Source organism: Gossypium hirsutum, chromosome A01, assembly GCF_007990345.1.
Source record: "Gossypium hirsutum isolate 1008001.06 chromosome A01, Gossypium_hirsutum_v2.1, whole genome shotgun sequence".
Classification (NCBI taxonomy): Eukaryota; Viridiplantae; Streptophyta; class Magnoliopsida; order Malvales; family Malvaceae; genus Gossypium; species Gossypium hirsutum.
The window spans coordinates 27,872,195-27,944,283 of NC_053424.1; the positions used below are offsets into that span (position 1 = coordinate 27,872,195).

At 35.6% G+C, this 72,089-nt stretch overlaps 1 protein-coding gene and 2 non-coding genes across 3 annotated transcripts; all 3 read left to right on the top strand.

The window, feature by feature from the left end:
- Window positions 1–11,380: 11,380 nt before the first annotated feature.
- Window positions 11,381–11,487, top strand: LOC121208320 (small nucleolar RNA R71). Its single transcript, XR_005903280.1, has one exon. It is a non-coding gene; the product is annotated as a small nucleolar RNA R71 (small nucleolar RNA).
- A 26,285-nt stretch (window positions 11,488–37,772) lies between these two features.
- On the top strand, window positions 37,773–39,041 carry LOC107917408 (uncharacterized protein At4g06744). Its single transcript, XM_016846763.1, has one exon. It carries the CDS (start codon window positions 37,773–37,775, stop codon window positions 39,039–39,041), a length of 1,269 nt encoding a protein of 422 aa, XP_016702252.1.
- A 15,666-nt stretch (window positions 39,042–54,707) lies between these two features.
- LOC121207817 (small nucleolar RNA R71) lies at window positions 54,708–54,814 on the top strand. The gene has a single exon (XR_005902931.1). It is a non-coding gene; the product is annotated as a small nucleolar RNA R71 (small nucleolar RNA).
- Window positions 54,815–72,089: the final 17,275 nt, after the last annotated feature.

Consider the following 72,089-nt stretch of genomic DNA (forward strand, 5'->3'; position numbering starts at 1 on the left):
ATACTGAGTATCATCTCATAACTGATACATGTCCCAGACATGTCTTACACTGGCTTACGTTTCGAGGCCGATGCAAGTCCCAAACATGTCTTACACTAGCTCTCGTCTCAATACCGATGCCATGTCCCAGACATGGTCTTACACTGGCTCTCATAATGTGGCCGATGCATGTCCCAGATATGTTTTACACTAGTTCACACACAAATGACCCATATGTCATGGCATGAATATCTGATTTACTTCCTAAGGTTGCAACGGAATTTCCACTATCTCAATTATCATTATACATTCTCAATTTCACAACCAAGCAATTCATACTATATTAACTCAATACAATTCAATACATACATTAACAATGTAGTTGCATTATTTACATACAACTTACCTCAGATTGCAAAACGTATATGACTAGTCGGTTTAGTCGACTTGTTTAGCGTTCCCCCGGTCTAGGTTCAAATTTGAAAATTCTTGATCTATATTAGAAAAATACACTCATTTAGTCACTAAATAAATTTAAGAAATTAAAAACTCACATCTTCGGTAAAATGACCATTTTGCCTTTAGACTTTGGTAAAATGACAATTCTACCCCTATGCTTAAAAATCAATTTTTATCGAATTTCATCGCATCTTAAGCTTAGTTGAAATCTTTTTACTTTTATAGCAACCAAAAATTCTCTCTATTTCACACATTTATCAATTATTTTACAACTTGTGCAAAATGGTCCCTTTAGGTGTTTTCATGGTAACACCTTTCACAAAAGTTGTCTATTACACAACTAAGACTCATATTCTTCCATAAAATTTCAGAAAACACCCTAAGTGCTCTCATGGAAAAACCCTATACCTTCAACCATTTTGCAAAATATATCGCTCATTTGAAAGCTCATGCTTTAAGGGTCTCAAAAATACAAAAATCATCAACAAACACATGGAAATCACTTACTTCTAGGGATGATAAGTTGCTACAAATTTTGAAGTCCAAACACCCCCAAAAATGGCTGAAAATCGGTTGGGTAAGAAGATGAAAAAGGGATGATATCATCTTTCTTTATTTTATTTCCTTTTTAGTCAAATAAGCTACCCAATTTCCACCTAACCTTGAAAATTATCTCATCTTTTTCTCATGGCCGGCTATGCTATCATAATAGGGTCTACTTGCCCTTTAAAGACCCTCAATTTTTATTCTCTAGCTATTTGACACCTCTAACTATCAATTTAGGACTTTTGCATTTTATGTGATTTATGGGCCGTACGGGCCCAATGGGCTTGTGGGCCCCACACGGATAAATGTATGTGATGTGGTAAGTGTTGTCTGGACTGTGATGTTCGCATAGCTGTGGCTATTTCTAGGCTAAATGGGCTACATGAGAGTGTGGGCCCACTTGGGCCGAGAATGAGCCTTAGGCCGATTTACACCGTTAGGTCTGTTTAGGTTACTTAAGTCGCTCGAGGCGACGGAGGACCATCTATTGGGTTGTTAAGACCCTAGTTTGTAAAATTATTAAAATACCTCTAGTTTGTAAAATTATCGAAATACCACCAGTTTGTAAAATTACCGAAATACCCCTGATTTGTAAAATTACCGAAATACCCCCAATTTATGAAATTACCGAAATAGCTTCGGATTGTAAAATTATTGAAATACCTCGGATTTGTAAAATTAGTGAAATACCCCCGATTTGTAAAATTAACGAAATACCCTCGAATTATAAAATTACTAAAATACCCTCAGATTGTAAAGTTACCAAAATACCCTCGGTTTGTAAAATTACCGAAATACCCTTGACTTGTAAAATTATCGAAATACCCCTGATTTATAAAATTACTGAAATACCCTTGAATTGTAAAATTATCGAAATACCCCTAGTTTTTAAAATTATCGAAATACCCCTGTTTTAAAATTACTGAAATACCCCTAATTTGTAAAATTACTAAAATACCCCTGTAGGGTAAAATGACTATTTTGCCCTTGTGGGTACATGACTAACTTGGACTATGAATTTGACTGATTTGACTGTGATCGTATGACTGTGTTTTAACTGGCATGACGGTGGTTGTACGACTGATATGCTTTAATATATGTTTAAATGATTGTTACTGAGCATGGCCATTTTACATACATGTGTGATGATTGAGCATGACATACATGACATATTACATGGGGTTGGGAAATTGGTATGGAGGAAGTTCTGATAGGATCGAACGGGTCACACGAGACGACTGTGGATCCAATATTGATCTGTTAAGGTCGCACGGGTCGCACGAGATGACTGTAGACTGATGAACAGCTTAGTGCTGCTTAATCTGATTATGGCTCTGTGACAACCTAAATATGGCTCTGTGCTATGTTGATTATGGCTTTGTGCAAATCGTATTTACCAGTGGCTATATGCCTATCATATTTATTGATGACTCTGTGTCGATTATATTTACCCAAGGCTGTGTGCCGATTATATTATCGTCGCTGATGGCTATGTCCCGAACTTATTACAGTTACCGATGGTTTTGTGCTAATTATAATACCGCTACTGAAGGCTTAAAGCCGTATATATACTAAATCGAGTTCCAAGTTGGAGATAGAGTATTCTTGAAAGTATCTCCATGGAAAAAGGTATTGAGGTTTGGTTGGAAAGGCAAATAGAGTCCGGATTTATTGGACTGTATGAGATCATCGAAAGAGTTAGACCATTAGCCTATTGTTTGGCATTGCCACCCGAATTGGAAAAGATTCACGATGTGTTCCATGTATCTATGTTAAGACAATATCGATCAGACCCCTTTCATCTGATTTCACAGACTGAGATTGAAATTCGACCGGACATGACTTATGGTGAGGAACCGGTCAAGATTTTGGCTCGTGAGATTAAACAGTTGAGAAATAAATACGTGGCTTTGGTAAAGGTTTTATGGCATCGACATGGTGTGGAAGAGGCTACATGGGAGCTGGAAGAAATCATGAAAAGCCAATATCCGAACCTATTTACTGGTAAGACTTTCGAGGACGAAAGTCCCTAAAAGGGGGAGAAATGTAACATCCTGAAATAGAGCCTAGTCAGAATAGTGGTTTTGGGACCACAAATATGACATTAAAAAATTTATTTTATGATTTTTATGAGGTCTAGAATATGAGAATATGCATGTGTTAAAGTTTCATGAAGAAATTTTTTGAGTAAAGTGTCCAATTGGAAATTAGGGACTAAATTGAATAAATTGTAAAACTTGGATTCTAGAAGTAATTTGTATGAAATTTATTTATATTATTAATTAGAGGTCCTTAGAGAGTAATTTACCCAATTTCTAAGTTTTTGGACAAAAATGGGCTTGTATGGATGAAATTTTAAAGAAAGGGCTTAAGGGTATTTTGGTCATTTGGCATTTCAATGAAATAAAATGGGAAAAATAAGCCAAAAATCAGCTCGTTTCTTTCATGTTGCTACCAAAAATTTGGGGTTCTCCATAGCTAGGGTTTTCAAGCTTTTCAAGCTCAATAGTAAGTGCTCCTAAGCCCCGTTTTTAATGTTCTTCGTATTTTTGAAATTTCGGTAGCTTACTCTCTCTATTTCTACCCATATTTCATGCTAGGGTTCATGTTTAGAAATCTACCCATGCATGAGTTACTTGTATTTTGATGATTTATGGAGGAATATGAAAGTTGGATGTGTGTTAAACATCTTTTCCTAGGTGATTTTCATGAAAAACCCCTAAAAGGACCTTTTTGCAAAAGGTGCAAAGTATGAGGTAGAAATGTGAAATAATGGAAAAATGTGGGCTGCCAAAAGAGGGAAAAGTGTTCGGTTAGGCTTGGGTAAAGTAGAAATAGCATGCATTTCATTATACGAGCCTAGGGACTAAAACGTAAAAATGTAAAAGGTTAGGGGCAAAACAGTCATTTGGACTGGGGGTGAAATTTAGACTTGAAAAGGTATAATGTGAGGTGTAAATAATTTAATTTTATTGTTATTGGCCCCGAGGAACAAATTTTGGAGGTCGATCGAGGAAAACGAAAAATTTCGGAATAACCGAAACACGATTTTGAGACGAATACCAGGTAAGTTCAGATAACTTAAAGTAAACTCATAGTATGCTTAATTGCATGATCTATGAATGTATGGTAACTAAATTTGATGATTGCATGAAAATCTATGAAATACATCCTTAATAATGACATGTTGATAAATGTCTCGGTTGAGGTTTAAAAGGGAATCTGATGGATAAACCATGGCTTACATGACTTGAGATAGTGCATGTGTTACAGAAAATATTTATCCCGGACAGGTGATCCGTTGATCTCAAATATAAAAAGGATCTAGCCTTGAAGGGTGTTCCTTGAGTGATCGAGCCTCCCGAAGAATATGTGTGCATTTTGGATTTAGCCCGGACGGGTAATCCGATTAGGGTCTAAATTTAGCCAGGATTGGTATGTCAGATCCGAGCTCATTAAAGGTGTTGATCGTGAGGTTTCGTGATAGGTTTTAAATATTTATAATTACTCGTTCTTGAAACTGACTATTATAGCAATGTAGGCAAGTGTACCTATCGAACAGTAGTATAGTTTTAGCAAGACCGGATTGTCAAACCCAAAGGAACTAAAAGTACTAGTAATGACTGTCTTTTTATTATCTAGCCTACGAATAAAGAGGTTTTTGTTTTAACTAACTAATTATCTAAACTAAGAACTCACAGAGAATAGAATTGGGAAGTTGCTTTTGGGAAAATCGATTGAATGAAGGCAATACCTAAGGAAAAATCCACCTAGACTGTACTTGTTATTTTGGCTCCGAATTGGACGATTTATTCATTTAAATTGTTCCATAGAGATCCCTAAATTATGTTATTATCCCTATTCAAGACTAATAACATCTAATCCCTAGATTGAATAATCGAGACTTATTCTCTAATTAACACTCTAGGGTTGCATTAACTCGATCTATGGATCCTCTTATTAGGTTTTACCCTAATCTGCCAAATCTTGTCACCCTATGTCTAGGTGCGCAATCAAATCCGCTTAATTATGACAAATCTACTCTTAAACAGGGTCTATTCCTCCTCTGAATAAGAGCTTATCTTGAATCGGTATCCTGGGATATCAAAACAAGAATTAAGAACACATAATTAAGAAAAAGTCAAATATTTATCATACAATTCAGAAAATAATAACAAGATTCGTCTTAGGTTTTATTTCCCTTAGGTATTTAGGGGATTTAGTTCATAACTAAATAAGAAAACATCTCAGAATGATAAAGAATACAAAACATAAAGAAAACCCAAAACTCCTGAAAGGAAATTGAGGAGAGATCTTCAATCTTGATGATAAATCCGGCTTTTGAGATGGATCAATCAGCTTCCTTGGAGTAATTCCTTACTCCCCTCCTCTCCGTCCTCTTTTCTTCCTTCTCTAGGGTGTATTTATAGGCTTTGGAATGCCTAAAAACCCTCAAAATTAGCCTTTTCCGAATTGGACTCAACTTGGACTCGGCAAGGACACGCCCGTGTGACACACCTGTGTACGATTACTTTAGGCCGTGCTCGAGCCTACCATATTGACATGGCCGTGTAGTCTACCCGTGTGAGGAGGTCTAGGCCGTGTTAATTTCGTTCTTTAGCCCATTTTCTTCATTTTTAGCCCGTTTCTCGTTCCTTTTGCTCTTCTATGCTCTCCTAAGTGTAAAACATGGAATTAAAGCATTAGGAGCATCGAATTCACCAATTCTAATAGAAAATCATCCATAAAATGTGTTAAACAAGGGGTAAAAATATGTATAAATTACGGTTTATCAAATACCTCCACAATTAAGCATTTGCTTGTCCTTAAGCAAAATTCTCAACTCATAATCAAAATAAATTCTTCTCAACTTATAATTTCTATCGATAATATGTCAGAATAATCCATAGGTAATCATACATTGAGAATTCAACTAAAAGAACATAAAAGTTTCAAACATTGCAAGTTGAGTATTTAATCATGCAAACATAGGTGTCTCTCCTCATTTAAGTAATTACCTTTGATTCAGAATACCATAGAGTTTTACATCCTCACTACAGATTCACTCAAATCACTCGAGGTGTTTAAGGACAATAAATGTAGCACTCAATAGTCAATAATGAAAAGTCATTACCATAGGCTTGCATGAAAATCAAATCTCCACCACTATAATTTAAGATGATACGTCAATCAAAAGGTCTTTAGAAGGTTGTAATAAGGTTTGGTTAGGGGGTGTGGTCGCAAGCCGAAAGAAAGGGTTAGAATCGAGATTGAATTGAAAAATTACCTAACTAGAAAAAAAGTTTATCATCACTTGTGTACAACAGAGCTTCTTTTCAGATTAAGGAAATTAACTTCTGAAACTTACAAACAGAAGATCACTACTAATATGTATACATTTTTTTTAAGAACAAGTCAAATTACAGAGTAGAATAAAACATAGCTAAGTAACTATTTCAATTCAAATATCGACAAAAATAGGGCTTAAATTAATTTAGGGGATTGCAACAATAATAGGTTAAAGGTTAATATTAAGGGTAATATAAGAAATGGCTTGTTAGGCTCAAGGGCTTTCACTAGGGGTTAATTGTGGAGGTAGGCTTTTCATGGCATGAGTGGGTTAATCCTAAATGCCTTAATCATTTTGACATATCAAATCAAATGGTGCGGTCTCAACATGAATAATCAAGCAAGTTCTAGAATAACAGTTCACTACTAACGCACTCAAAGCAATAATAAAAGTGAGCATGAAAGAATTAATAGATGCTCAAAAGGCTCAAAAATCTCACAAAAATTATGGCTTTTTCATGTTTAAAACTTGTGAATCCCAACTCAAATAATACCTAAATTTTGGGGAAACAACCTAAGATTTAAATTCTTAAAAATCAACTTATCATGCTTGATTCTCTAATGTCTTAAAGTTTAAACAATCAATGCATAATTGCTTATGTTTTAATTCAAGATATATCAATCAAAATCATAAATCAATTAAAATTTATCCTAAATATGATATGAAAGCTTTTCAAGAGAACAAGGCAGTCATTCAAGGATTTTTCTAATTAAATAAATACCCTCCACACTTAAGATGTACATTGCCCTCAATGTACAAAGATAGATATTAGAGTTTAAAAATATGATAGGTAGAGAAGTGAAACTTCCTGCATGATGAATTCCTCGAACTGGAGTTTTGGAGAGTAATCGGTTCGAGAGTGGAGGAGGATACTCCAGCGGTTGTAGAGGTTCATTAGGCCATAAGTCTTGCGCCAAAAGGATATTATATCTAGTGGTAGCTATGGTCGTGGCGAGCAGGACATGGCAGTCATGGAGAACCTTTCCCGGTGGAGTTTTAGTTCCTATGTGATGATAAGCTTAAGAGCTCTATATAACTGTGATAAAATTAGGAACTTTTTAGGGGATATTAGGAAGCATAATTACTCAATAAGAAATAACCGAAATTAATAATTAAAAATAAAATTTCTAAAATCTAATAAAAATAAAAAGTAGTTTTAATAAAAATTAAAAACATAAAATAATAAATAAATGTTTTTAAACATCTTCATCGCTGGATGGTTCGCGAGGTGGGACTGGCGATGAGATGTGGAGGTGCTGACAAATCTGCTGTAGAGTAGCATCAATATTGTCAAATCGTTGAAAACACTACTTCTCGAATTGAGTGAGGCACTCAGAGATGTCAGGTTATGAAGCCGCCGCATGAACTGGACAAGAGTGTGGTGGTGGCTGAGTCGGTGGGTCCTCGTGTTGTGGGGGGACATCATCAGGAATGTCCTCGTAGGCCTCCTCGTCGGTAGATTGGGTGAGACGATATTAGGGAGGGTAGGTTCCTCGGTGCCTCTCGATCATCCTCATGCTAAGCATGCTCGAGATGCCTTGTGGAGACATCTGGCCGATGAGGGTGAGGGATGATTCTTGGGCCGCGGTGTTGAGGAGCTCGAAGTCTCGCACCAGTCGAGTCACGTAGGGCCCAATAGAGATGACCCCCTTCCTATGCCGCTCTGTCTAGTGCTGAATCGCGAGGGCGATGAAATATGCAAGGTTGATGATGTGCCCTTGTGACATGCACCATAAGAAGTAGGCGTCGTGAGTGTTGACGACGCCAGTGCTCTCTCGCCTCCTTGTAGTCATGTGAGCCAAAATGGCGTGTAGGTACCTCAGGGATGGTGGGAGAACTAATGCCTTGGAGTGGCTAGGATTGTAGGAGGCTGCGCCAGGGGCCGAAGTGTGCCAGCACTTCGAGGGAGAGAAATGTATGTAGCGAGTGAGAGCATCTAAGTCATTCTCTTCCTTGAACTCCTCCGTATATAATCCCAGTGCCGTACCAAATTTTGGGACGCTGAGCTGGTGGACTAATCCTCCTAGACGAAATTGCACCGTGCCGAGATCATCGTAGTTTGTCATTATTGTTTGGAAATGGAACATTTAGCATAGTTCCATCGTGAGCTCGAGGTATGTTGGTTCGATGATCCCAAAGAATAGCTCCCAAGGGCTGGTGGTTAATAAGGCCTGAATCGCATCAGCCAATTGAACTTGTTCTACTATGGCCTAGTCTATGCAACGGCCCGCAATTAAAGGTTGAGCCTGAAGTATCTGGAAAAGTTCTTCTTAGGGCCCACGGGGAAACTATAGGAGGGGGTGATGAATTTTCGCGGTTGGACCTGCAGAAGATGACGCTCCCTTTTGTTTCTTGGAAGCAGGGACAATGGCCTTTTTACTACGTGAAGATGACATGGTACTCTAGAAAGGGGAGAATGGACGTCAAAAATGAAGTTAGAGGCGGCGCACAGGTGTGGCAGGGAGGCCATGTGAACTTGCAGCGGCTAGGGTTAGGGTTTTTGAATGGGAAAGAAAGTGAATAGTGTAGGGTATTTATAGATTTTGGGCCACACGGCCATGGCACATGCTTGTGTTCCCCAATTTTTGCCCATTTTTTCGCGTTTTTCCTATTTCGGCCCGTCTAAAATTCGTCCTACGCCCGTGTACCTCGGGTGTGTAGGTTCACACAGCCATGTCGTACGACAGTGTGTAGCTTTGTTCGCTTCTCCGACGCTCGTGTGAGAAATCCCCACGCCTGTGTCAATCTAATATGTTCGAGAAAGGGTGTGAGACACGGGCGTGTCACACGCCCATACTAGTTTCACAGTTTCAACCACGGGTCTTCAACACGGGCGTGTCGCACGTCCGTGTTATTTTGGCAGGCTCGACCACGGCCATGTCGCACGGCCGTGGCATTTTATCGTAGCCCGTGTTTGGGGAAATCCTTGCCCTGTTTTCACACGGCCATAAACACGCCCGTGTGCTTGGCCGTGTCTCTGTGGAAAACCTATATTCGAGAGCTCCGTTAGTAAGTTAGATATTGAAGACTAAATTTTTAAATAAGTTAATACAGTTATTACTCGGGTTGCCTCCCGAGAAGCGCTTATTTATAGTCTAAGCTTTATTTACCTCTCCGTTGAATAATCATGGTGGTTTGAGGAGTTTATACTCCTCATTCCTGCCATCAATCTCATCAAAATAAGGTTTTAAACGGGTGTTGTTTACCTTAAAAGTGCCGAACTTGGGGTGCCTTACCTCGACCATACCAAATGAGAAGATACTAAGTACCGTAAGAGGGATTTATTCATTCGGTGCGGTAGCGAAAATGTGGGGATCTACGGTATCTAATAAGACTCTATCTCCAATCTTAAGTTGATTTGGAAAGGTATTGAGCTGGTTCTGTCGTAGATTCAGTTTGTCGGGTGTTCTTGGGTTATGCGTCGACCATTCATCGAGTTCCTCGATTTGTAATCTTCAATCTTCATGAGCAGGTCATCTACTATTGCTTGAGAATGACTCGTATGCTTCATTCAAATGATCACCTTCAGTTCCCGATGTGTTGCCAGAATTGCGAGCTTGAAGGGTGATTGTTTCGTCTCCCACACGGAGTGTGAGTTCACCTGTGCCAACATCAATAATCATTTTAGCAGTTGCTAAAAAGGGCCTTCCCAGAATTAAAGGAGTGTTGCTATCCTCCTCTATGTCTAAAACGATGAAGTCGACGGGAAATATAAATTTATCGATTTTTACTAGCACATCTTCAATAATACCCCTAGGAAATCTTATAGTTGTATCTGCTAGTTCAATGCTCATCCTAGTCTGTTTGGGTTTTCCGAGACCTAGTTGCTTAAACATTTTATAAGGCATTACGTTGATACTAGCCCCTAAATCAACTAATGCATTATTAACATCTAAACTACCAATTAAGCAAGGAATCGTAAAACTCCCTAGGTCTTTTAGTTTGTTCGGTCGCTTATTTTTCAGAATAGCTGAGCACACTGCATTTAGCTCCACATGCGACGCCTCGTCCAACTTCCGCTTATTTGCTAAAAGCTCTTTTAAAAATTTCATTGCGTCCGGTATCTGCGATAGGGCTTCAATAAATAGTAAGTTAATATGTAATTTTTTTAAGAGTTTAAGGAATTTACCAAATTGTTCATCTGAGCGGTCTTTTCTTGTCGCGTTGGGGTATGGCACACGAGGTTTATGTTCGACATTCACCGTTTTGTTTTTATTGTTATCTACCTCACCTTGACCTTTGTTTACCACAATTTCTTGCCCCAGTTCTGGTTCAGGCTCAACAACTCCTTCTTCATCTTGAATATTAATTGCGTTGAGCTGTTCCCTTAGGTTGGGTTCAGTATTACTTGGCAAGCTACCTTGTGGTCGTTCGGAAATTAGTTTGGAAAGCTGGCCTATCTGAGTTTTGAGCCCTTGGATCGACGCTTGTTGATTTTTAAGTGCTGTCTCGGTGTTCTGGAAACGAGTTTCTGACACCGAAATAAACTTTGAGAGCATCTCTTCAAGGTTCGGCTTCTTTTCCTGTTGGTAGGATGGTTGTTGGTAGCCTGGAGGTGGTTGTGGTATTTGATTTCCTTGACTGCTCCACGAGAAATTGGGGTGGTTCCTCCAACCTGCATTGTAAGTGTTACTATATGGATTGTTTTGAGGTCGAGGATTATTACCCATGTAGTTTAATTGCTAGTTATCCATGTTGTGGCCATAAGGTTGGTATTCTGAATGGCTTGTTCCACTTCCACTTGCTTCGCACTGCATTATTGGGTGAACCTGCGAAGAACTAAGAAAACCATCAATCTTTTTATTTAAAAGTTCTACTTGATTAAAGAGCATGGTGACCGAATCGACGTTATAAACACCAACTGTTTTCGTTGGCTTTGTCCTCATGACTTGCCACTAGTAGTTATTCAGTGACATCTCCTCTATAAACTCATAGGCATCTTCAGGTGCTTTATTATTGATGGTTCTGCCAGCAACTGCGTCAACCATTTGTCGAGTCGAAGGATTCAGGCCATTATGGAACATTTGAACCTGTGGCCAAAGTAGTAACCCATGGTGAGGGCACCTTCTCAAAAGGTCCTTGTATCTCTCCCATGCATCATAGAGTGTTTCTAAATCCATCTACACTAAAGAAGAGATATCATTACGTAATTTAGCCATTTTAGCCGGCGAAAAATATTTTAGTAAAAATTTTTCGGTCATTTGTTCCCATGTAGTAATTGACCCTCATGGTAACGAGTTCAACCACTGTTTAGCTTTGTTCCTCAATGAAAAAGGGAATAACCAAAGACAACTGACATCATCAGAGACACCATTAATTTTAAATGTATCGCATTGTTTTAAGAAGTTGGACAAATGAGCGTTGGGATCTTCATCCTGTAAACCATCAAGCTGAACAAATTGCTGTATCATTTGAATAGTGTTAGGTTTTAATTCAAAAGTATTTGCAGCTACAGCAGGTCTAACTATGCTCAATTCAGTTCCTGTTAAAGAAGGTTTAGCATAATCATACATAGTGCGTGGAGCAGGATTTTGATTAATCGCAATTGCAGAAGGTAGCTGATTGCCTTGGTTTTCAGCCATCTCTTCAGTTGGGGGTTGAATATCGTCTTCTTGCTCGTTCCCTGTGTATTTTAAGCTTTGCCTTATTTCTCTTTGATTTCTGCGAACTATACGATCGATTTCTTCATCAAAAAGTAATGGTCCTGACGGATTTCTTCTTGTCATAAACTATAAAAACCTGCCAAGAGAAGGAAAAAGTAAATTAATAAATAATAATAATAAATTAAAGTGCACGAAAAATAAATGGCTAAAGTAATAAAAATTGAGTGTTCCTAATATTTCAGTTCCCCGGTAACAGCTCCAAAAACTTGATCGCGAGGTTTCATGATAGGTTTTAAATATTTATAGTTACTCGTTCTTGAAACTGACTATTATCGCGATATAGGTAAGTGTACCTATCGAACAGTAGTATAGTTTTAGCAAGACCGGATTGTCGAACCCAAAGGAACTAAAAGTACTAGTAATGACTGTCTTTTTATTATCTACCCTAAGAATAAAGAGGTTTTTGTTTCAACTAACTAATTATCTAAACTAAGAACTCACAGAGAATAGAATTGGGAAGTTGCTTTTGAGAAAATCGACTGAATGAAGGCAATACCTAAGGAAAAATCTACCTAGACTATACTTGTTATTCTAGCTCCGAATCGGATGATTTATTCATTTAACTTGTTCCGTAGAGATCCCTAAATTATGTTATTATCCCTATTCAAGGCTAATAACGTCTAATCCCTATATTGAATAACTGAGACTTTTCTCTAATTAACACTTTAGGGTTGTATTAACTCGATCTATGGATCCCCTTATTTGGTTTCACCCTAATCCGACAAAATCTTGTCACTCTATGTCTAGGCGTACAATCAACTCCGTTTAATTATGACAAATGTACTCTTAAACAGGGTCTATTCCTCCTCTGAATAGGAGCTTATCTTGAATCTGTATCCTGGGATATCAAAACAAGAATTAAGAACACATAATTAAGAACAAGTCAAATATTTATCATACAATTCAGAAAATAATAACAAGATTCATCTTAGGTTTCATTCCCCTTAGGTATTTAGGGGATTTAGTTCATAACTAAATAAGAAAACATCTCAGAATGATAAAGAATACAAAACATAAAGAAAAACCAAAACTCCTGAAAGGAAATTGAGGAGAGATTTTTAGTCTTGATGATGAATCTGACTTTTGGGATGGATCAATCGGCTTCCTTGGAGTAATTCTTTACTCCCTTCCTCTTTTCTTCCTTCTCTAGGGTGTATTTATAGGCTTTGGAATGCCTAAAAGCTCTTAAAATTAGCCTTTTCCGAATTGGACTCAACTTGGGCTCGGTAGGGACATGCCCGTGTGCGATTACTTTAGGCCGTGCTCGAGCCTGCCAAATTGACAGGTCGTGTGGCCTGCCCATATGAGAAGGTCAAGACCATGTTGATTTTGTACTTTGGCCCATTTTCTCCATTTTTAGCCCTTTTCTCGTTCCTTTCGCTCTCGTATGCTCCCCTAAGTGTAAAAACATGAAATTAAAGCATTAAGAGCATCGAATTCACCAATTCTAATGGAAAATCATCCATAAAATGCGTTAAACATGGGGTAAAAATATGTATAAATTACAGTTTATCAGGTGTTTATCACTATAAGGGATTTAGCCTGGACTGGTAATCCCGACATCACCTTATGTGTTTAAATACGATGGATTTAGCCTAGACTGGTAATCCCGCCGTAAGATATGAGGTTCGCAGGAGTGCGTAGTCCATTGAGATTTTCAAGAAACTCAACGGGATTAACATGAGATATAAAAATAAAAATATTGGATGATGAGCTCATCTAAGACAAATTACATGGTGTATTATTATTGTGACTAACTTGTTGATTAAGTGCATGTGATAGGGAAACCATTTCATTCTTGTTGGTATATTTGCTAAATATGGTTATATGCTAATTACTTGGTAAGTTCACTTTCCAGTTATTCAGGCTTACTAAGCATGTAAATGCTTACCCCTCTCTTTTCCCTGTCTTACAGAGCTCGAGGACTTGTAAAGATTGGAAGACGGTTGGAGAATCAACACACTATGAATTAGTCCAGCTTTGGTATATAGATACTCTTATTTTGTTCAATGGCATGTATAAAGCTTTGGTTCATTTTGTGATATGTGTCATTTGAATTGCCCATATGAAAGCTTGTAAAAGTTTACATATCTTCTTGTATTTGGCCATAGAAATTGGCTTATTTTGAAGTAGGCTATGACCTACAAATCTATGGATGTTTATGTTTACATGGAGTGGCTTGCCCATAATTGGCAATGAGTTACAATAATGAGCCAATCTTAAAGGTGTTAATGAGGTATAGAAAATCCTTAATAAAAGGAAATAACCTAGCCTGTATAAAACCGATGATATGAAGTTTACATGCAATGAGGTTTTTTAAGGATATATGTAAGTATATAATCTGGCCTTATTATGTATGAAGGTAACCTATAAGTGTGATTGGTTGATAGAGGGTGAACAAAGGCTTAGAATAGCCTAACAAGGTCCACACGGGTAGACACACAGACGTGTGTGACACACGGATTGCCCCTAGGGGCGTGTGGTATGGCCGTACGTCCTCTGCACCTAAAATTTTAAGTCAGTGTCGAGCACGAGCTAGACACACGGGCGTGTGTCTTGGCCGTGTGCCCCTGAATGTATGCTGACATCATAAACAGAGAGTTACACGAGCTGAGGGCACGGGTGTGTCCAAAGCCACACGTGCATGTGCAACCACACAGCCCCACCCACACAGGCGTGTGACTCACTAAAGCAAGGAAATTTAACAAGTTGCCCAAAGTTTATCGAATGTTCTCGGTTTTGTCCCAAACCGCCCCAATGTATGTTTTAGATCTCGAAGGCCTGTATAAGGGATGATATGCATGTGTTTGAAAAGTTTTAAATTTTGGGTGAAATTAGGTGACCTGATTTAGTGTGTTTGTGAATGTGTAAGCCCGAATTTAGCCGTATATGTTTTCAGTTAGTGCTGCAACCGGTGCTAACATTGTAAGTGTAAGCATGGCGTGTACGAGTTATTCCCCACAGGTAGTGCAGGGTTGGATGGAGGCAAGTGCAGGGTTGGATGGGATAGCATGCATCCATGCATTCACACATTCTGTTTATTACTGAGATGGGCCAGGTCCAATTGATTCTGTTATGGACTGTGGCCCAAATGATATTGTAATGGGTTTTGTCCCACGTATGCTCTGAACTGGACTGTACTGTTACTGTTAACGGGCTCTGGCCCAGACTGTTTCTGTTTTAGTATACTGACTATTTTTATTTTAGGAGATTACACACTGAGTTTTCTTAAACTTACCCCGTTTTTAACTGTGTAGGTAATCCCCAGCCTTAGACGATTTGGAGTCGCGAGGGACTCGGAGGTGGCCACACGACCGCAAATTTTTTTTATGCTTAAATTTATTTATATTTAAAATTTCACTTTGGGTTTTGATTCTGTAATAAAGCCTCTTAAACTTAAGTTATTTTATTTTGGCTTTATTTATTTGATACTTAACTGATAGTGATAGAACGCTGGTTTTCGAAAAGATTAACTGTTTTCAAAACATCGCGTTTTCGCAACATTTTTGGATATTGCTTCCGCAACAAACAATGTTTTTAAATTAAAGACGTTTTAAATGGTTAATAAATGGTTAAGATATTTTGAGTTTTTAACAAAGAGATTTCAACTCAGAAACAAATTTCTACCAACAAGTCCAATTTTTGAAAGACACAGCAACATGACACGACAAATTCGGCCATAACCTCTAGGTCGGGTTTTGGGTGTTACAAATATAACATTAAAGATAGTGGTTTGATACATTCCTTGAAGCCTTGTCCTATTTATTCTTCTGTTCGAGTTCTGTTCGTGTGTTCAAGATTTTTCTTTATCGCAGATTTGTACTAACACATATTATCCAAAAGGTTAAGCATATATTTTCAAGTCATCACCAAGACATTATTACCAAGCCTCAATACAAGTCATTATGTCATTTAACAAACACGATTCTGCCCAATTAATGGATATGAACAAATACAAATATGTGATTATCCACCCAAGACACGCTAGAATGCTCAATCGAGCTAATCCAACCAAGAACATGCTTGGGCACCAAGTGCCAAGCCCGTAGGCTTTACATCCACCCCCAGAAACATTCTAAGATCACTGTAAATATAACTTGGTAACCCACAACAAATGTTGGATTCTAGTACATCCAGCGTAATAATAACTAGTCATATATCATCATCTTATTACATATCAATCCTATACAACACGCAAAATAACCAATTAACATGCCAATTGTATCCTATCTTATGTTCATTTGGGCTCGATACATATAACCATTTAATATTTTCCATTTCAATTCATTTCTCACCATAGCAATCATAACATTTAAATTCACAATCAATATCACCAAAATACATAATTCACTAAAACATTACCAAAATACATAAAAAAAATATCGTATGAACTTACCAGGGCCAAACAGTAAAGAAAGCAGCATTAAAGACTGGTCAGCAATTTTTTTTTCCATGATTATCTACTAGTTCTTGATCTATACAATAATTTTATTTCAATTTATCAATTTCAATTACATTATGACATTCAATTTGATGCATATGACTTCCTATTAACATTTTTTACAATTCCCCTAAAGTTTTACACTTCGTTCAATTTAGTTCTTAAAACTGAAACGATCTTATTTCCATAATTAAACCTTAAATCATAGTGTCAAATTCAATATCATCCTTATACAGCCTTCAAGTACTGAAATTTTAAAAGAAACCTATGCCAAATTTAACATACATTCAATTTAGTCCTTAAACTTAAAAACTACTCAAAATCACTTTACAAAATCGTCATATTTCATCATCAAGCTTCAAACTCAACCATTAACAACTAAAAAGCTTCAAGAACATCAATGTAAGTTTTCAAAACTTTAACAATATTTCAAGATAGTCCCTGAGTTAGCTAAATTAAGCTACAATGATCTCAAAAACATAAAAATTACAAGAAATAGACAAAAATTGACTCACTAATTGAAGAACAAAGCTTGGACGAAAACTAAGGGTTTCTTTTCTACCACAATAGATTTTCAATTGAATAAGATGAAGATGAAGTCTTTTTTTTATTAGTTTAACTTATATACCTAGGATTAGACTAGGTTAATTACCATTATGCTAATTAAGCTTAGTTAACTTAATTATAAACCAAATTAACTTAAATAAGTGGGTTCCATCATCCATTAGCACCGTCCATACCAATTCTAATAGGCCAATTGCATAGTTGGTCCATTAGTTAATTAAAATAATAATTAAAAAATATTTTCACGTCAAATTTGTGGTCCCAAAACCATTGTTCCAATTTCACTGAAAATAGGTTGTTACAGGTTGAACTTGGTGTAATACCATTTAAGAATTATAATTTTGATGTTATATCAAATCTCATTTTGCTAAAGTTTTTGTGTTGTGGCATGTTACATGAATTTTTTTTTTTGCATAATGATTTATATATGTTAAATGATTATGGTGAAAAGGAATGGCCTAATTGATATTGTATATTGTGATTGGAAATGGTTAAATGAAATTGGATTGATGTAAATGTTTCTTATTATGCTCAATGGTTCGATGAAATGGTATTTATTTGGATTGAATTATATAAATTGGAAATGCTATATGACTAAAATGATGATATGTGTTCCAAAAATGATATGTTATATAATAATTGAATGATACAACTGAAGTATATAAATATTTGATGAAACCGATTAAACGACATTGAATTAAGTTGAATGGTATTGTATAAATGGAATTGCTTTGAGACTACATCTGATGATCTCACCTTATTATTGTTAAATGTGGAACTAGGGAAGTCATGTAGTAGCTAAATTGGTATAATAATAGTGATTGAGGTGACTTTGTTGTTTTAATTCCTATGAACTTACTAAGCATTTGTAATGCTTACTTTATTTCATTTTCTATTTCTATAGTTGGCATTTTACAGAACATGCCTGTCGAATCACTCTAGAGCTCACAGTATCCAGCTTCTGACTCGGTAGACTTTGAATCGTCCTAAAATTGATTATGTGGCATATGTTTAGGTTTTAATGTGTCTAAGTGTTTATTTTGGGATGATAGTCAAATGATTCATATATATATAATGCTTGTCTTGAATGTGCATATGATATGTATATAGTTTTGATGTGTATAAGAGTTTACTTGGAATAAGGATGACTTTGATCCTTAAAAGGCATTTGAATTGAATGCTCAATTGGCATGTTATAATTGAGTATAAAGGTAATATGGTAAGTAATGATTAAAACATTTGAATAGCAAAATGTGTTTGTACAAATGGCAACAATGTGATGAGAATGGTACCTAATTGTTTGATAGTGTGTTTAGATTGAAATGATCATTGTGTATTGGTGCCATTGAGGCATGTTAGTTAGTTGATTAGGAAGTTGATTTATGGTATGTTTTGGCTTGGTTTTGTAATGTTCTGAGTAGATTTACAAATTGCCAAAATATGTTTTTGAGGCTACCTTTGGAAAATGATTTTGAAAGAAGCACTATATGGTCAAATTTTGTACTACACGGGCTAGCCATATGGCTGTGTGACAGACATGGGTTGGCCACACGCTCGTATGAGTACTATAGGTTTGGTCAATTATTTTTGACACGGCCTTAGTATGTTACACAGCTTAGTCACACGACCATGTGATCGCTGGATGAAAATTTTGTTGTTTTGACCCATATGACTTTAGAAAGTTACACAGCTTGGACATACGACTGTGTCCCTTATTTTCATGAATGCCCTTATCGTTTGAAAATGTTTCAATTTGATCCTTATTTGTGCTTAGGTCAACTTAAGAGCTTTCGTAAGCTTGATTAAGACTCTAATCGAATTGTATATCATAATATTTGAGTGTTTAGGACATGATTGATTATTAAAAGGATTTATTTATGATATAATTAATCTGTAAATTTTGAAAATGTTGCAAATTAGTCCTAATTAAATATTGGGTGATACTGGAGCATACGTAAACTCGTATAAGCCTTGAGAAATGTTGTATTTGGTTATTATGAATTGAATTGACTATGATTGTAAGATTTATGTTTAATTTGAGTATTAATTGTGTATTTATAAAGTATTACATGTTTATTTGAAATAATCTATGTGAATTGAATGTGTACTATTTCAGTTATGACTGTAGCATTATGTAGCTCGAGTTCAACGACCAGACCGAGTAAGGAGTGTTACATAAATGCTATGAGATATTAGCATGTTTTACTTGGGTTTTCACATATGATTCTACCATAAAAATGGACTCTAAGATTTATTGTAACTCATCTCAAACCATGATGACCGAACTTGATGGCTTAAGGAAGATTTGATCAACTTGCCTGATTGTGTAAGACTTGTTCTTATCCTTTAGCCTTGGTGATTTATGAATTGATATTTCTTGATTTATTAGGCTTATCCTGTGATACTCTTTGGATCTTATTTATCCAAAATTATTATGCTATTAAGGTTGATATTATCTCTACAATGAATAATTTAGAAGACTACCTCATTTGGCCTATAAATAAATAACTTATTCTCATATATTGATGCATCTTTTGGATAATGCTTGTGCATATTTTGTTAGGTTATTTGTTGTCAACTTTTGTTGTATTATTTGCATTCATTTCACGGGCATTATTTGTGAGAACTAAAAATAATTGTAAGTGAGGTTTTTGGTGAGTGGTTATAAAAGTTGGAGCTGCAATTGTTTATTGTGTAAGGGTAGATTAGGCTTTAGCCAATAAGTTCCTGAATCAATTGTTGGAATAAATTATTCATTAAGTAAGGCTTTACTGAGTAGGACTATTTTCGAACTAGATTAACAAATATCTTGTGTTTGTTTCTCTTCTTCTCTTATTTCCTTACTACATGTGCTCTGTTATATTGCGTCCAAACATTTGTCTAAACATCACCTGTCTAAACAACAAATTGGACAAATAACAGAATGAGGTTCTTACAATTGGTATCAGAGCTAGCTTCAAGGGGTGCTTGAGGACGATCTTACCATGATTTGCTACCATAGGGATTATAGAAGAATGAAGATCTATCACTAATGCTCCACTGCCTGTTGGATCCTTAAATTATGCTTACTAGAAAGCACAAATGAAGGCTTTTATAATTAATGTTGATTGATAAAGCTGCATAGGAAGCTATTAAGAAAGGATGGACAAAATTGGAGGTGATTGATGCTAAAGGAACTACAAAGGCTAAAGAGAATAATCAATATAATACTAATAAGAGAAGGGCTTCCTAAGCAAACTCCAACGCCTTGTATGTTATATTCAGTAGTGTTGACATGGAGTAATTTAAAATGATCTCCACTTGTGAATCAACAAAGGAAGCATTTACAATCTTGCAAGACCAACATAAAGAGAATACAAGTGTTCGAATGCCTAAATTGTAAATTTTGACTACTGGGTCAAAAAGTCTAAAAATTAATAAAGGTAAGACAATCTTATCTATGGGAAATATATGTCTTTGATGATTTAGGGAGGCCTTTAGTACACTCTATCCACCATACTTTTGCTGTGCCACCCTGACGAATCTCCCGAAGCAACCACTGTAGTGCTCTATTCCCTGGTTTGGCCCGAATGAAACCCTTATCTAGCACTACTACTGAAGTTTCCAACTTTCTAGCTAATTCACTCAGAACGTACGAATACGTTTGCACTCACATTCACATTAACACGTAGAGGAGACATATCGTAAATACTATAAAGACACACAAACAAACCAAGAGTGTAATGGGCGACAATGAACCAAGGCATATTGCTATAAAAACATTTCGAGAAAGGTAATGTGATCCCAATCCTACTCCAAATACAGGCAATTTCACAATTCAATCATAGATATTTTAATCAAGCAGTCTAATTACTATGGGAATCTAGGTCAAATGGTTATGTTATCCTAGTCCCGAGTATTGACAACTTACATCCAATTGTTTGAATAACCTGGCTTTGATACCATCAAATGTGGCACCCCAAACTCAGTCAGGACAATTCGACTCGAATCTGAAACGTCACATTAGTCACTAAAGTGACCCAAAGCACCACGCAATGTTTTAGTATGTAATTAATTATTTGTTTTCTTTTTCAATCAACAACAAAAGTCTCATACTTGCATTCAACTCATATATAGACAGTAATAAACAATTGAAACCTAGTTAGATGTTTTTTCTAACAAAGTTTACTCAAATGAGACATAAGGGAAAAAATATCATTTCTTGTCCTAACCATATATATATGTATAATCAAATTAAAGGTACATTTTATATCTAAAATCTTTTTAGGAAAATTTTGTAAATAATTAGTTTAAATCTGAATAACAATTCTTTGTTAATTTTAAAAACATGCATCTTAGGTACTAAATCGTAATATTGATAGAATATTAAAAATAATCTAATTACAAAATTCTGAATAGATTTATGAGATTAAACATCTAGGACTCTGGTATGTGAATTTTCAAAGCATTTTGCAAACGTTCAGGACTCCATTTACACCACCAAAATCCAAAGATGACACTAACAGTCTATAAGTCTAATCCCAAAATAATAATAACAATAACCCACATTGTCTTTATTTAAAGTATCTAAAAAATCACAAAATAACCTACTCAAAAGTTACGCCTTGGATAGATCACCACACTTGCCCACTCCTCACTCATTGGATACACTACTAGCCTGCAAGTTTTAGGAAAAGAGTGTGAGTTTTTCAAGCTCAGTAAATGTTCGAAAGTACTACCAAACATACACAATAGCATAAGTTAAATAATAGCATACTAGGGCACATTTACAACCTCATTATCATCAAGTCAAAATAATATTTTCATGCTTCATTATTTTATAACTCTAGCATATTCCCTTACATGTATTTACACATGACATAACTCATATATAATTCAAGTAATGACAATTTGATAACTTGAGATTGTAGAATATATTAATGGACTCAATCACCACACATTGGATAAATGAATCTCCATCACACCAATGACTCAAAGAGTCTAACATGTTCCCAAAGTGTAACATTAAGCTAAACACTCTCCAACACACCAGCATGTCTCGATGAATGTAGCTTAATTCGATATTCCCTTATCTCTCCAACATGTCTTGGGCTATAATGCCCAAATCACAAAACACATAGGTGAGTGCTCACAATCGTATGCATGCCAACTATATCCAATGGTCTCAAGAGATAAAAAGGCCAAAATATCCACAATTACACTATTATTTACATCCCTTTTACATATAACCTTAGCTTGTTTAATAGTTAATTCAAATCATCTTGGTATATGTTTTTGATTTCATGCTTGAAGTCATAATTTATGTTTTTCAGTCTTTTTTAATATATGTTAGATACTCAAATAAAGTTACTTGGTCTTGTAGGACAAATTGGGAGCTAAAGTTTCATATTCGGGCCGAAACTGCTACCATGTTGCGATACGAAGACATCATGGTCGCAACACTGAAGATAGAGGAAAAAAATACCTAGGATGAAAATGCCTGTTGTGTCACAACACCAACCTATGTTGCAACACATATAGAATACATGTTTATCGAATATACATTTAATTGCTCTATATATGCCACAATAATGCTCATTGAGCTATCATTTATCAAACCTCATATGTGTGTATTAAAATTAATAAGCCATATATCACATTTATGTATTTTCACATATTATCTATAGTAATAACATCACATATCACAACTCATATTACTTAGGAGTAATTTCACAACAAGGTAAAAAGTATAGAAAAAACATACTCTCAGAACTTGGGATAGAGTTTTAGGCTAATCCTAAGCTCCTGATTAACATTATGAATTGCACGTATAAGTAGCGACTCTAGAATACTCATCGATCTCGTTTTCGCTTACTAGCTGAAAGCTTAAACAAGCTTTGCCTTGCCTTTCATCTTGCTCGTAAAGGGCTCCAATGGTTCCAAAACTTCACAAACATAATACACATAATATGTACACATCATTATCAGCCACAAACACATCAGAAATCAAACAAAAACACAGAATCTACCTAGCTCCTCTTTAAATAGAAAATTTTGACTAGTTTAGTCGAAGCTTAGATATCTTGATCCGGACTTATTTCTATTGCCTAAAATTGATTCTAAACATCTAATTGTTCACTTTTAAATAGATTTCAACCTTAAAACATAGAATTTCATAATTATGTTTCTGGAAAATTTTAACATTCATGACTACTTTGAACGAAAAATCATTCAATCCTTCAAATCTCTTAACGATTGATTAAAGTGAGTTTAGAAACCTTCTAATCTCATCAAAAAAAAGTTGAAAAACACTTAGAAATGACAATTTAGTTTGAAAACCAATATTTCGCCATTACTGATCTCAATTTCGACTAGAACATGAAATTCTTGTTACAACGAATCAAAACCCAATTAAAAAGGCTAGAATATATCAAAACTTAAAAAAGAAATGAAACCTTATTTTGATTGAGAAGAAAAATGAATGAAAGATAGAAGTTTAGAAAAAAAATTGGGAATCGAATGAGAAAATTGATAACGTTTTTGATGGTTTTCTTAAAAATTGAGAGAGGTATCTGGTGTTTGGGGAAAAGAAAATCAATTGAATAATTTGCTTGAAAGTAATTAGAAAGTTTTGATGCTTGTAAATTTTTTGAAATGTTGGGAATAGGAATGGGAAGAGTCATGCATGAACTTTAGAGTATTGGGGGAAATATGTTGTTTTATAAACTTTGGTACAATTGTATTTGAGCTACTGCCAAATTTAACCCTTTTTACAAATCAGTCTTGTTTTTAAATTAAAATCATTTTTGTCGTTTCTTTGTAAAATTTGATTTTGTTTTTGAAATTCGTTTTAACGAAAATATTTTTCAATCACTAAATTCTTAATTCCCAAACTTAATTTTGGCTCTAATTTTCGAAAACTAATGTCAAGCCCAAATCGATAAAACTCAGTTCGCTAACTCAAAAATACTAAGCCAAATTTTGGTATATGACAAAATGTGCTAATGGTAAGAATTGAACTTGGAAATGGCATGATTGGTATGTGATTTGAATGGCTTGAATGATCTTATGGAAGGTTAAATGGATACTTTAATACATGTTTTGATTAGTCTTATACAAGTTTTCGTGTGCAATTATGCACTAAGTGAATAAAAGCTTTGATTTATCATGAAATTGGTAACTCAAGGACAAATTTTACCAAAAACAGGTTCCTTTTCCCGATGTCGATCTTCCCTCGTTGCAATGTTGGCCAACAGTTTGTGATTTCTTGACGCAAGTGGTCCAACGTCATGATATGACATACTATTTGGTGACGTCACGACGTGGAGAGAGTCTCATCACAACGTCGACCCTGTACTTTTCAAACATTGCAATTTTCTCCTTGTTCGATCTGAAGTCGACTTAAGAGCTTTCATAAGCTCGATTAAGGCTCGATTTTTTATTATATATCCTATTATGCATGAAATTTTATCACAACTTGATAATGGAATGAATTGATTTTTATGAATTGTATGTGGGTTGCTCTGGCAACTGTGGTAGCATTCCGTAGCTTAGGTTCGGTGACCGGACTAGGCGAGGGGTGTTACACTCCTTGTTAGAGATTTTTTATAGAGAGATATTATATGTAATATGAGATATTTGGGGCGAGTGATTTGTAACAATTGGGGTCGATGTTGGGGTTGAAGTAACTGCTTTATGTAACGGTAGGATTGTTAAATAAAATCATTCTCTGAGCGAGACTCCACAGATGTAGGATTGAGGAATCATATCAGCGTTAACAAATATCATGTACTGATTCTCTCTTTACCTTCTCTTTGAATCATATTTTTGGATTGATTGTGCAAACTCTCTAATTTTGTCCAACTTCTATTCCAACAAAAGCTAAATCAATTTTTTTTTGAACAACTATAAACCAAGTTTTCTTGTCACACCAATAAGTCGAATGTCATATCTGGAACAAAGTGCAAACTGAAGGCTTTTTACAAATGTTTTTCTATTGTAGACATATTTTTTGTTATTTCAACTTATGGATATTAGTGTTAAATAAAGTTTATTTTGTACTTAAATAAAGTTTATTTTGGATTATTCACTCTGATTTACGTAATGTTTAGTCTTACTAAGTTTAAGGACGACCAGTTGAAAATAAATATGTTTAGATCGCATTACATGTAATTTTCATGCTACACATCTATCTTTCATTCATGCCATTTGGTTGTGTTACAATATGTGATCATAGATAGATTTAGTTACAATCATAGTGAAAATGATTCTATGTTATAATTAATGAACGAGATTATTTAAAATACTTTTTAGTTATGATAGTAAACTTTTGAGCTCATAAGGTTACAATGACATACAATTATAAGATGATATATATTACCAAGGGAGATTGTTAGAATTATGGATGCGAAAATATATAATAACTACTAATTTTGTGTTATTCACTTTAATGAAAGATTTGTTAAAATAAAAATGATTTAATAAGGTTAAGGTTAATTGGGATAAATTTAAATAATTTATGGATTAAATATGTGCAGATTTTATGATAGATTCTAATCATATGTGCTTCTTTGCACTCGAACTCACGTCTTCTTAGATTGGTAACAATGCTCATACCAACTAAATTAATACTCAATTGACAATTAAAAGTTCAGTTTACTGTACAAAAGTTACATATTAGGTTATGATGCTCAAATTACTAACTTTTTTGACATATATTTGAAATCAAAACTACAAAATTTAAAAATTTAAAAATATTAATAAATTTAAATACGCTTACAAATCCATTTTTATTTTTAATGATTTGAATATATACTAGTAAAATAAATTTTATACGATTTTAATAAAATTTAAGAATGTTGTTAATCGGAATGCGCTTCAGAAAAGCTACAGTGAGCACCAGGCATACTGTAAAAGAAATCTACTGAATGATGATGCTAGCTGGGAACCAATATTATGGTTGCTGTCAAAAACAAAGATTTCCGTTGGAACCCACTACTTGCCTAAGCAACTTGAATAATATTTGTTCACACCATGGCCAATGGTAAAAATACTTCTATCATTTTCAAGGGGCATGGAGTTCAAATTTAATACAGGAATTGAGAATTTGAGATTAATGATTTGACTAGATTTCGAAATCATTCACTTTCTATAATAAACACTTAAAACACAACCATTCCTCCAATATTTTTGTTGCTAATCTTGTTTATTTTTCTAGGTTAAATTTTCTTTCAAAGAAATCTAGGCCATTTTTACTGGGGAAACCCAAACAAACAAGGTCAAAGATAGAGTAGAAAGCTTTTCTTCTTATAAAAAATACAGAAAAAAAAATTTCCCACTTTGTGGTCGGTATCAGGAAATGCACTTTGTAACACCCCGAACCCGAGACCGTCACCGGAGTCGAACACGAGGTGTTAACAGACTTTAAACCACTTATAAAAAGAATTTCCCAGACACTGCCAATCTGCATACTAGTCGCTTTAAAAATCATATCTTGAGTTCAGAAACTCGGAATCCAGTTCCGTAAATTTTCCCTGAAACTAGACTCATATGTCCATCTACATATTTTTTTCTAGAATTTTTAGTTGGGTCAATTAGTACAGTTTATTAGTCCAAGTCTCCCATGTTACAGAGATTGACTACACTGACCTTTGCGCATTACGACTTCAATATCTCCCTGTACAGAGCTTCAATACTGATGTCGTTTGTTTATATAGAAACTAGACTCAAAGACGAATCTATACATATATGGCATGACTCCTAATTATCTCTGGTTAATTTATAATAAATTTCCAAAGTCGAAACAGGGAATCCAGAAACCGTTCTGGCCCTGTCTTACGAGAACCTGAATATCTCTTAACATACTGACCATATGATCGTTTCGTTATTTTCCTATGAAAATAGATTCATCAAGGTTCGTTTACATAATTTATTCACTATTTAATTCCCTTCCTACTATTTTTAGTGATTTTCCAAATCTACATCACTGCTGCTGTCAGCATCTGCCTTTAAGGTAGACTTTACCTATTTCATAGTTTCCATGATTCAACTAGCCCTTTTAGCATAAATAGCACAAATTATGATAGTGATTAACCATTCCCATGGCCAATCCTTGTTAAGCATATCCACACCTCTCAATAACCATATCCATGCCAAATGATTATAACATTATACTCAAACATATATAAGCCATTTTCGCATGGCTATCCAAAATTATACAAGTCCAAAGGGTCCATGACCCACAACAAAAAGGGTAGTCCTATACATGCCATTTCGAAGTTCAACCAAAATTGTACCAAAAGGGGGCTTTGATAGTGTGGGCGACTTCGACTTCAAAATCCCGAGTCCGATAGCTGGAGAACCAAAATCTATAAAACAGAGAATCAAGGAGACGGAGTAAGCAATTTATGCTTAGTAAGTTTTGAGCAAGGGATTCCAGCACAACAAAAGTATAGCATTCATGTAGCTAAACGGATAATTTCATATGCACAATTTTTCAATATCATACTTACTTCACATTACCAACCCTTTTATTCATACACAAAGATCAACTTAGCCAAAGGCCGGTAGCTCATTTATCAACTGAGCGAATACTTATTTGTAAGGGCTCAACTAATTCAAAGCACATACGAAACATACCTCAATGTTGGGATGTTTCAAGCGTATTAACTGAAATTTTTACAGCAAGATCATTCATTCCCAAATCACGTACCTTCGGAATTTAACCGGATATAGCTACTCGTTCAAATGCCTTCGGGACATAGCCCGGTTATAGTAACTCGCACAAATGCCTTCGGGACTTAACCCGGATTTAGTAACTCGCACAAATGCCTTCGGGACTTAACCCGGATTTAGTAACTCGCACAAATGCCTTCGGATCTTAGTCCGGATTTAGTAACTCGTACAAATGCCTTCGGATCTTAGTCCAGATATGGTCACTTAGCACAAAGCCTTCGGGACTTAGCCCGGACATCATTCAAATAACCATGCACATTTAACAATAAATCATGGCACATTCGTATTTCGTTTTCGTTAGCAAAACTCAAACACAAGACACTTATCATTCTTGCAATTTCGGCTCAATAGCCACACACAAAGAGCATGATTTTGATTTGCTTAAAACATGATCTAATCAAATCATAATTTAAGCTCTTTTACTCAAGAACTTACCTCGGATGTTGTCGAACGATTCCGATAGCTATTCGACCACTTTTTCCTTCCCTTTATCGGATTTAGTTCCCCTTTGCTCTTGAGTTTAATTAAACAAATAAATTGATTTAATCATTTGAGCATCGAAAAGAGGAACACAAGGCACTTAGCCCATATTTATACATTAGACATTAAAGTCACATATGTACGGAATCATGAATCAAACTCAACATTTTAGCTAATTTTCCCCCTTGGCCGAATTTTCTAAGCCAAGACAAAAGCATCAATATGCTTGCCTCTAACCGAATACATGCAACACCAATCTCTTTCCTATGGCCGAATATGCATGTCTATGTTGGGGCCGATTGCAACACTTAATACATTCTACAAGTATGGTCACTTGTATTGACAAAACACCATTTTGTTTCAAGTTCAAAACTTGGCTAATACACACATATATACACTAGTAAAGCATCCTCTCCCTTTCCATCAATTTAACACATGCATTACTCATCAATATACAAAAATTATATTCGGCCTTAGCACACAACTTGCTAGCCGATTCTTCTCCATCTAGCAACCAATGCACATATGTGCTCACTCAAAAATGCTAAAAGAAGATTCAAGAATCATCAACCCACCATCACATGCATCATTAACAAGCTTCATATTTAGCATGCAATGGCATTAACACAAAATCCACCTAGGCCGAATATCATTCCCATGACATAGCAAAGATTTGAACCATGGGCTAATTAGAACTCAAGCTAGCAACTAAAAAACATGCATGAATCTCATGGCACAACCTCAAACATACCTTGATCTAGATACAAGTATGGCCAAACCTCCTCCTAATCCTCTTCCAAACCAAACATGAAGCAAGAACTCCTTCCTCCTTCCTTAGAATTTTCGGCCAAAAGAAGATGAAAAAGGATGAACAAAATTTTTTCTTTTCTTTTCTTTAACTCACGGCAAAAGGGGGGCATGGATGAGACCATTCTTTTTTTTCATCACTCCTCCCTTTCATTATTTAATTACCATGCTCATTATTTTATTGTTTCCACCCATGATGCACCAACACAACACGTTTATGACATGTCTTGCCCATCACACTTGGTGTACCATACTTGTCATGGCCGGCCACTACTAATAGAGGGGGGGGGAAATTGACATGCAAGTCCCCCCTTTTTCAACATGCACTAATAGGTCCTTATGCTTTGACCTATCACATTTCAAAATTTTCTCACATAAGTCCTATTTACTAAAACTCACATGCAATCGACTAAATCGAAGCTTGAAATTTTCACACATTCATAATTACATATTCTAGACAATAAATATCACATTCAAACATTTCGGTGACTCAGTTTAGCAGTCCCGAAACCACTTCCCGACTAGGGTCAATTTTGGGCTGTCACAACTCTCCCCCACTTAAGAAATATTCTTCCCCGAAAATCTTACCGGTAAATAGGTTTGGGTATCGTTCTTTCATCGAGCTCTCGGTTTCCCAAGTAGCTTCCTCGATCCTGTGTTTGAGCCATAACACCTTAACTAATGGAACCCTTTTTTTCGCAACTCTTTCACTTCACGAGCTAGGATACGAATCGGTTCTTCTTCATAACTCAAGTCAGATTGAATTTCAACTTCTGAGGGATTAATCACATGTAACGGATCGGATCTATAACGTCGAAGCATCAAAACATGAAAGACATCGTGAATCTTTTCAAGTTCAGGGGGCAAAATCAATCTATACGCAACCGGACCAACTCGTTCGGAGATTTCGTAGGCCCAATGAATCTCGGGCTCAACTTGCCCTTACGGCCAAATCTGAGTACCTTTTTCCAAGGCGAAACTTTAAGAAACACTTTATCTCCCACCTGATATTCAATGTCTTTTCGTTTCAAATCCGCATACGATTTTTGACAATCTGTGGCTGCCTTCAGACTTTCACGGATTACCTTTACTTTCTGTTCGACATCTTTAATCAAATCAACTCCAAAAATTTTACTTTCACCGAGCTCGGTCCAAAACAATGGTGTACGGCATTTACGACCATACAAAGCCTTGTAAGGTGCCATCTTAATACTTGATTGAAAACTATTGTTGTAAGCGAATTCAATCAAAGGTAAATACCGTTCCCATGAACTACTAAACTCGAGGATGCAACATCTCAACATATCCTCAAGTATCTGAATTATCCGCTCAGATTGACCATCGGTTTGGGGGTGAAAAGCAGTGCTAAAATGCAGCTTGGTACCCAAAGCTTCTTGCAATTTCTTCCAAAATCGTGAGGTGAATCTCGGATCTCTATCCGACACGATAGAAATAGGTACCCCGTGTAATCTCACAATCTGAGAAACGTACAATTCAGCTAGTTTATCCAATGAAAAATCCGTACGCACGGGGATAAAGTGAGCTGACTTAGTCAGTCTATCGACAACAACCCAAATCGCATCTTTCTTACTTGCTGACAATGGCAGTCCGGACACAAAGTCCATTGTGACTCGATCCCATTTCCACTCGGGTATCATGATCGGCTGAAGTAATCCTGAAGGCACTTGATGTTCTGCTTTCACTTGTTGACATATTAAACATCTCGAAACAAAGTCGGAGATGTCTCGTTTCATACCATGCCACTAAAACCGACGTTTCAAATCGTTGTACATTTTCGTACTCCCCGGGTGAATTGACATTCGGCTACAATGGGCTTCGTTCAGAATCATCGAAATGAGTTCTAAATTTCTTGGAACACACAATCGACTTCTGAACCTCAAACAATCGTCATCACCAATTTGAAATTCGGATTCCATATTCGGAACACATTCAGCCCGTTTTGCAACCAATTCATCGTCGACTTTCTTAGCTTCACGAATTTGACGAATCAATAATGGTTTGGCCTTTAATTCAGTTACTAACACATTGTCAGGTAGAACAGACAAGTGCACATTCATCGCTCGTAAAGCAAACAGTGATTTCCGGCTTAAGGCGTCTGCAACCACATTAGCCTTTCCCGGGTGGTAATCAATGACAAGCTCGTAATCTTTCAACAACTCAAGCCAACGTCTTTGTCGCAGATTTAAGTCTCTTTGAGTCATCAAATATTTGAGACTTTTGTGATCCGTAAATACATGGCACTTTTCACCAAATAAGTAATGTCGCCATATTTTTAAAGCAAATACGATGGCAGCTAGTTCAAGATCATGGGTCGGATAATTTTTCTCATGTGGCTTTAATTGTCTCGACGCATAGGCCACCGCTCGACCTTCTTGCATCAATACGCAACCCAACCCAAGTAGGGATGCGTCACTATAAATGACAAACTCTTTGCCTGATTCGGGTTGCACTAAAATTGGAGCTTCAGTCAAATAAGTTTTCAGTTGATCAAAACCTTTCTGACATTTCTCCGTCCATTCGAACTTAACATCCTTTTGAAGTAGCTTCGTCATTGGTGTGGCTATCATCGAGAAACCTTTTACAAATCGTCGGTAATAACCGGCGAGCCCCAGGAAGCTCCGAACTTCGGTAATATTTCTTGGAGGCTTCCAGTTAAGTATGGCTGAAATTTTGCTTTGGTCAACTCGAATACCCGATGCGGATACCACGTGACCCAAGAAGCTAACCTCTCTTAACCAGAACTCACACTTACTGAACTTAGCATATAACTGCTTATCCCGCAAAATTTGTAACACTAATCTCAGGTGCTCAGCATGTTCGGTCTCATCTCTTGAATAGACCAAGATGTCATCAATGAACACAACTATGAACCGATCCAAATATGGTCTGAAGATCCGATTCATCAAATCCATAAATACCGCAGGGGCATTAGTGAGCCCAAACGGCATCACTAAGAATTTGTAGTGACCATATCTCGTTCTGAAGGCAGTTTTGGGTATGTCCGAATCTCGAATTCGCAACTGATAATAGCCCGATCTCAAATCTATTTTTGAGAACACTGAGGCTCCCTTCAGTTGGTCGAACAAATCATCGATACGCGGTAACGGATATTTGTTCTTTATTGTCACTTTATTCAGCTGACGATAGTCAATGCACAACCTCATGGTTCCGTCCTTCTTTTTCACGAACAATACTGGTGCACCCCAAGGTGAGAAACTTGGTCGAGCGAAACCTCTATCCGTCAATTCTTGCAACTGAGCTTTCAACTCTTTTAACTCGGTTGATGCCATACGATACGAAGCTATCGAAATCGGTGTAGTCCCAGGTACAAGCTCAATACCAAACTCTATCTCCCGAACAGGTGGTAAACCCGGTAATTCTTCAGGAAAAACATCCGGGTATTCACAAACCACCGGTACAGATTCGGGTTTCTTTTCTAATTCTTTGTCATCAAGTACATACGCAAGGTATGCTTCGCACCCTTTTCTTACATATTTCTGGGCCAACATTGAGGATATTATAGCTGACAACCCCTTTAAGTTCGTAGACTCAACTCGGATCATCTCGTTATTTGCGTACCTCAAATCAATAGTCTTGCTTTTGCAATTCACAACCGCATCATGCGCGGTCAACCAATCCAAACCAAGAATAACATCAAATTCATCAAACGGCAAAAGCATCAAGTCCGCCGAAAAACAGGAACCTCGAATTACTAGGGACATTTCTTGCACACTTTGTCAACAAGCACGTAACGACCCAAGGGATTTGACACCCGAATTACGAACTCAGTAGACTCAATAGGTAAAGTCTTACTAGATGCTAAGGTTTCACATATGTAAGAATGAGTAGAACCGGGGTCAATCAAAGTAATTACATTAGTATCAAAGAGAGTAAAAGTACCGGTAATAACATCAGGTGAAGAAGCATCCTCGCGGGCACGTATAGCATAAGCTCTAGCAGGCGCACGAGCCTCGGATCTAGTCGTAGCATCTCTAGATCCTCTCTGACCACCACTAGCATTGCCCGTATTTCCAGATGGTCTACCTCGAGCAGTGGTAGCACCCAGTTTCCCACTCTGATTTACATTCTGTTCAGACAACCTCGGGCAATCTTTAATGAAGTGGTCAACTGATCCGCACTTGTAACAGGAGCGGTCAGGGAATCTACAACTCCCCGAATGCCATTTACCGCAATATCGACATTCCATTCTATCTCGACGTTCATTCCCAACACTGGCGACCGAAGTGCCTCGTGTACCCACAGGGGGTCGATCACGATCTCGTCTAAAAAGGCCCAAAGTGCCTCTAGACCGGCCCACATCATCTCGAAATTTCTTCGATGCCTGTTGAAGAGACTTTCCCGAGGATCTTTTACGAAACTCTCCAGTTCCCACATCAACTTTTTGTTTTTCTTTTCTAAGCTCTTCGGCTTTACAAGCTCGCTCGACAAGTACTACGAACTCTCGTATTTCAAGAATGCCAACGAACATTTTTATATCTTCATTCAGCCCATCCTCAAAGCGTTTACACATGATAGCCTCGGACGAAACACATTCCCGAGCGTATCTACTAAGTCTAACAAATTTTCGCTCGTAATCAGTAACTGACATAGAACCTTGCTTAAGCTCAAGAAATTCCTTCCGTTTTTTATCAACAAAACTCTGACTGATATACTTTTTCCGAAACTCAGTTTGGAAAAACTCCCAAGTTACTTGCTCTCGGGGCACAACAGAAGTCAGAGTACTCCACCAATAGTAGGCAGAATCGCGTAGCAAGGAGATAGTACACTTTAGGCATTCATCGGGTGTACAAGATAGCTCATCGAGTACCCGGATAGTGTTGTCCAACCAAAATTCAGCTTGCTCGGCATCGTCGCTATCCGTAGCTTTAAATTCAGTAGCCCCATGTTTTCGGATTCTGTCAACTGGGGGCTTATTTGACCTTATTTGGTCAGTTTCCGGAGGTATTGTAGGTGCGGGGGTGGTATTAGTCGGGAATGGAGGTTGTGGAACAGCCGTATTAGTTCGAATGTATTGGTTGAACCAATCATTCATCACGCTATAGAAAGCTTTTCTAGCTTCATCATTCGGGTTACTAGCATTAGGTTGAGAGTCCGCCGGTGCTGTCCCTTGTGCGGGAGCAGGCGCTACACTCTCAAGATCATCAGCTACCGCTCGGTCGGGATCGGGATCCATTACTATAAATAAACACATTTACAATTGTCATAAATCACCACACTATTAAATAATCACATAAAATGGCATGTATAGCTAGACCCAATGCATTACGATAGTCCTAGAATCGACTAAACCGTAGCTCTGATACCAATCAAATGTAACACCCCGAACCCGAGACCGTCACCGGAGTCGAACACGAGGTGTTAACAGACTGTAAACCACTTATAAAAAGAATTTCCCAGACACTGCCAATCTACGTACTAGTCGCTTTAAAAATCATATCTTGAGTTCAGAAACTCGGAATCCAGTTCCGTAAATTTTCCCTGAAACTACACTCATATGCCCATCTACATATTTTTTCTAGAATTTTTGGTTGGGCCAATTAGTACAGTTTATTAGTAAAAGTCTCCCATGTTACAGGGATCGACTACACTGACCTTTGCGCATTACGACTTGGATATCTCCCTGTACAGGGCTTCAATACTGATGTCTTTTGTTTCTATAAAAACTAGACTCAAAGAGGAATCTATAAATATATGGCATGACTCCTAATTATCTCTGGTTAATTTATAATGAATTTCCAAAGTCGAAACAGGGAATCCAGAAACCGTTCTGGCCCTGTCTTACGAGAACCTGAATATCTCTTAGCATACTGACCATATGATCGTTTCGTTACTTTCCCATGAAAATAGATTCATCAAGGTTCGTTTACATAATTTATTCACTATTTAATTCCCTTCCTACTAGTTTTAGTGATTTTCCAAATCTACATCACTGCTGCTGTCAGCATCTGCCTTTAAGGTAGACTTTACCTATTTCATAGTTTCCATGATTCAACTAGCCCTTTTAGCATAAATAGCACAAATTATGATAGTGATTAACCATTCCCATGGCCAATCCTTGTTAAGCATACCCACACCTCTCAATAACCATATCCATGCCAAATGATTATAACATTATACTCAAACATATATAAGCCATTTTCGCATGGCTATCCAAAATTATACAAGTCCAAAGGGTCCATGACCCACAACAAAAAGGGTAGTCCTATACATGCCATTTCGAAGTTCAACCAAAATTGTACCAAAAGGGGGCTTTGATAGTGTGGGCGACTTCGACTTCAAAATCCCGAGTCCGATAGCTGGAGAACCAAAATCTATAAAACAGAGAATCAAGGAGACGGAGTAAGCAATTTATGCTTAGTAAGTTTTGAGCAAGGGATTCCAGCACAACAAAAGTATAGCATTCATGTAGCTAAACGGATAATTTCATATGCACAATTTTTCAATATCATACTTACTTCACATTACCAACCCTTTTATTCATACACAAAGATCAACTTAGCCAAAGGCCGGTAGCTCATTTATCAACTGAGCGAATACTTATTTGTAAGGGCTCAACTAATTCAAAGCACATACGAAACATACCTCAATGTTGGGATGTTTCAAGCGTATTAACTGAAATTTTTACAGCAAGATCATTCATTCCCAAATCACGTACCTTCGGAATTTAACCGGATATAGCTACTCGTTCAAATGCCTTCGGGACATAGCCCGGTTATAGTAACTCGCACAAATGCCTTCGGGACTTAACCCGGATTTAGTAACTCGCACAAATGCCTTCGGGACTTAACCCGGATTTAGTAACTCGCACAAATGCCTTCGGATCTTAGTCCGGATTTAGTAACTCGTACAAATGCCTTCGGATCTTAGTCCGTATATGGTCACTTAGCACAAAGCCTTCGGGACTTAGCCCGGACATCATTCAAATAACCATGCACATTTAACAATAAATCATGGCACATTCGTATTTCGTTTTCGTTAGCAAAACTCAAACACAAGACACTTATCATTCTTGCAATTTCGGCTCAATAGCCACACACAAAGAGCATGATTTTGATTTGCTTAAAACATGATCTAATCAAATCATAATTTAAGCTCTTTTACTCAAGAACTTACCTCGGATGTTGTCGAACGATTTCGATAGCTATTCGACCACTTTTTCCTTCCCTTTATCGGATTTAGTTCCCCTTTGCTCTTGAGCTTAATTAAACAAATAAATTGATTTAATCATTTGAGCATCGAAAAGAGGAACACAAGGCACTTAGCCCATATTTATACATTAGACATTAAAGTCACATATGTACGGAATCATGAATCAAACTCAACATTTTAGCTAATTTTCCCCCTTGGCCGAATTTTCTAAGCCAAGATAAAAGCATCAATATGCTTGCCTCTAACCGAATACATGCAACACCAATCTCCTTCCTATGGCCGAATATGCATGTCTATGTTGGGGCCGATTGCAACACTTAATACATTCTACAAGTATGGTCACTTGTATTGACAAAACACCATTTTGTTTCAAGTTCAAAACTTGGCTAATACACATATATACACTAGTAAAGCATCCTCTCCCTTTCCATCAATTTAACACATGCATTACTCATCAATATACAAAAATTATATTCGGCCTTAGCACACAACTTGCTAGCCGATTCTTCTCCATCTAGCAACCAATGCACATATGTGCTCACTCAAAAATGCTAAAAGAAGATTCAAGAATCATCAATCCACCATCACATGCATCAGTAACAAGCTTCATATTTAGCATGCAATGGCATTAACACAAAATCCACCTAGGCCGAATATCATTCCCATGACATAGCAAAGATTTGAACCATGGGCTAATTAGAACTCAAGCTAGCAACTAAAAAACATGCATGAATCTCATGGCACAACCTCAAACATACCTTTATCTAGATACAAGTATGGCCAAACCTCCTCCTAATCCTCTTCCAAACCAAACATGAAGCAAGAACTCCTTCCTCCTTCCTTAGAATTTTCGGCCAAAAGAAGATGAAAAAGGATGAACAAAATTTTTTTCTTTTCTTTTCTTTAACTCACGGCAAAAGGGGGGCATGGATGAGACCATTCTTTTTTTTCATCACTCATCCCTTTCATTATTTAATTACCATGCTCATTATTTTATTGTTTCCACCCATGATGCACCAACACAACATGTCTATGACATGTCTTGCCCATCACACTTGGTGTACCATACTTGTCATGGCCGGCCACTACTAATAGAGGGGGGGGAAATTGACATGCAAGTCCCCCCTTTTTCAACATGCACTAATAGGTCTTTATGCTTTGACCTATCACATTTCAAAATTTTCTCACATAAGTCCTATTTACTAAAACTCACATGCAATCGACTAAATCGAAGCTTGAAATTTTCACACATTCATAATTACATATTCTAGACAATAAATATCACATTCAAACATTTCGGTGACTCGGTTTAGCGGTCCCGAAACCACTTCCTGACTAGGGTCAATTTTGGGCTGTCACACACTTTAAGTGGATGGAAAAGAGCACTAGCTAGAAAATAAAAGTAGTCTTTAGAATAGTTCCAGATGATTCTTAATGCTGCAATCTCTTCTTCTGTACTGTAGTTTCTCATTCCTCTCTTGTTATTTTCAGCTTTCAAATTAGTTCCCCACTTTCTTTCTCTCATGGTTTTATTTCCATCACATAACAAGTAACATATAGGTTTAAACATAGTAAAACAATGAGCATCATTATTTCTTTCATGCTCTTGGTTTGTCTCATTTCCTGCACTACAGCTCGAGATTCCAGCAGAGAAGCTCTACAAGTTACAATTGGTATTGGCAATGGCAACTTAAGCAAGGGCTGTAATGATAGACACCATAATCTTCCATTCAAACTCAATTGTAAGTTGCCAGCAACCCCCTTAGCAAATGAAGTATTGAAGTTTGCTGATCAAAGACTGGCTTTAGTGCATCCCATAATCCAAAAATTTAAGTCTTTAATCACTTCAGATCCTCTTGGAATCACCCAAACTTGGGTGGGTTCAGATATTTGTAGTTACAAAGGGTTCTACTGTGATAATCCACCAGATAACAAGTCAGCCATTGCTGTTGCTTCAATCGATTTCAATGGATTTCAGTTGTCAGCCCCTTCACTCGATGGTTTCTTGGATCAGCTTCCAGATGTTGCCCTCTTCCATGCCAACTCCAACAATTTTAGTGGCTCTCTTTCGCCAAACATCGCCAAGCTTCGGTATCTATATGAGCTTGATATAAGCAACAACCGATTTTCAGGGCCATTTCCAGATGCTGTTCTAAACATGCCTGGTTTAACATTCTTGGATATTCGTTTCAACTTCTTCACTGGGTCAGTTCCTTCTCAAATTTTTACTCAAAATCTCGACGCCCTTTTTATCAACAACAACGAGTTCATGATCCATCTGCCTGATAATATTGTCAACACCCATATTTTTTATCTCACTTTGTCCAACAACAAATTCAATGGTCCACTTCCAAGAACCATTTTCAAAGCATTCTCTTCGTTAGCTGAGGTTCTTCTTTTAAACGACCAGCTTACAGGTTGTATACCCTATGAGATTGGTTTGCTTAAGGAAGCTGTCGTTTTTGATGCCGGGAACAACCAGTTGACTGGTCATTTACCTTTCTCATTAGCTTGTATGGAGAATTTGGAACCGTTGAACTTCGCTGGTAATCTTCTGTTTGGAGCGATCCCTGAGGTGGTTTGCGAGCTTGGCAAACTGATGAATTTATCATTGTCTGACAACTATTTCATACATGTTGGCCCCATGTGTCGGATTTTGATTGAGAGAGGAGTGTTGGATGTTAGAAACAACTGCATTCCCGATCTTCCATTTCAGAGATCTGTAGAGGAGTGTGCAAATTTCTTTGCTCATCCAAGATTCTGCCCTCGCATGTGGTCTTACAATTACATCCCATGCTACCATTTTCCTTCTAGTTCTTCACTCCCTGATATGGCTCCTTCACCTTAATCCCCTTAATGGGGTTTTGTTCGTTTTCTTGGTTTATGTTCTTGTTTTTGATAAACTATTCTTTCACTTCTATGTAATCATAATATAACTTTGTCTATCATGAAAACCTGAAGAACGCTATTATCGTTTGTGCTTGACAAGTACTTCATTTTTCCCTTCTAAATGAACGAAAGATTATCAATAAATTTAAGCTAAATACTCAAATTGGAACACAATTTTTTGTAAGTTACTTATATAAGAGTCAAACATTTTAAAATGAACAGAAAAATTTTTAACTTTTATAAAAGTACTCAAATAAAAGTTAAATGTTTTTTAAAGTGTTCAAATAAAACTTTTCAAATGTTAACATTCACCTCTCTTTTACTTAAACTAGTTGAAGTGTGTGAAAAATTCTATTTGAACACTTTTGTAAATATTAGACTTTTATATGATCAATTTTAAAGATTTGACCTTCACATAAACAATTCCTAAAAAGTTGGATTTAATTTAAGCATTTAACCCTAAATTTACTTGGAAACTATTTATAAACTTTATGAGTATAATTTAAGACTACATTTTAATCTTTTGACCACAAGGATTGCATTAAATCTAAAGTCGAATTAGATCAGATACTGTTCAAGAGGCAAGCTTTTCATGCATTGATTATAAGCTCAAATCTAAAACCTTAGTTAGGAGATATCAAATTTTTTACCATTTCACTCTATGTACTGCAAAATATTTACAAACCAGGAAAGATGTAAACAGAAAAGTTGGATCTAAAGCGTATGAATAATTTGAGAATCATTTGAACAAGTGGAAAACCGGGAAATAGATTCTGGTTTTAACTATTCCTATGCAATTACTAAAAAACCAGCTACTATGCAAAAATGCATTAGTAATAGTATTACATAATCCCTCCAAATTAGTGTGTAATAGTAGTACATAATCCCTCCAAATTAGTGTGTACCATGACTCTTTCCAAAGAAAAACACCACATGACACAATGGGGGAGTTTAAAGGTGCTTTTGGAGAGAGTAATGGTCCCATTGAAGCATGGAAATATGGCATCTTTGCCGACTCGATAGCTTGCCACTGTAAACTCACTTTTGTGTTCACAAAGTGGCTCACCTACACAACCAAGGGTTTTCAAGTCTCAACTAACCCACAAAATTACAAGTTCCTAACTCAAACTATGTGGTCCAGCTCAAAAAGATACCCCATTAGAGACTAAAACATGATTAAGAAAAATGCATCATGAAGAGCAAGCAGCTTTATCATTGGTCGCCGCCTTTGATTTTTTTTATTTAAATGTTTTTCAAATTGTTATAATGGAGAACTACTGACACTTGAGTGGGAGTTTTCTTTGGTATTTCATGATTATAATTAAGAATCATTCTTTGGGGAACCACTTTTTTTTTTTTAAGCTTATGTTTTTTGATAGGCGTATTTCCTTTATTATTATTATTATAAAATAGGCTTATATCTTTATCATACGTTATGGGTGACATATATCCAGATCATTGCCCACTTTGCATCCACTTTTATTGGACTTTGATCAAATTACATTATCTTCATTAGGTTCTTCTTTAAAATGTGATCAAATTATATTGTTTTTGAAAAAGATAAATTAATATAAATTTTATGATTCGAATAATAAAAATATTAAAAATTAAGAGAAACAATTTGATTTGTGGAACGATGGAAATGTGTAAATGTACACAATCGTAACAAGTAATAAAATGACAAGTAAATGTCGAATTATTGTACCCACAGGAATTGTGAAAGGAATTATTTATGAATGCAATTTAAAAAACACTTTGGCGAAGAAAAATATTTTGCTTTGAGGAGGTGAATAAAAACTAGGATTTTAACTAAGTAAAATAAATAAAAATAAAATAAATCCAATGCACGATTTCAACAGATGATTTTAATCAAGATGACATAGTTGTGTTAGATTAATTACATTTCTTAACTTTGAATTACTAAACTCATGTTTATGTTATTATGAATAAATTCAAGACAACTCGGTAATTTGCTAACTTATGAACATACTTAGTTACTAAAATCCATTTATCTCTTGACTATATTTCTATGTCAATTCAACTGGTTAAAAAAATGTGCTAATGCACATACATACTTATGAAATTAAAATAATCTCTTGTACATATGTCGATGCCAATTCAAACAATTAATTCAATCTCATAAGCACATAAAAGATTACGCGATGCAACAATGTATTTCTTCCTTGAAACAATATAATCACAATAATCTTGCAAGTTATGCAAGGCTAATGTATCATTAGATAACATTGCTAATTTAACCCTCAGCTACCTTAGATGATTAAACATGCACTAATTAAGTATCGTGTCAATTAATTACAATTTCAATCCGTTTAAATAATTAATTCATTAGTTACCTTACAATTGTAATGCTAGAATAACTAAGTCATGGTTTTACTTAATCAAACATCTCACCGAGGCCTATAACAACACAAACACAATTTTAATAAATTAAGTAGATGAAATGCAATCAACCTAGCACGAATTAAATTTAAGCCAAATTAATTAAATTAAACATATCAACATCACAAATATTCATAAACATGTTCATCATAACAACAAAATTAAAAGGATAGGGAACAAGAATCAAATCCGGTGATCCTCCGAGGGCTGACTTAGTTTGCTCCGCTCCTCCTTCTCCACTTGTTCTTGTTGAACCGAGGCCTCCACAAACACTTGAATGCTGCTCCAAATGGTGGTTGATTGACTCATTTTCAAGAGGTGAAATCGGCAAGGGAATAGGGGAAGGAAATGAGGGAAAATGAAAGGGAATGAAGAGAGAAAAATGAGAGAGAAGTGAAGAGATGAGAAGGGTTGAGATCTGTTTGAAGTGAGCAGTGAATGGGGTATTTATAGATTGAGAATGCTGCTAAAAATAGCCAAAATCAGCAGCCAAAGACTCCCCGCATGGCCAGCCACACATGTGGCATGTTTGAAGATTTCAAACATGCTATTTTTAGGTAGGGCCAAATCTTGAAAGGCATGAATAGTGGAGGGATTTGAATGCAAATTGAAGGAGTCTTCAAGGGCCATTTTGCAAGCCAAATAATCAGAAAAAAAGCTGATTGGGTCAACATGTGGGACAATTTTGGGCTGCCCAGTGCTCGGTTGGATCGGCTTTCTCGATTTAGCTCAACTGAGCCCCTTTGCATAACTAATTAATAATAATTTATTTAACCCAAATTAAATTGGATTAAAGTTAAAATTAATTATATTATGAATTAATACACATAATTTGGACTGTCTTAGGCTGAAAAATTAATTCACCTTGATGCTTCAAAATTGCTTCTCGGTTTTGCGCTTTTAGCAGTGTTTGCCAAGCAGTTTTTCGCCCTTTGTGGAAATCTATCAAAAATAATAAAAAATAATCAAAATTTGATGTAAAATTAATTAAAATTTGAAATGTTCATAATTTGAGTGCAATTTAATTATTTTATAATTATTATATATTTTTCGACAAGAATTTTACCAAAACTACATGAATTTCAGCTAAAAAGGGCATGAAAAAGTGTATATTTTTGTGTTTCCACACCCCCAAACTTAATTCAATGCTCGTCCCAAGTAATTCACGAATTTGAAAAGAATTTCTCAGAAACACCTTTGAAAAATTCCTTCAGAACAAATTCTTCCCAAAATTATGATTTTAGTATACTTATGTTGAAGAACAAGAATTTTGATATTTATGATACTTAAGTATACATATCATTCAAATTAATCTCAATCATTCTTATGATAGCAAAAATAGACTAAATGCTTCCAAATAGAGACATGTTAAATCCCTACTAATTTGATTTTATTCCTTTATTCAAGATTAAGCTACAATCATTAAGTTTAAATTATGTCCTCATATATTGAACATAGCAATTTCTCTCCACTAATGAGGTAGTATAGAAACTTGAATCAATAGGTCTTTAAAAAGGTTGTAATGTGGCTAGGCTAGGGGTAGGTAAAAGATAGATAAATTTAGGGTAAAAACCCTAGACTCAGCTTCAATTGGATCTTCAGAATAATTACCTTCAATACACCAACTTACTTTGCTTTTATATGCTGTTTTGTACATCTATTTTCTTTCAAGTACATATGCTCTCTTTTTTTGTTCTTTTTCTTTTTCTTTTTTTTCACGAGCATTTTACTGTATGTACTACAATTTGTTTGAGCATTTGATACTTCTTTTCAACTCCCTCAAACTTATTTTCAAAGAATATTCTATGTAACACCCCTAACCCGTATCCACCGCTGAAATAGAGCTAAGAGGTATTACCGATCAATACGCTACATATAGCTTACATTTAACAACATTACGCATTCATACTCATACATCATTCAATAAAACCATATAGTCCCTTATAAAGGCCTACGATACCTTAAATATGCTTTAGAATTGGTTCGGGACTAAACCGATATCATACAAAAATTTTGGAAACTTAGAAAAATTTCAAACATACAGGGGTCACACGTCCGTTGGAACAGGCCGTGTGCCTTACACGGCTCTAGACAAGCCCCTGTCCCAGGCCATGTGGAAACAGGGCATACATACTGACTTGGGTCACATGGCCAACCACACGCCCGTGTGTCCAACCAGTGTGCCCTTCGAAGTGGCCACGCACACATGTGTGCCAGGCCGTGCCAAAACTGTAGATTATACTGACTTATGCAACACGGCCAAGTCACACACCCGTGTGTTAGGCCATGTGCCAATTAGGGGGTATACTGACTTGTACCACACGGCCAGTCACACGCCAGTGTGTGAGACCGTGTGGAGCTCACTGGCTTTATTTTAATAACCACACCAGGGAAGACACGGCTGTGTAACATGATCGCGTGTCACACACGGCTGAGACATATGCCCGTGTCTCTGCCTGTGTGGTTGCCACCCTTATTCATGCACACCTAAACAATCCAAATGGTACCATTTCATCATACAATTAGGCAGCCAAAACATCAACCAAATGCACAATTCATATAATATCCATTTCAACCAAATTCAATACTCAATTCAAGACCAATCACTTACTCAAATACTTATCCACTCAACCTCTAAAATCATACTTCATCAAAGCATTTCTCAAACATTATACTCCATAAATCAATTTGCAACTATAAAACCTTAACCATATTCATACCAAACATACCAAAATAAGCCATCACTCATGGCTATATATACAACCTAAACATACACATTTACAAGCCATTTCTAATAGCTAAACACACATCAATATTAACATCATTTACAAGCCAACTCTCACGGCTATAATCACAACCAAAATACCACAAGTAGCCTATACATGCCATATACCATATTTATACAACTCAAAAGTACCAAGTAGATGTTTAATAGTGCAATGATGTTCTCGACGACTCCCGGATTTGAGCTTGTAATATCCCGAATTAGGGCCTAATCGGAATAGTGGTTTCGTGACCATAAATTTGAGATAGAAATAATTATTTTATAATTATTTTGAGGTTTATGATATGATTGCATGATTGTGTGAAAATTTCGTGATGAAATTCTATGCCTAAAGTGCTTAAATTGAAAGTAGGGACTAAATCGAATAAGTTGCAAAACTTGCATTCTAGAAGTTTTTAGTATGAAATTGTTTTGGAATATTAATGAGGAGGTCTTAAATAGCAATTTGACCAATTTTAAGTTCATGGACAAAATTAGGACATGGAAGGAATTTTTGGAAAGTTTAGTAGTAAGGGTATTTTGGTCATTTAGTTATTAAAATGAATTAAAAACAAAATTAAAAGCCAATTTTTGTCCATCTTCTTCATTAGGCCGAAATTTCAAGGGTTCTCCATAGCTAGGGTTTGTTTCAAGCTTCCAATCTCCATAGTAAGTGATTCTAAGCCCCGTTTTTAATGATTTTTATGTTTTTTAGATCCCGGCTACTCGATAAAGCTTATGTTAGCAATAATTTAACCTAGGGTTTATATTTGGAAAAATACCCATAGGTTAAATTTGTGTATTTTGATTTTTTATGATAGAATATGAAGTTTTAAATTATGTTAGACAACTTGTACTACTCAATTTTAAGCAAAAACGAGAAAAATGGCTTAATCGGTAAAAATACTTAATAGTCACAAGCACATGTTAGAGTGAGAATTTGATGTTGCCATAGAAGAGAAAAGTGATCAGCATGTTGTAAAACATAAGAATAAGGAATAAAGTTTAATCTCGAGCCTAGGGGCAAAAATGTAAATATGCAAAAGTTTAGGGGTAAAATTGTAATTTTGCCAAAATTTGAGTTAAGGATTAATTTGATAATGTGAGTATTAAATAAGCTAAATGTGTTATTTTAGATCAAGAAAGACGTGGAATCGACCTCAATCGAGGAAAAGAAAAGATTGTGGACTAAATTGCAAAATCTTTGTATTTTGGTACCAAGGTAAGTTCATGTGTAAATAATGTAGCATAATGGTTATTTTTAAGTTATTGATGTTAATTATATGTTATGCTGAATTTTATTATGAAATGTATGCTTTGTGGTTAATTTCAAATAATATGTAAATTATGTGAACTACTTGTTAAATATAATTGTTACCAAGTATTGATTTCGGCATTCTACGGAAGACGGCAAGGATAAGTGTTCGAGGAAAAAGCCCGTTTGAACCTTAGGAATAGATTAGGATACAAGTGACATGTCACTAGGATGGTTGAGCATCCGAACTCGTTGAGTTGAGTCCGAGTTCACTTATGGATGCGAATGTCCGAACTCGTTGAGTTGAGTCCGAGTTCGTGAGATGTAACTAGGCATCCGAACTCGTTGAGTTGAGTCCGAGTTCACTTATGGATGCGAACGCCCGAGCTCGTTGAGTTGAGTCCGAGTTTGCTTATGGGCGGGTTACATGATTGCTTGATTGCATATATGGCACTTATGTGCAAGTTATCCATGTATCCGAATTATATTCCGATGTGTTCAACGGGTAAAGTTCTACTCAAATGGAGGAATATTCGAGATGTAAAGAGACGTATTGGTAAGTGATGTGAAATGGATATTTTGGACAGGTATGTATTTAACCCTCGGGTTGAGTATTGATACAACCACGATAAGGTAATAAGATGATGAAAAATGATTAAAAATGTGATATGTGTTTTAGTGATACATGCTACTGTTGATTGGTATGACTGTTTGTTATGTTACTTATTATTTGCATATGAACTTACTAAGCATTTATGCTTACTCCCTCTTTCTTACTCATTGTAGTTTTGGACAAGCCAGCTCAGGAGTCGGGATAGGTCGAAGGCTCAGTCACACTATCCGGAAGACTTTTGGTAATGGCTTGTAAATTTAAGTATGGCATGTATAGCAATATACCTTTTTTGTGTAAATGATCTTATGGTATGGTGATGGAATGGTTGAGGAAATGCTTGATAATGATAAATTATGAACATAGTTAGCTTAGATTATATTTGATGTTAAGGAAAATTATTAAGATACTTAGTGCATAAAAACTCATAAAAGGGATGAAATTTGCCATAAACAGAATACTGCAGCAACACTGACGCAAGTTTAAAAATTTACTAAAAATCATAGAAATTGGACTTGGTGATGGATTACATATCAAATTGAAGCTTATTATGTGTAGTTTCACATGAAACAAATGAAACAGGTGAAGGAATTATATGTTACAAGATATTTGAATTTTAGTGAAACAAGGTCATAGCAGTTTCTGAATCCCCTGTTCCAACTTTAGAAATTCACCATAAATTGTAAAGATATAATTAGGTAGTTTATTTTATATTATCAGAATCCTTATTGAGTCTAGTTTCAGGAGAAATAAATCTCATAGTCATATGGATTTTTTACAGAGATAAATGTGGTTCGTAGTAAACAGAGGTCAGACCAGTCAAGTCCTGAAACAGGGGTAACTTTAACTAATAAACTGTACTAATTTGCCCAACCAAAAATTATAGAAAAAAATTAGTAGATAGGTATATGAGTCTAGATTTAGGTAAAATTTACGGATCTTGATTTCGAGTTTCGTAACTCGAGATATGATTTTTCTTGTGACTGTGATGCAAGTAGCTTAAAAGCTGTGAATGTAGAAATAAATAATCCAAAGTTCTAAATATGTTAAATTAAGCTTAGTAACACCTCATACTCGACTCCGGCGACGGTCTCGGGCGTGGGGGCGTTACATAGCTAGCCTTGATTTAGTATAAAACATAGAAAAATAACACGAAGTAAGCTTCATAGCTTAGTAAACACGTATGTAATTAACTTAATTCATCAAATAAAGGTAAATAAACCAATTTCACATTATCTACAAACCTTTCTTATGTCTTAAAACATGATTAAATACCATCTCATTGAACTTTCTTTATTTAATACTCAAATAGGTTCTGTACATACCTGTATCGCCTCGTATACATACCTGTATTGCCTCGTACTAACCTCTTTCTCAACCACATCATTCCTTTACCCGTTGAACCATTCAGAATAGAAATTAGATACTTATAAGTCTCGTATGATAAGTACCTATACCATGGTCTGTAGCCAAATCAAGGTAACTTATTTGAAGAATTATTTTCATGGCCCGAAGCCAAAACATCCGATATGCATGGCCTAAAGCCAAATTGGTATAACTCGCACCCGAAGTGTTAATATCATGGCCCGAAGCCAACTCATTCGATAGGCATGGCTCGAAGCCAAACCGATATATTATCTTATAACACGTCACAAGTATCCAAATCATTCCTAAAGTCCAACCGGGATTTCTAGCTTATCGATTACATCTTCGAATAATTCGGTAGAGTCATATTTATAATTCATACATTAATGAAAATATCATAATTACAGTTTAGGCAATATCAAAGCATTTATCATACGTTTATAATGAAATCATCACATACGAACTTACCTAGGGTATGAAAACGACGAAATGAGTCAATTACTCGATAATCTTGCCTTTCTCCCGATTTAATTTCGGATTCTTCTTTTCTTAATCTAATTACTTAAATTATTCCTAGCCGAATGAAAAACCCTAGTTCCTCTTGTTCTTCTTTTAATTTTGGTTCAACAAGATGATAATGGATGAAATTTGTGTTTTATTTTACTTATTTTAACATTATTTACAAATTACCATAATTAGCCTTAAAAATATTCCATAATTACACCAAATACCATGCCACTATCATCCACTATCATAGTAATGGTCTATTTACCACTAAGGACCTTAACTTTAAGTTTCTATAGCTATTAAATACCTTTAGCTAATAGAACGACACTTTTGCATTTTACGTGATTTAGTCCTTTTTCTCAAATTGAGCAATTAAACGAAAAAATTAGCTCACGAAATTTTCACACATACATACTATCATGCTGTAAACACCAAAAATAATATTAAAATAATTTTTTGATATCGGATTTGTGATTTCAAAACCACTATTCTAATTTAGCTAAAACCGAGCTGTTACATTATAAATAGTACTGAGTCTAGTGTTTGGAACAATTTAAAGATAATTAAGAGAGAAGTGATGGCTAAATATTGCAACGGTTCAAATAAAATTATGCGATATAGTCTCAAAGTTGGGTTTCAAGGGATAAAATTTCATCAAGGTTGGCTTGAAGGCTCAAATGGTCCAAACAATAGTTGTCTAAATCATTTTCAACATTGCATGCTTCCTAGGATTTTTCCTCAAGAAACTACTAAGTTAGCTCTAGAGACTTAAACTTTCATGCATGCCTAACTTTCCTAAGGAACTAAAAAATTTTATGATATAATTTGCATGCTTTAATAAGAGTACATTTATGTCATAATTCAGCCAGCATAGCAATTATTGAAATAATAGAATTTTATTCATACTAAAGATTAGCATACTTAACAAAATTTCAAAATTTTGAACAAAATATATCATAATCATAATTAAAAGAAAAATTTTTTCTGAGAGGAAATAATTTCAATTTTTCGGTCCCCTACTTAAGATGAACAATGTCCTTATTGTTAGAAGTGAATAGATACTATACACCAGGTAGGATTCTAGAAAAAATGAGGTGAGTCAATTTGATTGCTTAAGTACCAAGTTCTCTCTAGATCCAATCCAAGACATGTATATATATATTGCCACACTTTGTACTTTGCAATTGGTTCATTTTTATTTATGATTTCCACCTCTTGTTTTATTATGCGAAAAATAAAAATCCTAAGAGAACTTAATCCTAAAACATTAAATAACCTAGGAAAGAAAATGAAATAAAGTAAAGATCCCCTCTTTTTATTTATTTACAGATCCCTCAGAATTTAACTCATATTTTTCCTTCCTTGACATTGGAGTCCATGGTTTGAGTATAAAGTCTGGAAATTCAGGCACAAAAACAAACGGGTTATGAAATATATATTTAAATGCATCTCTAATTGAGTCATCCCGTATTTTTGAGTATCTCCAGTAATCTTGTTGCTGCAACTACATGTGTTGTAGCATAGCTATTATACCAAACTGTTCACTTTGTGGAATGGTGCTAGATAAATGGACTCTCAGTGTCAAACTTAGGAAATCTATTAAGGGTGGATTTAGTTTTGGGTAGGTGGGTGAGTAATTGAGGGTAATGTTTAGAGTTGAAGACGGTGGAAATTTTAAGGATAGTTTAGGTCCGGTAGTTGGGGACTTTGAATGAAGGTGTTTGGGGTGGTGATTCAAGGAGTTAAGGGCTGCAACATTAAGGGGTTAAGTGAGATGCACTATTGGGTTGCTAAGGAGTGGTGGTGGAGCAAGGTAAGGGCTATAGGTTTGTGCAGAAAAAGGTTGAATATTTCCCTTCTTAGTAGTGTCTTAAGCCCAATGATAGCTCCTTTTTGGATCCTAAGCTCCTTTATTGAAAATAAACTAAAATAAACTCAAAGAAATTAGTGTTTGGGTTAAAACTTGACCATTTATTTAACAAAACAAATATTTAAATTCTTTGAGCTACTTAGAAAATTATATTTTTGAAAATTTACTTTAAATTAAACTCCCAAGAAAGACTAGAGGTGTCATGGATGGTCTTGCTTAAGTTCCAATCTTTTAAACAGAGTTTTAATTAATATAATGAAACAAAGAAAATTTTATCTAAGTCTACCATTTTATTCAAATGAGAAAAAAATAAAAATATAAAATAACGATAGAGAAAGTGAAGAGAACTCCCTCCATTTTATTTAGCATCATCATTGACCATGGTGGTATCAAATGGCCATTTGTCATGCCAACTATAACCATCTAAAAAGTAATCATATTCTTTCTTATCAAATCTATCCAACATCTTATTAAGGAAAGAAAACCTGTAATGATCTTTCCTGGTGTCCTTATTTAACTTGTAACACCCTGAATTTGGGCTTAGAAGTTTTGGGCCTTGAGCATGGGAGCAGTTGAAGGCGGCTTATAATATTTTGTTGTGCATGTAAATTTCGTTAATGAAGGCTTGTTTTAGTGGTTAAGTGTACTGAAAAGTGTTGGAGAAGTCCTGGGTTCAAATCTGGACTCTAGCAAAAAATTTGGTTTAAGGTGAATCAAACCCTGGGTGTAGTAGGTAGGCCTTAAGAATATTGGTGGGGAAATTGTGTCACAAAAAGCCTTGTGGTCTAGTGGCAAAGTAGCGCCACATAAGAGGTAGGAAGGTGGCATCATAGAGTTGGCAAGGAGGTCCAGGGTTCGAAACTCATGGCAATCAAAGAGCATTTATTTTGCTAACAAGGGGCGGCAAGAGTTGGTGTTGAATTTAAACTCTGATAATGGAGGGATCCCACATCGGGAAGCTAACATAAGAGTGGATGCGAAGCTGGCTTTAAATAGAGAGAACCATGAGGAGAGTAAAGGTACCTTTCTTGGCTGATCCCATTCACTTTATGGCGTGCTCGTTTGGGTTGGGCATCGGCTAAGAGTGCTCGGAGCGCGGATTAACTCCAGTCTCCTATCAGGTGTGTATTTCTCACTATTCTAGCTGTAGGATGGCGACTTTGGGCCGCGATAGGCTGAAAGGGGCCATGTGGGCCCAATGGGCCTACAGCCCCAATTGGATAAGTTGTTTGATTGCGTAGTAAATATTGGACTAGGCTAGGTGAATCTCATATCTGTGGCTAGATTTAGGCTAAAAGGGCCACACGAGCGTGTGGGCCCATTTGGGCCGAGAAGGGCTTTAGGCCCATTCGTATTGTTATCCTTGTTTAGAATACTTTAGTTTACTAAAATTACTGAAATACCCCCAGTTGTAAAATTACCAAAGTACCCTCGATTTATAAAATTACCCAAATATTCTCGATTTGTAAAATTACCGAAATACCGTCGATTGAAAAATTACTAAAATACCCTTGTAAGGTAGAAATATCGAAATACCCCTGTAGGGTAGAATTACAGAAATACCCCTGTAGAGTAGAATTACTGAAATACCCCTGTAGGGTAGAATTATCGAAATACCCTTGTAGGGTAGAAATACTAAAATATTCCTGTAGGGTAGAATTACTAAAATACCCCTGTAGGGTAGAATTACTGAAATACCCCTAGGGTGTTAAATGACTGTTTTGCCCTTGTGGGCAAGTGATTGACTTGGACTGTGTGGTTGACAGATTTGATTGTGAATATATATTGGTGATATGAATGACTTGACTATGATTGTTTGATTCAAATATGGGCATGATATTCTGATTTTGTATGTTGTTTGCCATGACATGTATATCTGTTGCATGGGATATGGTTTATATTGATGGATGAAGCATTCTGGTGGCTATGCCACAAATATCTGTTCTGGTGGCTCTGCCACAATATCTGTATTTGGTGACTTTGTCACAATATCTGTTGACCGATCAATGGTTGAGTGCCGGTCATGTTATCGAAGGCTGTGTACCATTATTGTGGGCTTCGTATCGATATTGTGGGCTTTGTGCCGATTATAGACCCATTATCGATGGCTTTGTGCCAACCTAAATATGGCTTTGTGCCATCTTGACTATGGCTTCGTGCCAAACGTATTTACCTGTCGCTATATGCCTAACATATTTGTTGATGACTCTGTGTCGATCATATTTACCGAAGGCTGTGTGCCAATTATATTACCGTCACTGATGGCTATGTGCCAAAGTTATTATAGTTATCGATGGCTTTGTGCCACGTATTCTGTTAAGTGGATTTGCCACATTATCTGTTTCTAGTGGCTATGCCACAAATATCTATTTTGGTGGCTCTACCACAATATCTGTATCTGGTGACTTTGTCACAATATTTATTCTGGCAGCCATACTGCAAATTCTGTGGCGTGTAGCCGATGGGTGGGTCGAGTTGTCTCCCTACATGGTGTAAGGTTGGTACGGGGGTGTATACGGCTAGACATGGGTTGGGTTTTCTACATACATAAAATATCTGTTCTGTATCTGTTATGGGATATGGGCTTCATTCTGAATTTGATTCTGTGGTTTGATTCTGATTCTCATTTTTATTCTAGTTCTGATAATGTTTCTTATTCTGTAATGGGCTAAAGCCTATCTGGTACTGTCTGTTATAATGGGCTAAGGCCCAATTGATACTGAAACTATAAGTAGGGTTGGGGCCAAACTTTTAATTCTTTTATATGACTGACTGTTCCTTTTATATAGAAGGGGATTTCACACTGAGTTTTTGTAAACTCACTCCGTTTATTAACCTTTCAGGTAATTTCCAGCGTTAGACGGATCGAAGCTGCGAAGGGCTCGGAGGAAGCCACACACATGTTTATGTTACAGTTTTGATTATTACTTTTAAATGTTTTTATATGGGTTGTATTAAAGCCGTTGTAATTTTTTGGATTTCAAATTTGGAATTTTATTTATTGTTGTTATAATTGCTAGTATTAGAACATGGTTTTCCAAAGCAACTACTTTTGTTCAAAACATCACGTATCCGTAATTGTTTTTAAATTAAGCTTCTGTAGCTGGCAAGGTTTTTAGAAAGTTGTTAAGAATGTTATTCAGCTGAGGTTTTCTAACAAGGTTTAAAAAGGGTATAAGTTTTTAATTTTTAAGAAGGGTTTTTAATGGAAACATGGTTTTCGAAAAACACTTCAATGTGACATGCCAGATTCGAGCCAAACTTCCAGGCCGGGTTTGGGGTGTTACATAACTTCCTATAATTCCTACAAATCCTCCAACCCGTGACTTGAATATCTGTAATAATCCATTTGACAACCTTCTTGTGCCTTTCCAAAATCACATTTGCCTCTTCTTCTTGATTTTTGGTAAACTCAATTGAAATAATGACAGGTAGAGTCGAAGACAGACCCAAATAGTCATATTTCAAATGATGAGACAAAATATTTAGTTCCAATTTAGTTGGCTCTTCAATCAACGACTTTGGTTGCGTATACTCTTGATATGATAATTCTAATGATTCAGTGGAACTTCTTGAGTGAATTCCTTCGAATTAGCTTCTAACCAAGCCAAACATTCCTTGTCTTCATCATCACTTGGTAAATCCTCCAGTAGAATATGTTTTAATGGATCGTTTAGAGAATTGAGCTCTAATTCTGTAGAAGCCAATGATTCCATATTACAAATAGCAGAGTAGTCTTCAACTGTATCTGGGGATTTAACAGCATCAAAGTCATTAAAAGTCACCTCGTCATCAAAGATTTCTTTCAACTGAGTATCATTTTGCTGCTTCTAGAATCGTTGAGGATATAACAATGGTGGAATCTTAGCTTTTATCAACAACTCTTCAATGGAAATTTTTCTATATCCGAAAAGGGTGTTAGGTAATCAAAACTAACTGGTTTAAAGTTTACCTCATCAAGGATCACCGTATCTGACTTTTTTGGAACAGGAGTTTCAACATTCAGTTGAACTTCCTCTTTGCCTTGAGCTACAATAGGCTTATCTTCAACCTCGGCAGCTTTGGTTTCCCATATCTTCCCATTTCATAAAGTGACAGTTTTGCAATGCTCTTTGTCTGTGCTTTTTAGGTTTTCTGTATCACTTGGTCAAATACCTTGGGGTCTGCTTTTGAGCTCATTGGCTAGCTGTCCCACTTGGTTTCCTAAATTCTTCAATGTTGCTACTTGGCTTTGGATTAGTTCATCATTCTTCGTTATGTACGCCTTTAGCAAATTCTCAAGATTAATTGGAGATTTAGTTGGTGTGGGTTGTTACACCTGTTGAGAATATTTTGGCAGATAATTTGGTTGAAATGACATAGAAGAGTCACTATTGATTACTCCATGGAGAAATTGGATGATTCTGTCATGAAGAGTTGTAATAATTTGACTGTGGAACATTCCAATTTTGATTTCTCATGTAATATTTTGACTCTTGATTCGATAGGCAATTTTCAAATAAATGGCCATCTCCACAGTATTCACAAGAAATATCCTCGAACTGGTTCAGTTACTTACCTATCAGATTACCATTGAAACCATTAACAGTTATGTTCTTAAGCATAGAAGGCATAGAGGATACCTGGGCTGCCAAAGAACCAAGTGTGTCTCTTTCATGTACTCTTGCTACTTAACTTTCTGAGGCTACTCAATTTGTTGGCCACTGATAGTTATTGCTAGCAATGCTTTCAATAATCTCGGAAGCATCGTTATAAGACTTAGAAAGAAGGGCTCCATTTGCCAAAGCATCCACCATCATTCTAGTATGAATATTGAGACCAATATAGAAAGTCTCTATTTGAACACAACAAGGAATGTCGTTATGAGGGTACTTTCGTAATAACTCTTTGAATCACTCCCATGCCTCATATAAAGATTCTTCGTCAAGTTGTTGATATGAAGTGATTTCATTTTAGACCTTGATGGTTAAAGATGGAGGGAAATATTTCATTAAGAAACGTTCGACCAACTCTTGCCATGTAGTTATGGAACAGATGGTAGGGAGTTCAACCACGCTCGTGCTCTATCTCTTAAGGAGTATGGAAATAATCTCAGTCTCAAGGCATTCTCAGTCACCCCGACTAGTTTAAATGAGTCACTCACTTCCATGAATAGCTGAAGATGAAGTTGTGGATCTTCAGTAGGAATCCCACTAAATTGACCCATATTTTGCAACATTTGGAACATGACCGGTTTTAGCTGGAATTGTTGTGCCTTGATTTTGGGTCTCCTAATACTCGAATTGATCTCGTTGAATAGAGGAATGACATATTGTTGAATGGCACAGTTTTTATCATCGGCAACAGTGATCAGATTGTGAGTATTATAAGCGAATGTTCCTGCTGGATTTTGGTTTGGATTTTTGAAATTCATATCTTCGGTCCTTCTTTGATTCACTTATCTTCTCCTTTATCAGAAAGTCCTTTAAATTTCAGGGTTTACGGGGACTAAGTCAATAATTTGATCAATACTCATAAACACCTAAAACAAACACAAAAAAAATAGAATTAAAATTTAACAGAAAAAATACTAAAATACAAAATTAACAATTTCACAAATAATGTCTTTTAAAATAGTCCCCGGCAATGGCGCCAAAAACTTGGAATGGCAGAAATGTGCAAGTGTACACAATCGTAACAAGTAATAAAGTAATAAGTAAATGTCAAGTTATCTTACCCATAGGGACTATGAAAAAATTTATTTATGAATGCAATTTTAAAGCCACTTTGGTAAAGAAAAATATTTTGATTTGAAGAGGTGATTAATAACTAGGATTTTAACTAAGTAAAAAAATAAAAATAAAATAAAAGTTTCAATGCATGATTTCAACAGATGATTTTAATCAAGATGACATAGTTGTGTTAGATTAATTACATTTCTTAACTTAGAATTACTAAACTCATGTTTATGTTGTTACGAATGAATTCACGAAAACCCGGTAATTTGCTAACTTATGAACATACTTACCAAAATCCATTTATCTCTTGACTATATCTCTATGTCAATTCAACCGGTTAAACAAATTTTAATAAGCAAATGTGTAAATGCCCATACATACTTATGAAATTAAAATGATCTCTTGTACATATCTCTATGCCAATTCAAACAATTAATTCAATCTCATAAGCACATAAAATATTACGTGAGGTAAAAATGTATTTCTACCTTGAAACATTTTAATCCTAAAAATCTTGCAAGGTATGCAAGGCTAATGTATCGTTAGATACCGTTGCTAATTTAACCCTCAGCTACCTTAGATGATTAAACATGCATTAATTAAGTATCATGTCAATTAATTGCAATTTCAGTCTATTTAAATAATTAATTGATTAGTTACCTTGCAACTATAATGCAAGAATAACTCAGTCCTGGTTTTACTTAATTAAACATCTTACCAAGGCATATAACAACACAAACACAATTTTAATAAAATAAGTAGATGAAATGCAATCAACCTAACACAAATTAAATTTAAGCCATATTAATTAAATTAAACATATCAACATCACAAATATTCATAGACATGTTCATCATAACAACAACAAAAATAAAAGGATAGGGAACAAGAATCAAATCCGGTGATCCTCCGAGGCTTGACTAGTTTGCCCCACTCCTCCTTCTCCGCTTGTTTTTATTGAACCGAGGCCTCCATGAACACTTGAATGCTTCTCCAAATAGTGGTTGATTGACTCCTTTTCAAGAGGTGAAATCGGCAAGGGAATAGGGGAAGGAAATGAGGAAAAATGAAAGGGAATGAAGAGAGAAAAATGAGAGAGAAATGAAGAGATGACAAGGTTTGAGACCTGTTTGAAGTGAGCAGCGAAGGGGGTATTTATAGGTTGAGAATGCTGTTAAAAATAGCCAAAATAAGAAGCCAAAGACTCCCCGCACGGCCGACCACACATGTGGCATGTTTGAAGATTTCAAACATGTTATTTTTAGGTAGGGCCAAATCTTGAAAGGCATAAATAGCGGGGGGGTTTGAATGCAAATTGAAGGAGTCTTCAAGGGCCATTTTGCAAGCCAAATAATCAGGAAAAAAATCTGATTGGGATAGAATGTGGGACAATTTTGGGCTGCCCAGTGCTCGATTGGATCGATTTTCTCGGTTCAGCTCAACTGGGCCCCTTTTCATAACTAATTAATAATAATTTATTTAACCCAAATTAAATTAAATTAGATTAGATTAAAATTAAAATTATATATTATGAATTAATACACATAATTTGGATTGTATTAGGCTGAAAAATTAATTCACCTTGATGCTTCAAAATTGCTTCTCGGTTTTGCGCTTTTAGTAGTGTCTAAAAAGCAGTTTTTCGCCTTTTGTGTAAATCTGTTGAAAATAATAAAAATTTGATATAAAATTAATTAAAATTCAGCATGTTCATAATTTGAGTGAAATTTAATCATTTTATAATTATTATATATTTTTCGACAAGAATTTTACTGAAACTACATGAATTTGAGTTAAAAAGGGCATGAAAAAGTGTGTATATTTTCATGTTTTCAATTTGTCATTCTCTTATTAGAAAGGGATAGGGATGACGTGAAATCATAGTTTCATACAATCCCTTCTCATAACGAGAAAGGATTGTAATATTGGCAGAAACCTTGAGAGTTTTCTTGGTGGTTGAGCTGAGTAAGTACTTGGCTTATCAAGTTAAAAATAGTATGGTCAGCGGACACCAATATTTTTTCAAAGTGGTGCCTGATACTTAAATCAGTAACTTTAGAGGATAATAAGGAAATAGCTTGGGATTGCAATCTTTATACTTTGCTTCATTTGAATTAGATTTTATTTTAGCTATTTATATGAGATTATAGGCTTTGTTGTAGGGATGGTAGTGGTTGTTGTCAAAACTACTATCACTTCATAGTTGATACGTTTTGCTTCGATATTCGTTTTATTTTTATGTAATTATAATTTTAAAAATCAATATCACCTTCTTCCTCGCCCTAATATTTAAGTTTTATTAATTATTTCTAATGTTTTTAATCTTTTAAATATAATTGTAACAGTCCGGTTTAGACCCTAGTCGAAATAGTGATTTTGGGACCACATATCTGAGTCAGAAAAATAGTTAAATATTATTTTCTGTGCTTACGATGTGTGAATTAGTATGTGTGAAAGTTTCGTATGAAAATTTAATTATTTGTGTACTTAATTTGATAAAAGGACCTAATCGCGTAAAGTGTAAAAGTTGCTTTCTATATGTTAAAAGTGCCTATTTGATTTGGCTTATTAATTGTGAGGTCCTTATGTGGTTATTTGATCGTTAGAAGTTTGAATAGACATTAATAACCATCCATTAGGTGATTTAATAATGGTTATTAAAAGGGTAAATTAGTAAATTATTTATTAAATGAATTAAAATAAAACAAAGGCATGAAAATATGGTCATTTAGTGTTCATAATCAACCGAAAATCATAGTAAAATAAAAGAAAAAGAGATTTAGGGTTTCCAAACATACAAGGCTTAATTCAAGGTTCATTTTTGATTCGTTTTCGATAATTTCTACGTTTTTGTGATCGTTGCTTTGTGTTTTACTAAGCCCATGCCTCAATTTCTTATTTTGATGATGTATTTGAAATGTTCCATGGATAAATTCATGAGTTTTATGTTGTTATATGATGAAATATGAAAGTTTGATGTTGGGTTTATATGTTTTGTCTTTGGATTTTTGATGATTTTGAGTAAAATGGGCTAAATTGTGAAATCTGTAAATTGAGGGACTAAAATATTAAATAAATGAAATGTGCGAACTTGTATGAGAGCTATGAAAATTTGGATAAGCTTGTGTACAAGCAAACTTTGTGTATTTTGTGATTTTTTGAATTAGGGACTAAAGTGTCGAAATGTGAAAATGTGAAGGCTAGTTTGCAATATGCCTTAATTGTGTGTATATGGATTGGTTTGAATGATTTAGTGAATAAAAGGGTTAATTTTGAATACATATAGATCAAGAAAAGAGGAATTCAGATTTAGACCGAGGGAAGTCGAAGGTTATTGAGTAAACAATCCGAGTCGACAACTCCGAGTATGAGGTAAGTTCGTACGTAAAACATGATGTTATAAGTATGTTTTGATGCTTTGTTTATACATAGATTGTATATACATTTAGTTTGGATGAATACGATGATAAATCAATGGTATTTGGCAATAAGTGTGTGATTTAAACTTACTTCGGCTATATGAGGCACTAAGTGTGCGATACCGAGATAGCTTTGGTTAATTGAGAAAGCACTAAGTGTGCGGAAATTATTATAGCTTCGACCAATCTTTAAAGCACTAAGAGTGCGGATGTTTAAAGCATTGGTAATCTTCGAAAAGTCTTAAAATATCCAAACAAGAGGTGAGAATAAAAATGAATGAATATGGGAATGTTCAGGTAAGTTTAATACCTATGTGGTAGACGGTATTATGCATATAAAGTTTATTGAATTGGCATGAAATTGATAAATGAGTAGAGAATTTATAAGTACTTATGTGTTGTTGTTTCATATTTTATATACTGTTGTTGATTTTGGTACGAACTTACTAAGCTTTTGAAAGCTTACTTTTTGTGTGTGTTTGCATTATTTTATAGACATTGAAGCTACCATGAGTTTGGGGATCGTCAAGGATCATCACCACACTATCGAACCTCATTTTGGTACTTTGAAAATGTATATATTGAAGTATGGCATGTATAGGCTAGAAGTGTTTAGATTATGTTTTGTGATTGTATATATTTAGCCATGTGATATGGCTTGGTATGGATGCGATTATGATATGGATTTGGTATATGAATTGTAATATCCCGAATTAGGGCCTAATCAGAGTAGTAGTTTTGGGACCACAAATTCGAGATAGAAATAATTAATTTATTATCATTTTAAGGTCTATGGCATGATTTCATGATTGTGTGAAAATTTAGTTTAGAAATTTTATCGATAGAGGGTCCAATTTGATATTTAGGACTAAATTGCAAAAGTTGTAAAATGTGTGTTCTAGTTCACAAAGGTACTAAGTACTTGTGAGTAATGGGTTTTTAAAGTGGATGTCCTTGGATAGTAATTAGACCATTATACTAGTTTGGACAAAAACACTTAAAGGAAGATAAAACACCATAGTTTTTAATTAAGGGCATTTTGGTCATTTAGTTATTGAAATGAATTAAAAACAAAATTAAAAGCCAATTTTTGTCCATCTTCAACCCCTTGGCCGAATTTCACATGAGGAAGACATAACTAGGGCTTTTCAAGCTTCCAAGCTCGATTGTAAGTCCATTTTACCCTCGTTTTTAATGTTTTTAATGTTTTTGGAGTCCGAGTAACTTGATTAAGCTTATTCTAGCAATAATTTAACCTAGGGTTTATATTTGGAAAAATACCCATAAGTGAAATGTGTTTATTTTGATGTTTTATGATAGAATATGAAGCTTTAAATTGTGTTAAACAACTTTTGCTAAGCGATTTTACGTGAAAACGAGTAAAACGACACAATCGGTAAAAATACCTAATGTTCATAAGTACACGTTAGAGTGAGAATTTGATGTTTCTATAGAAGGGAAAAATGATCAGCATGTCATAAAACATAGGAAAATAGGATGAAGTTTAATTTTCGAGCCTTGGGGAAAAAGATAAATATGTAAAAGTTTAGGGGCAAAGATGTAAATTTGCCAAAGTTTGAGTCAATGACTGTTTTAATAAATGTGAGTATTAAATAAGCTAAATTTGTTATTTTATATCAAGAGAAACAAGATTCGAGTCGTGATCGAGGGAAAAATAAAGTTTACAAGGAATAGACTCGATTTCTAACATTTTGTACCGAGGTAAGTTCAGGTGTAAATGTTGTAACATAATTGTCATTTTAAGTAATTTAATGTTATTTATATGATATGTTGATTATTATCATGAAATATTATGCTTTGTGGATTATTATTTAGTAATATGCAAATTATGTGAGCTACTTAATAAATATGAAATGTTACCAATTATCGGTTCCGACATTCCGTGGAAGACGACAAAGATGTGTGATTGAGGAAAATCTCGTTTGAACCTTGGGAATAGATTAGGATACAAGTGACATGTCACTAGGATATTTGAGTTCTGAGCTCGTTGAGTTGAGTTTGAGTTCGTGAGATGTAACTAGGCATCCGAACCCGTTGAGTTGAGTTCGAGTTCACTTATGGATGCAAACGCCTGAGCTCATTGAGTTGAGTCCGAGTTCGCTTAGGGGCGGGTTACATGGTAGCTTGGCTACATAATTTCCGCAGGCTATTGAGTTTGTCTAGCTGCAGATATGGCACTTATGTGCATGCAATCCGTGTATCCAAATTATATTCCGATGTGTTCAACAGGTGAATCTTAAGTGAATAAGGAGAATACTTAAGACGAAGGTGACATGTTGGTAAGTGTGGTGAATGAGAAAATTTGGACAGGCATGCACTTATCTATCGGGTTAAGAACTTGGTATGATGAAATTGTGGTCAGATAGTAAATGCAAATGTAACATGAAAGTCTTGGTGATATTTATACAAATGATGTTTTATGTTGGATTGCATGACTATGTTACTTGCTATTTACATGTGAACTTACTAAGCATTTATGCTTACTCCCTCCTTTCCATTCTTTGTAGTTTTGAAAAGTCAGCTCGAAAATTAGAACGGTCGGAGGCTCGCTGACACTATCCGCGGACCATTTTAGTATAGTGGCCTGTATATTTTGAGTATGGCGTGTATAACATTATAATCATTTTGTGTATATGATCTTATGATATGGTTATTGGGTGGTAAGGAAATGTTTGGTAATGATTAGCAATTGGAATGGCTAATCAAGATCATATTTGGTGTTATGTATACTTAATGTGCTATCTAATCCATGGAAATTCATAAAAAGGTGAAATTTGCTATAAAACAATATCATATAGCAGCAATGACGTGAGTTTGAAAAATCACTAAAAATCGTAGAGATAGAATTAGATGATGAATAAAATATTAAATTGAATATTATGTAGTCTATTTTCATATGGAAAAAACAAAACAGGTAATGAGTTGTATTCTATGAGAAATTTGAGTTTTGGTGGAATAGGGTTAGAGCAATTTGTGAATCCCCTATTCTATCTTTAGAAATTCACTAAAAATTATAAAAAAATAATTAGGAGTCATACTTTATATGTATAGATTCATTATTGGGTCTAAATTTAAGATAAACAAATTGCATAGTCATCTAAATTCTGCACAAAGAGAAAAGTGATTCGTAGTGAAAAGATGTCTGAGCAGTTGAGCACTGAAATAGGGTAAACTTTAACTAATAAACTGTACTAATTGGCCGAACCAAAAATTCTGGAAAAATATTTGTAAATAGGTATATGAGTCTAGTTTTAGGGAAAGTTTATGGATTTTAATTTTCATTTTTGTAACTTGATATATGATTTTTTTAGCGACTATGATGCAGATGGGCAGTTTATTACGAAAGGTGAAATAAATTGTTTGAAATTGTTTAAGTGATAATTTAAGTTTGTTAACGCTTCGTGCTCGACTCCGGCGACTGTCTCAGGCAGGGGGTGTTACATTTGGTTGTATCAGAGCTACAGTTTAGTTGTTTCTCGGACTAACGTGGCGTATGTATGGGTTTTGCTATACATGCCATATATATATTGTGATAGTGTGACGAATCCTGACCTTTAAAATGATTTTTTATAGGAAATGGATCCCGATCCAATTATGGCCGATGATGTAGAGAGCAATGCGCTTGCTCCTGCTGAAGGGGCGGTGCCGACTGAAAATTGACCTCCTACTGTTAGTCAAGGAGGAGGAGAAGGGGCTCGGGAAGCCTTTCTCCAGATGATGAATGCATGGTACACCAAGTTCGTTCGTATGTACCTGAATGCTCAAAAACCTCCCCCACCTCCCCCGATTCCTCAACCTGTACCCTCAATGCCTGAAGGTATGGATCTGATGAAATTTCATAGAACCCCAGTTGATAGAATTCGCAAGCAAGGGGCTGAAGAATTCAGGGCAAATGTTGATGATGATGCCGAGAAAGCAGAATTTTGGCTTGCGAATTCTATTCGGGTTTTTGATGAGTTGTCTTGTACACCTGAAGAGTGCTTGAAATGTGCTACATCCTAGTTGAGAGATTTAGCTTTTTATTGGTGGAAAACATTGATTTCAGTGGTACCGAAAGAGAAAGTGACTTGGGAGTTCTTTCAAGAAGAATTTCGGAAGAAATACATCAGTGGAAGATTTGTTGAACAGAAGCGTAAAGAGTTTCTCGAGTTGAAACAAGGCAACATGACAGTTATTGAGTATGAAAGGGAGTTCTTTTGGTTGAGTAAGTATGCTAGAGAATGTATACCTTCAGAGGCTAAAATGTGCAAACGATTTAAAGACGGACTCAATGAAGACATCAAAGTATTTGTGGAAATTATTGAGTTGAAAGAGTTCGTAGTACTTGTTGATAGGGCTTGCAAGGCTGAAGAACTAATTAAAGAAAAGAGAAAGGCAGAGGCTGAGACTAGAAATTTGAAGAAAAGACCGATGAGCAGTGTATTCCCACCGCAATCTAGAAAATCCAGGGATATGTATTCTCGTTCTCATGTTTCGGCCAGACATTCGTATGAGAATCGTAAGAAGCAAAATACGGGTTTTAAATCTCAGACTAATTCTGTGGCTAGTGTAGAAAATTCGAGATTTGTTAGACCCGAGTGCCAACAATGTGGTAGAAGTCACCTTGGTCCATGTAGAACTAACGAATGTTACCAGTGTGGTTCTCCAGATCATTTTTTTAGATACTGTCCCGAGAGAATTGAGAAAGAAAAATTTCAGAGTGCAAAACCTAGTGGTGCAGTTTCGCGAGGAAGATCTTCGAGAAATGTTGGGAATGAGGCAAGCGGTAATAATGTAGTTAGAGATTCAACGTTTAAATCTGAAGCTAGAGTTCCGGCTAGAGATTATGCCATAAGGGCGCGTGAAGATGCTTCATCTCCCGATGTGATCACTGGTATTTTCTCTCTTTATGATGTTAACGTTACTACTTTGATTGACCCCGGTTCTACTCATTCATATGTGTGCATGAAATTGGTGTCTAATATGAGTATACCTGTTGAATCTACAGAATTTGTGATTAAAGTGTCAAACCCGTTAGGCAAATGTATTATAGTTTATAAAGTATGCAAGAAATGTCGTTTGATGATTAGAGGTCATTATTTTTCGGCCGACTTGATGTTGTTGCCGTTTGACGAATTTGATGTTATTTTGGGTGTGGATTGGTTGACATTGCATGATTCTATAGGAAATTGTAAACAAAAGGTTATTGAATTAAAATGTGAAAATGGTAAAATTCTGCGGGTTGAATTAGACGAATCAGAGGCATTGCCTAGTGTGATTTCTTCGATGTTGGCTCAGAGATATTTGAGAAAGGGTTATGAAGCTTATTTGGCGTATGTTTTGAATACAAAGGAATTTTGAGAAGAAAATTGAATTAGTGCCGACTGTAAGTGAATTCGCGGATGTATTTCCAGAAGAGTTGTCGGGTTTGCCTCCTGCTAGAGAAGTAGGATTTGGTATTGAGTTGATACCGAGAACAACTCCGATCTCGATTGCTCCAAATAGAATGACACCAACAGAGTTGAAAGAATTAAAGTCACAGTTGCAAGAGTTGACTAACAAAGGCTTTGTGAGACCAAGTTTTTCGCCTTAGGGTGTTCCCATATTATTTGTGAAAAGGAAGGATGGTTCTATGAGATTGTGTGTAGACTATCGGCAGTTAAATAAGGTAACAATCAAGAACAAGTATCCATTGCTGAGAATTGATGATTTGTTTGATCAGTTGAAAGGAGCAACATGGCTTGCAAAGATTGACTTGAGGTCTGGATACTACCAGCTGCGAGTAAAAGAGTCATATGTGCCTGAAACTGCTTTTAGAACAAGGTACGTCCATTATGAATTTTTAGTTATGTCATTCAATTTGACAAATGCTCCTGCTGTGTTTATGGATTTAATGAATCACATATTTCGGCCATACTTGGACAAGTTTGTTGTGGTATTTATTGATGATATCTTAATTTATTCAAAAGATGAGATAGAGCATGCTGAGCACTTGATGATAGTTTTGTAAAATTTGAGAGATAAGCAGTTGTATGCCAAATTTAGTAAGAGTGAATTTTGGCTTCGAGAAGTTGGATTTTTAGGTCATAATGTTTCAGGTGATGGTATACGGGTTGATCCCAGTAAAACTTCAGCTATTGTTGATTGGAAACCGCCGAAGAATGTAACTGAGGTTAGAAGTTTCTTGGGTTTAGCTGGTTATTATCGACGGTTTGTAAATGGATTTTCTATAATTGCTACTCCTATGACCAGACTACTCCAAAAGGATGTTAAATTTGAATGGACGAAAGAATGTCAACAAAGCTTTGAGAAATTGAAAAGTTATTGACTGAGGCACCAGTGTTAGTACAAGCTGAGTCAGGTAAAGAATTTGTGGTGTATAGTGATGCTTCTCTAAATGGCTTGGGATGTGTACTTATGCAAGAAGGAAAAGTGGTGGCTTATGCTTCGAGGCAGTTGAAACCTCACGAAAGGAATTATCCACTCATGATTTGGAACTGGCTATTATAGTGTTTGCTTTGAAGATTTGGCAACAATATTTGTATGGTGAAAAGTGCCAAGTATATACCAATCACAAAAGTCTCAAGTACTTGATGTCACAAAAAGACTTGAATTTGAGACAGCAGAGATGGTTAGATTTTTTGAAAGATTACGAGCTTGTAATTGAATACCATCCGAAGAAAGCGAATGTGGTTGCTGATGCTTTGAGTAGAAAGTCGTTGTTTTCTTTGAGAGCTATGAATACGCAGTTGACGGTGTCTGGTGATGGTTTGATTCTAGCAGAGTTGAGAACAAGACCGATGTTTTTACAAGAGATTTGTGAAGCTCAGAAAAGTGACAGATTTGCAAGCCAAGACGAAGCAATGTGAGGCTGATACAGCATCAGATTTCAAAATCGGTTCTGATGGTTGCTTGATGTTTAAAGATCAAATTTGTGTACCGAAAAATGATGAGTTGATTCAAAAGATCTTGCACGAAGCACATAGTGGTTGTTTGTCAATTCACCCGAGCAGTACAAAAATGTATAATGACTTGAAGAAAATGTATTGGTGGAATGGAATGAAAAGAGATATCTCCGAGTTTGTATCGAAATGTTTAATTTGTCAACAAGTGAAAGCTGAACACCAAGTGCCTTCGGGACTACTTCAGCCTATCATGGTTCTCAAGTGGAAGTGGGATCGAATTACTATGGATTTTGTATCAGGGTTGCCGTTAATTCCGAGGAAGAAATATGCCATCTAGGTAATAGTCGACAGATTGACTAAATCAGCTCATTTTATTCCGGTATGTACTGATTATTCTCTTAATAAGTTGGCTGAATTATATATCTTTGAGATTGTTAGACTTCACGGAGTATCATTGTTGATCATTTTGGATAGAGATCCTAGAGTTACATCGTGGTTTTGGTAAAAGTTGTAAGAGGCATTAGGTACAAAGTTAAATTTCAGCACTGCTTTCCATCCACAGACTGATGGACAATCAGAGAGAGTAATTCAGATTCTTGAAGACATGCTCAGATGTTGTGTATTGGAATTCCAAGGTAGTTGGGAAAGATACTTACCGCTGGTAGAATTTGCCTACAATAATAGTTATATTTGAAGATGGCATCTTATGAAGCATTGTACGGTCGTAAGTGTCGGACGCCATTGTATTGGACTGAACTCAAAGAAAATCAGATTTACAGAGTTGATCTAATTAAAGAAACTGAAGAAAAAGTGAAAGTGATTCGAGATTGTTTGAAATCTACTTCAGATAGACAGAAATCCTACACAGATTTGAAACGAAAAGAAATCGAGTTTCAAGTCGGCCATAAGGTATTTTTAAAAGTGTCTCCATGGAAGAAAGTTCTTAGATTTGGTCCGAAAGGTAAGTTGAGTCCGCGTTTTATTGGACCGTATGAGATAATTGAAAGAGTTGGATCGGTAGCATATCAGTTAGCATTACCACCTGAATTAGAGAAGATTCATGATGTGTTCTACGTATCTATGTTACGTTAATATCTTTCAGATCCTTCACATGTAATTTCACCGACGAAAATTGAGCTACAACCGGATATGACATACAATGAAGAACCAATTAAGATTTTAGCTTGGGAGGTCAAGCAACTAAGAAATAAAAGTATCGCTCTCGTGAAAGTATTATGGCAAAAGCACGGGGTAGAAGAGGCTACATGGGATCCCGAGGAAACTATGAGGAATCAATACCCACACCTATTTACCGGTAAGATTTTCGGGGAAGAAAATTCCTAAAGGGGGAGAGAGTTGTAATATCTCGAATTAAGGCCGAATCAGAATAGTAGTTTTACGACCACAAATCTAAGATAGAAATAATTATTTTATTATCATTTTAAAGTCTATGGCATGATTTCATGATTGTGTGAAAATTTCGTTTAGAAATTTTATCGATAGATGGTCCAATTTGATATTTAGGACTAAATTGCAAAAGTTGTAAAATGTGTGTTCTAGTTCACAAAGGTACTAAGTACTTGTGAGTAATGGGTTTTTAAAATGGAGGTCCTTGGATAGTAATTAGACCATTATACTGGACAAAAATACCTAAAGAAAGATAAAACAACATAGTTCTTAATTAAGGGCATTTTGGTCATTTAGTTATTAAAATGAATTAAAAACAAAATTAAAAGCCAATTTTTGTCCATCTTCAATCCCTTTGCCGAATTTCACATGAGGAAGACATAGGTAGGTTTTTCAAACTTCCAAGCTCGATTGTAAGTCCATTTTAGCCTCGTTTGTAATGTTCTTTACGTTTTTGGAGTCCTACTAACTTGATTAAGCTTATTCTAGCAATAATTTAACCTAGGGTTTATATTTGGAAAAATACCCATAGGTGAAATGTGTTTATTTTGATGTTTTATAGTAGAATATGAAGCTTGAAATTGTGTTAAACAACTTTTGCTAAGCGATTTTACGTGAAAACGAGTAAAACTACATAATCGGTAAAAATACCTAATGTTCATAAGTACATGTTAGAATGAGAATTTGATGTTGCCATAGAAGGGAAAAATGATCAGCATGTCATAAAACATAATAAAATAGGATGAAGTTTAATTTCCGAGCCTTGGGGTAAAAGTGTAAATATGTAAAAGTTTAGGGGCAAAAATGTAATTTTTCCAAAGTTTGAGTCAATGACTGTTTTAATAAATGTGAGTATTAAATAAGCTAAATTTGTTATTTTAGATCAAGAGAAACAAGATTCGAGTCGTGATCGAGGGAAAAATAAAGTTTACAAGGAATAGGCTCGATTTCTAACATTTTGTACCGAGGTAAGTTCAGGTATAAATGTTGTAACATAATTGTTATTTTAAGTAATTTAATGTTATTTATATGATATGATGATTATTATCATGAAATATTATGCTTTGTGGATTATTATTTAGTAATATACAAATTATGTGAGCTACTTAATAAATATGAAATGCTACCAATTATCGGTTTCGACATTCCGTGGAAGACGACAAAGATGTGTGATTGAGGAAAATCTCGTTTGAACCTTGGGAATAGATTAGGATACAAGTGACATGTCACTAGGATATTTGAGTTCCGAGCTCGTTGAGTTGAGTCCAAGTTCGTGAGATGTAACTAGGCATCCGAACCCGTTGAGTTGAGTCCGAGTTCACTTATGGATGCGAACGCCCGAGCTCATTGAGTTGAGTCCTAGTTCGCTTATGGACGAGTTACATGGTAGCTTGGCTACATAATTTCCGCAGGCTATTGAGTTTGTCTAGCTGCAGATATGGCACTTATGTGCATGCAATCTGTGTATCCAAATTATATTCCGATGTGTTCAACAGGTGAATCTTAAGTGAATAAGGAGAATACTTAAGACGAAGGTGACATGTTGGTAAGTGTGGTGAGTGAGAAAATTTGGACAGGTATGCACTTAAACCCTCGGGTTGAGAACTTGGTATGATGAAATTGTGGTAAGATAGTAAATGCAAATGTAACATGAAAGTCTTGGTGATATTTATACAAATGATGTTTTATGTTGGATTGCATGACTATGTTACTTGCTATTTACATGTGAACTTACTAAGCATTTATGCTTACTCCCTCCTTTCCATTCTTTGTAGTTTTGACAAGCCAGATCAAAAATTGGGAACGGTCGGAGGCTCGCTGACACTATCCGTGGACCATTTTGATATAGTGGCCTATATATTTTGAGTATGGCGTGTATAGCATTATAATCATTTTGTGCATATGATCTTATGATATGGCTATTGGGTGGTAAGGAAATGTTTGGTAATGATTAGCCATTGGAATGGCTAATCAATATCATATTTGGTGTTATGTATACTTAATGTGCTATCTAATCCATGGAAATTCATAAAAAGGTGAAATTTGCTATAAAACAGTATCATACAGTAGCAATGACGTGAGTTTAAAAAATCACTAAAAATAGTAGAGATAGAATTAGATGATGAATAAAATATTAAATTTAATCTTATTGAGTCTATTTTAATATGGAAGAAATAAAACAGGTAAATGAGTTGTATTTTATGAGAAATTTGAGTTTTGGTGGAACAGGGTCAGAGCGATTTCTGAATCCTTTGTTTTGACTTTATAAATTAACTAAAAATTGTAAAAAAAAACTAGGAGTCATATTTTATATTTATAGATTTCTTATTGAGTCTAATATTAAGAGAAATAAACGGCATAGTCATCTGAATTCTGTACAGAGAGAAAAGTGATTTGTAGTGAACAGAGGTCAGAGCAGTCAAACACTAAAACAAGGGAGACTTTAACTAATAAAATGTACTAATTTACCTGACCAAAAATTCTGGAAAAAACTTAGTAAATATATATATGAGTCTAGTTTTAAGGAAAATTTACGAATTTTAATTTCAACTTTTGTAACTCGAGATATGATTTTTTTAGCGGCTATGATGCAGATGGGCAGTTTATTATGAAAGGTGAAATAAATTGTTTGAAATTGTTTAAGTGATAATTTAAGTCTGTTAACGCCTTGTTCTCGACTCCAGCGATGGTCTCGGGTAAGGGGGTGTTATATGAATTATGAGGCAATATGATATATTTGGTGTGTTTGAGTGTTGAATATAAGAAATGGTAAGATATGTAAGCTTTTGGCATGTGTTAGCTATGGTAATTGATAAGGTTTGGTCATGAAGTTGAAACTTATGTTTGATATGATTTTATTATAGATTTGTTATGATTTGGTTGATGTATTGAGATGGAAATTTGGTTGGCAATGATATGTCATGAATGGCTAATGTTTTGGTTGTGAATTGGTCATAAAATGTTGTGCAAATATGCTTGGTTTGGTGCTTGTAGGTTTGACCCAATTGGGGTGGCAAGTTGGCTATTCAAATGGTCTATTTTTGTCCACACGGGCAGGGACACGAGTGTGTGTCTCAACCGTGTGTGACACACGGCTATGTTGCACGGCCGTGTGTCCCCTAAGGTACCTTACAATTGTAAATTAGGTTCAAACACGGCCAAGGCACACGGGCGTGTGGCTAGCCGTGTGGCCCAAGTCAGATTCGACCACTACCAAAGCACACGGGCGTGTCTTGTGGCCGTCTGAGCAAGTCAGTATGTATGCCCTGTTTTGTCATGGCCTAGACACACGGGCGTGTCTAATGTCATGTAAGGCACACAGCTTGTTCACACAGGCGTGTGACCTGTACTTGTTTGAAAAATGTTTAAATTTTGGAGAAATTTTGTATGTGTTCGGTTTAGTCCTGACCCTTTTCTAATACATGTTTAAGGTCTCAATGACCTATATAAGAGACTCTGTATTGATGATTGATCTTTAATGCTTCAATGCTTATGAAATGAATGTTAATGTTTCGATTTTTTTGGTAATGCCTTTAACCCTAGTTCGACAACAGATACGGGTTAGGGGTGTTTCAATAATACTACAAAAAATTTAAAACAAAATCTTAATGACTTGGGATAAAACTCTGAAGTAAAAAAAAGGATTTATGTTGCAAAGTAAAAATTCCCAATCAAATAATTTCTCTTTAACTCTTTTCTATTAAAAACTAAAGACAAGAAACAAAAAACATTCAAGTTGATGTTAAATCTTAATTTAGTGATTTTTCTTTTTAAGGATAAAATGATAAATTTATATATTAGAGTGAGGTGGAGGGATAAGCTATTACCCTAATTACTTCATATTCCATATAAAAACATTTCGCTTGTTATGCTTTGTATCCACTCTTTTTTTTTAAAAATAGCTCTATTCGAAGTGGAATGGTTCAAAGTCCATTAGGTGATTTGGATTTTATTGTCCCTAATTTGTTGGGAGCTTTGGGCTTGATAGGTTTAGACTAAGATTAAGTCTAGAATGATTGGACCAGATATGGTGCTAGAGTGGGAGAGACAAGAGCTTTGGACTTGCATCAAACTCTTTGGGAGTGTATAGTTCTTCATAATGTTTTAATTCTAATGAAATACTATTGAAAAATATGAAAATGACCTTTAAGTGCCAGAGAAGTGCCCATTTCCCTAGCATTAGAGTTGTTAAGTGATAGTTTCCATATTTTAGTATTGCCAATTTATTGAACGTCTTGAATGGGTTGTACTGATTAGTTGGAGGAACAATTTGAATGGGTTGTATTGACTATTTGGATAATATTTAGCCCAAAAATGAAGGTCATGTTACTTGGGAAACTCATATTGAAGATAAGATCGAATTAAATCACCATAGGCAATCCCTTGCAACATGGACATTTGAACTAGATTGAAACACTATGAGATTAGCTACTAAGAATCCATGTTTAGTTTATTCTCTATTTTTATATTGTAAATAGGCTATTGTATTACTATTTTAATGAGATCATGATGGGCCTTCTATGTTTGAAAGTCTCGAATATAAATCTATTTAAGGGGGAGACTTGTATAGAGTTTTGTATTGAAAGATTTTAGTACCTATCTTGTTCAAGTTAAGGAACATTTCTTAAAGTGCAAATGGTTAGTAAAATCGTTTGTGTTGTGGTTTTACTTGCTAATTTCACAGAGGTGAAATGAATGGTGAGAGTATTATTCTTCAAGGTTCGAAAGTGAAGAGTGTCACGAGGTGTGTCATAGGTTAAGTTCACTTATTTTAAATGTTGAAGGGAG

What these genes read in the sequence shown, in the direction of transcription:
- LOC107917408 (XM_016846763.1), top strand. Translation starts at nt 37,773, where the DNA reads ATGAGCATCATTATTTCTTTCATGCTCTTGGTTTGTCTCATTTCCTGC.